The sequence below is a fragment of the Urocampus carinirostris genome, chromosome 6 (assembly GCF_059441175.1).
Source record: "Urocampus carinirostris isolate Australia breed hairy pipefish chromosome 6, RoL_Ucar_1.0, whole genome shotgun sequence".
Taxonomy (NCBI): Eukaryota; Metazoa; Chordata; class Actinopteri; order Syngnathiformes; family Syngnathidae; genus Urocampus; species Urocampus carinirostris.
In genome coordinates this window covers 13,511,289-13,567,110 of record NC_142354.1, presented here as the reverse complement: position 1 = coordinate 13,567,110, position 55,822 = coordinate 13,511,289, and the positions used below count along the sequence as shown (strand labels likewise).

Here is a 55,822-nt window from a genome sequence, read left to right as displayed (position 1 = left end):
TCTGCTCTTCCGTCCCGGCTTACGACTCGTTTCCGACCCCGACCCCAACCACATCTTGCTCTGCCACTCCTGGCTACCGACCAGTTTTCCGCCCCTGACACCGCCATTGCTCGCTACAGAAGATTCACTTTTGTGTTCGGATCACAAGCCGAGTATGCGAGTGAACACCAGATCGTGGGCGCACTCCTTCCTCGTTCCTTCAATAAAACTTGTGGGAAACGTTACGCGAGTGGGTCCTGTTTCCATTCTGGTCCTGATATGTATATATTACTTGCTTGTTTTCTTCTTGTATTATTCTTGTTTTATTGTTGTTTGGTACTCTGTGTACAGCGACCTTGGGTGTCCTGAAAGGCGTTTTGAAGTACAATGTATTGTTATTATTATTTTATTTATTTATTATTACTCTAAAAAAAATCATTTAAATAAGCACAAATATTGCAGATATGTTGCTGTCAAGGGAAAAAAGGATATCCTTTTTTTCCCATTTTCTTTTGTTCACAACACAACATACATATTTCAATTAAAAATGACCCAAACATTGAGAGGGAGTATATTCAATTTAAGTCATTTAAAAACACATTTTTACTAAGAGAAAAAAAAATTAAACCTTAAAATAATTTTGCTAGTAGCTATGTGTTTTGCTTTTGACAACAAAAAAAAATACAGTGTAATTAGCATAATTATATGATATATCCGCTCAAAAGATCTCTGTTATTAGTATATAGTATTATTTGTTTAATTAGAAACATAACAATATAAATAATCTAAATGAGCACAATTATTTTATTGTTTATTGTCATGTGGAAAAAACCCTTTTTGTTTTTTTATCATTTGCGATGTAAATTTTTTATTGAGATTTTTTGACATCACATTGGATATAAGGAATTTAATTTTATTCAGTTTAAGGAATATTCTTTTTACTGATAAGAGAAATTAAAAAGATTTCAAATAGAATCAATTACATTGCCAGTATCTCAGTGTCTCGTTATTTGATGTTTACAAAAGAAAAACAAAAAACATTTCCAATTAATGTCACGGCGGACCAGAACAGAGCAGGAGACCCCAGAGCGTTCATTACAAGTCTTTTATTTGGGGAAGCGTACAGGGTTAGCGGGAGACCGTCGAACGTCAGCAGCAACGCCGTGAAGACAACTTCGGAACACGTAGCCAATCGTAGCGTGGGACGGAAGCAGGTCGAGTTTACCGGGACTGGAGAGAAGATCGTAGCGTGGGACGGAAGCAGCTCGGATCGGAGGCAGGCAGGCAGAATCAGGTAAACAAGAAGGCACAGGTAATCGGGAGAGTCATACGGGGTACAGAAGTAATCCTCAGACGAAGGGGTCTCGGCGTAGCGTGCTTACAAAGGGAACATAAACCAATCAGGAAGCGCATTCCAGCGCGCCAGATGATTACCCCAGATGGCTCCATTTAGGTAATCATGACAATTAATTGTCATGATTTGACAATTGCTCTCACCAGCGCTCATTCCTTCAGCCCCAGCTGCCACTCGTTCCCTCATTAGTTCTTCTCCTATTTAAACACGTCCTTCTCATTCACTCCTTGTTAGTCCGTCAGCGATCCTCCACACATGCAAGGGAAGCGTTTTTGACTCTGGCTCCCTGTTCTTGTTTCCTGCTCGTTTGTCCCTGGCTTCCCGGTCGTCTCCGGTTACCTGACTTGTACCGATGTCTGACCATGCTCCGTTTTTCCGTACCGGCTGTACAACATGCTTCCGATCTCCGACCACGCTCCATTCTCCCGTCCCAACTGCCTGACTTGTTTACGCTCTCCGACCACGCTTCGTTCGCGAGGGCTTCCTGCTCCTCCTGCCCAGCGAGCAGCGGTTCACTGTTGTTTTTTCCCCGTGCCTGACTTTAATTCCCCAATAAAGCATTGTGTGAAATGTTACGCGTTTGGGTCCATTGCCTGTTCCAGTCGTGACATTCATTTTTCCTATTTTGAATATAAAGTTACGTTTGAATTATTATTCATTTTACCTTCAAAAACAAATCTAGACATTGCAATATGAAATACAAATAAATTAAAATGAGAAAAATAAAATACCAATGGTATTTTTTTTAAGGATGATTTCTTAAAAATTGGAAAAACAGGTGTAATCGGCTAAACAATGCAACTTATACTTTTCCGAATTTTTAACAGATAGATCATGACGCTAACAACCCCCCCAAAAAAGCTAATAACTGAGTTAACATTTGCTTTTATTTTGGACATTTTGCACTTTACACATAAGTCGGACCATCGTTAAGTCTAAATGGAATCGTTTTACAGTCGTGGTAATAAAGCTTGTAACAAAACATTCACTGGACAAATAAGAAAAATGCACATGACTTGAAAATTATTTAAACATGTACAACTGCAAATAAATACTCCTAATGCAACATTGTCCCTTAAAAATACACTATCTGAACTCTGATGCAGTACCTAAACTTAAATAACTTAGAAATATATATGTATGCATACTCCACCTCGATATATTATTTTTCAATTGAAAAACTGTAAAAAAACATAAGAAATTACTCAGGGTAAAAAAGAACCAAATAAAAGTTACTGTTTGTCTCCGGCTACGACCTGTTTGGATCCTGACCACGCCTGCTCTCCCGTCCCGGCTTATGACTTCTTTTTGTTCCCGACTACGTCTACCCTCCCGTTCTGGTTTATGACTCGTTTCCAACCCCGATCACGTCTTGCTCTCACAGTCCTGGCTGCCGACCAGTTTTTCGCCCCCCTGACACCGCCATCGCTTGCTACGGAAGATCCACTTCCGTGTTCGGATACCAATCAGAGTACGAGAGCGACTTGCTTCCCGCGCCCAGCGAACACCGGATCGTGGTCAACGTCACGCAAGTGGGTCCTGTTCCCGTTCTGGTCCTGACAACTTAATTTTTCTTATTTTTGGTGTGTAAGTTTTATCCGTTTTAGGTACTTATTATACTTTCCTTTTTTTATTAATTATTTGTATACTCAAATTATGCAGCTGCAAAAATCGCACAAAATGAATATTGTTCCAACTAAAGCATTTTATTCATCATTCATTCATTATTGAATAATCTTTTATTATCTTATTGTTTATAAAATATAAACATATATTTCTAGAAAAAGAAATGTACATTTTGCTCATTTAAATAATTCCACAATATATCTTTCAAATTTTTTCCCCCTCCTTATTTTGTCATGAAAATCAAATCTTAAAATGAGCAAAATCTTATTGCAGTTTGATAATAACATTTTTGAAAAACGAAAAGTAGAAATGAGTCGTAAAATGAAAAAAATGTCATGGCTGCCATGGCGCCCAATTGGCCCCACCTGTGTGGCGCCTGCTGCGGCTCATTAACAGATTGGATTTCCGTCTTTTTAAGCTCAGTGCGCTTTCTCTTACTTTGTCAGTCCGTCAACAAACCTCTGCCCCACAAGACGTGGTTTTTGACTCGGTCCTGTTTTCTGTTGGTATTTCCAGAGCCGGTATCGTTCCCGTTCATTTTTGTCCTGTTTAATATCGGTTTCCAGTTTTGTTCTTGTCTATTTTTGTCCTGTTTATTATTCTCTCCAATTTTTGTTCCCGTCTTGTTTGTCCCATTTATTTTCGATATCCTGTTTCATATCTATCCGGTCTGTCTGTCCCGTCCTGTCCGGTATCGACCCCGTCTGTCCGATATCAACTCGGCCAATTGGAATAAATCTCGTTGGTCTCTGGCTTCCTGTCTTTCCCCGCCAGACCGCTGTCTAATGTACATGACTCCCCATTTTTCCGTAAAAAAAGGCTTGTGTGAGAACGTCGCGAGTTTGGGTCCTGATTCGGTTTCAGTTCCTGACAAAAAATCCAAGATTGGTTGTGTTTTTTGTCGTGATTACAGATTATTTCCAGGAGCAACACTGAAAAACTCAAATACAAAAAAGGGAAATGATCTATAATAGTATATGTTATTAATCGTTTGAGAGACAACTCAATTTTAGTCCTATTTTCTATTAAGTTACAATATTTTTCCTGCAGAACATGCTTTTTTTAATATGAATACAGCCAATATAATCGCGGGAAAATAACAAACAAAATAATCAACCAAAATGGCATTGATTTTCACAATTGTCACAGATAAAGATGAGAAAAAAAATTGTTCATGGAAAAAACATCAACACAACCTCAACTTAGTTCAAGTAGTAAACACATGAAGTGGCCGTGTCAGCAAAAAAGGCCATTGGCAGTGACAATACAAAACTGTGGCAGGCTCATTTGATATTTATCCCTAATTTACACTCAACCAAGTTGAATAGATACACTAAATGGAAAAATCAATCGAAGGGAAGACTGTACACAAATAAACACATGAAAAAGAAGAAAAACTTGGACATTTTATGGCAAAATTCACAGCAGGTAAAACAAATAATACTTCTAAAAAAAAGGAATACCGTCTAAAAGAAATTGCTATTTGTGGGGCTCTTTGCATACACACTAGGTGTTATTTATCCGTTATTATTATCAACATGTGGTACCATTTCCAGATCAATTATCATGACGAAAATATTCCCTTTGCATCTCAATAGCGCCTTGTTAATCTGTAAATGAAAATTTTAAAAACGGGTATATACGTCAAATAATGACCTCCTTGAGTGCCAAAGACGGCTATACACGTTTATTTGGAAATAAGCACAAAGGAATATCAGTTTCACATCGGGTGTGATTCTAAATAATAGCTCCTCAATTATCTCTTAATTTAAAAAAATAAAAATAATGTTCACTGCAATTGACAGTCATTTGATTTATATATATATATATATATATATATATACTGTATATATATATATAAACACGTAGACTGACAAAGACGGTTATAAACTGTCTAGGCCAGGGGTGTCAAACTAATTTTAACTCAGGGGCCACACGTTAAAACAAACACTATCTTGGGGGCCGGACTAATAGATTAGACAGAAAAAAAAGGAGAAAAAGAAATAGGAGAAAGAGGGGGAGAGAAAAGTAGAGAGGGTGGGACAAAGAAAGAAAGGGAGAGTGAGGGAGAGAGAAAAAGAACCAGAGAGAGAGAGAGAGAGAGAGAATGTGAGAATGTGAAAGGGATAAAGAGAGAAATAGTGAGAGCGGGGGAAAGAAAGAGAAAGAAAGAAATCCAAAGAGAAAGAGAGAAGGGGAGAAGGAGAGAAAGAAAAGAAGGGGAGAAAGACTGTAACTTGAGTACAGACCGCTTAAAGTCAAAGATCCTAAATTATCTCTTAATATACAAGTCAAATAATGATATCGTTAACTGCCAAAGACGGATATAAACGTCAACGTTTTATTTGGGGGTTACTGGAAAAATGTGAGCAAAATTGGACATTAAATGGATTAATGTCACCTGAATGTCAGATATAAACAATACCTCCTCAATTATCTCTTAATCATAAAATGAAAATACCACTGCCACTGACGGTTTTACATGCCAAATAATGACCAAGATAAATGCCAAAGACGGTTATACATGTCAAAGTGTCGTTTGTGTCTAAGAAGCTTCTCCAAAAATATCATTTTTAAGAAAAAAGAAAACCACTGCCATAGGCTGGTATATTTATCAAATAATTACCTCATTCACCGTCAAAAACGGTTATACACGTCAAAGGCATGTTAACGTCACCATTTATTACTACTTATCTTCAAAAGAGGTGCTTAGACGATCTCTGTTCCTAATCAACAAAAATTGACGAAACTGTCCGTGCAAGAAACCATAATCCATTAAAAATGTACGCCTGTACTTCAAATAATGACCTCATTAACTGCCAAAGACAGCTATAGACGTAAAAGCTTTAATTGGGGGTTATTGAACCGGCTTAGTACGTTTTAGGTAAATTTCCTTATTGAAACTGTAAAGTAGGCTTAAACGTAGTGTATTTACTCAAGGTGTGTATTTCTAATCAGGTCGGTGGTTTGCGCCCCGGCTGAGTCATTCCTAAGACTTAAAAAGTGGTCGGCGGCGCCCTCTGTTGGCTGCGGCTGCATCGGCTCGCTACAACGGGTCAGGTGCAATCGACATTTCGTTCTGTGTACATTGTTACACAGAATGACAATACAAGGAAATTATTATTATTATTATTATTATGTTCCCTTTTGGCGTATTAGTCTCCCTGTCTTTTTTAAGGGTGTTGGTAACTTTCCAGGGGGAGGGGTGATCTTTTATCTTTTGTCTTGTGATCTCAATGAAACACAAAGGCAGGCTGGGGTAAAGCCAGGAGCGTGGCGAGCGAGACAGTCCTTCTCCAGCTGCAGTTGTAAAAAAACTAAATAAGTCTTTGCCTTAATTTCCTTCTACCGTTAGCCAATATTTCTTTAGCTCTCCCAAACTTCAGTGGTCGTTTTAGACCCAACAGAAACATAAATCGTGGTTATGGGTTATATCTCCGGGTACTTGTACAACCTTTATAATCCTACATAAAAACATTTCCAAATGTTGTTTATATCAAAGTAGCTTCTAAAATAGCTTTTATTTTAAGAAAGAAAAAAATAGTGCCATTGATGTTATGTCTGCAAAGAATTAGCTCAATAACTTCCAAAGATGGCTATAGACGTTCACGTTTTATTTGGGGGTTACTGCTTTGGATGAGTTAAGAGCGAGCAAAGTTGGAAAATTAGCGGATTAACGCCACCTCTTCGATTACCTCTTAATAAGACAATTTAAAAAACTTCCAATGCCTGGTATATATATGTCAAATAATATCCTCGTTAACTGCCAAAGACGGTTATACACGTCATAGTGTACATTAACGTCACCTTTATAATTCATTATCTCTAAAAGAAGTGCTTAGTCTTTCTCGGTTCCTAGTCAACATTCAGGACAGATGTGTAAGCAAAAAAAGATTAATAAATTAAAATCATTGCATTGACGGGGTATAAACCTTATACTGTTACCTCATCAACTGCCAAAGACGGCTATCATCGTCAAAGCTTTATTTGGGAGTAACTGGACCGGCTTTGGATGAGTTAACGTGTGAACGAAAGTGAGTGAAAACGGACATTTTGACGGATCGAACAGGCAAACATGCAAAGTTTTTACGTGAATTTCCATCACGGAACGTAAAACGCGGTAGAAGGTTATATCAGCAAGTACGTATATAACCTTAATGACCCGTTATCTCCAAAAGAGGTTCTTAGTCTTTCATTGTTCCTAATCGACAGGGCTGAATGGTCCATGTACGTAAAGACGGTAAGGATGAGGGTCGAGAGAAGAAGCAAGATTTTCCTTTACGTGGATCTTCATGCCAATGTTGTAGTCCTGGTCCACCGTCCAAGGCAGAAGGTCCAGACATCCAACCATAGGAGGAACGTGCACAAGCTCCATCTGTGTTTTCCGTCTTCTAATATTCGACAAAATCCTCAATTTTTTTCCCCGTTGCGCTACTGAATCTGGCAGGCGGTGGAGGGTGTGGCTTGACAGCACATGCAGGTGGAGTTTACAGCTTTGGGCGGGATCAGGTCCAGGTCTTCGTCGTCGGGGATCTCGTCCAGCCGGTAGCCGTCCTTCAGGAGCTGAATGTTGAGGTCTTGGTTGATCTGCTGCAGTGGACACAAGGCGTACTTGAACTGTGTTTATCGACGCGAGGGGTTACATACGTGCACGGGGAACTATCATTTGGATTGGAGGAACTGAAAACACTAAAGGAACAGTGGCAGACAAATGGAGGTAAAGAGATTCAAACGTGATTAATCGCATTCCAAAAATTTGAACCTACCTCGCAGCAAATTGAGGTCTGTCAATATTTACGCTACCGTTAGCGGCTAGCTGCTAACAGCATAGATTTGTAACAAATAAAATATAAAAACCCAACAGGGTTGTTAAAAAGTCACTAGAATTAGCACCCTAGTCTTCAGGGTGTTATATTTAGCTGCGCTTGCGCCCACACACCTACAAAGCGTCGCTAGTCGCTAACAGTACATTTGCATAACTGTCAAGTGCTTATTTTTATACTATAATTATTTGAAATCAGCACTGTTGAACATGTGCAAGCATTAGCTTAGGCTTCGAGGTTAGCCATTCAGACATTAGCTACAATTGAGCTCCTGCACCTTCCGAGGGTTGCTAGTCGCTGATAATATATTAGCATTAGTGGCATGTGCATAATTTTCATCCATGTCTAATTCCTTTTAATCATCACATATTTAGTCTCAGCATAAGATGCGCTAAAGCCCATGAACCTACTGAACCTTGCTAGTCCTTAATGCTAGCTTTAGCATTAGCAGCATATGAATATTCTCCTATTACGCGTACCTCTTTGAAATTAGAACAAGTCTGTTAAGATTTCACAAGCATTAGCACATGAATAATAGCTTGGACTTGAGCACAAGCCACTACTCAGTGTCACTAGTTATTTATGCTAGCTTTGGTTTTAGCGGTTGGGGAAATGTGTATCTTCTCATAGTACGGCTAATTATTTACAATAAGCACTGGTCTGTTAGAAAGTCGCAAGCATTAGCACTAATATTTTAGGTTCGCCGGATGAGCATTCAAATTACTTGAGAACACGCACTAGCGAGCTCCGACATACCGCTAATGCTAAAGCTAGCTAAAGGTAACGCTATAGCTCGCATTAGCATTATATGCATATTCTCACACTATTACTAAATCTTTGAGATAAGCACAGGTCTGTTAAAATGTCACTAGTATTAGCATCAGAACCCTAGTCTTTCAGGTTAGAAGTATTAGGACAAGCTGCGATTGAGCTTTCGCCTACTGAGCGTTGCTAATGCTACCTTGCGCATGTGCATATTCTCATACTAATTCTTTGAAATCAGCACTGGTCTGTAAAAAAGTTGCTACTAATAGTACTTGCGCTCTAGTCTTTGAAGTTAACCATATTGACCCTTTTTCACACATGTGACGACACCATGAAGGACGGCAGTAAACCGTAGTAAACAATGGGTAAGGCAATAGCAATAGTATTTAACACCATTGGCAATGACTAGTCAAAAGAATATTGTAAAGCTGTAGGATTAGGTGGCTCACCTTGTCAGAAACCGCTGTTTATAGAAACTTAGGATAGCATTAGCAATACTAGCTACAAACCTATACAGTCTTCCTCCTGACATATTCATACATCTAAACAAATCGCCCATTTTGCCTGACTTCAGTCCACACAATATATACTTCTATATTGTAAATGGAGTATCCCCATACACCGGTGCTGATCTAAAAGCTTATGAAAGTCTGGATGCTTATAATTTCTTTGCAGCTGGTTGGGTTACTGGCACGTGCTGGTCACTGACGTTAGCTGTGTATGCTAATATGTTGTATCCTGAGTGCCATCAAATCTCAAATTGACTGTAACCAAAAGCTGCTCCAATTGTATATTCTTTTTTATTTTAGCTACAGTAGCTACATTGAGTATTTGTTGCGTGACTCGAAATGGCTAATTTCCGATTCCCTGCAGAATCTCCTCCCCCTTCAATCAAATTCGCACTTGTTTTTTTGTTTTGAACACCACAATCAATATTCCTCAATGAACCCATTATACAGACTAAGATAGTGACACTCATTTTGTAGAAACGCAGCGCTAGGAAACATTTGAAAAATCGGGAGCGCGCTCAGGATACGTTGCGTTAGATACTTCTGCTGGGGAGTTGAAATTAGCCACAAACCTCACACTTACTGTCATAATTTTCCAATTGCCCTCACCTGCGTTCACTCGTTCAGCCCCAGCTGCCACTCGTTCCCTAATTGGTCCTCCTCCTATTTAAACACGTCATTCTTGTTCACTCCTGGTCAGTCAGTCTGCGAACCGCAGCGCATTCAAGGCTAGCACTTTAGACTTTGGCTTTCGTTTTGATCCCAACCTGTTCCCTGTATCAATCCCCGATCCAAGCTCCGTTTTCCTGTCCCGGCTACCCGTAACCTGATTCTGTTTTCTGTATCGATCCCCGATCCCTGACTTCCCGCTCGTCCCAGCTACCCAACTTGTTCCCATCTCTGATCACGCTTCATTCTCCCGTCCCGGCTCCCCAATTTGTTCCGATCTCCGACCACGCTTCGTTCGCGAGGGCTTCCCGCTTCTACTGGCCAGCGAGCACCAGATCGCCGTCTTTTTCCTCTTGCCGTAACTTCCCCGATCTCTTAATACAGCATTGTGTGAAACGTTACGCATTTGGGTCCCCTGCTTGTATCGGTCGTGACACCTACTTAACATAAAATTGATTGGAAATACATCTTAAAACATTTTTTATTAAATGCTCCCTGCAAATCCTAGCATAATTTGAGGGCTTCCGTGTGATTTGATAAAAGTTGCCGTCTTCTTTATTCATCAAAACGGATAAAAATAAAATTCCAAATCGGGCTAAGAACCTTGCCGGTTAGCACGGCAATAAATCACTATCGTAAAAAGTGATGGTTCCATTCTTCTGTGCTAGTGATTGGTGTTTGTTTCAAATCAACTCCCTATTCAACTGCAGTGCGCACAAATGCTTCCCGCCAACCGTCATGGCTCTCATTTTGGCAGTGAAGGCAAAGTGACGTCACGTGCCAAGGGTCAATAAGTATAGGCTGCACTAAAGCTAGCTTTAGCATTAACAGCGTGGGCATTTTCTGTGGAGCTAGCGTGACAGTAAGGGATCTGATGACCAGTCGATGGAACGATGAATCTACGTGAAGTGAAATAAAACGTTGCGCATAGATACCTGGTCCCTCAGACATCTCACCTCGGCTGAGGAGTATCCTGATGAGGAGTATCTTGACATGTCGAAGTCGTCGTCGCTGCACAAAACAGACTTCGATTCAGATTTCCATTGATTACAAGATTTGAACTCCAATTACTGTACATCCTTAAAAGTGCTGTGCGGAAATTTGAAACTTTCTTACTCTCTGCCGCCCTCTCCTGGCTTAAAGTCATGATCGTAGCATCATAAGTCAGTTCATTCATCAAGTATGTGAATTTCTTTGGCGCCCTCAAATTAATTCTTTTTTTTTTTTTTAGCTTTTTTGTGTTTCGTTTGGCATTTGGGCTGTATATGAAACGGGCCTTTTCTCACTTTTACCATTTTCATGCTACACTAACAAAAAACTGATGACGAGCTTGAAATCACTCTCCAGCCCAACTCCCTCCCTCCCTCCCCCTCTTGTGATTCCTAATGCGTTGCACATCGGAACAGAGTCAGTGTTTCCACTACCATATAAAACCCTGGCGGTTACAATTCAGAGTACTTTTTTTTTTTTTGTCAATGCGGGGGGCACGCCCCTGAACATGCCCCCAGACCTCCTTAGACTGTCCACCAACCGGGGTCTCAACAAATGTTATGGGAAACACTAAGAGTTGCTAAAACTAAATGACTGCATTTATTATAGTGCTTCAACCAGGCACTGAGGACTTCCCAAGCACTTTACAAAGCACCTCCCACTTTACCCATTCACACACAAACTCACACACCGATAGCGGAGTCAGCAATCCAAAGTGTTGTGGGTTAACTGTAAGTCAGCAGCTTTGGAGCTGACAACAGACATCTGGCAGGATGTTATGAGGTAATGTTGATACAAGAAATCACAAGTTGTAGACTAAGCGAGTCGATTCCGAGAAAAAATACTTTCGGTTCTGATAGAAACATTACATGATCTTGTTGAACTAATCCCATAATATTTGGGATACTGGTAGTTACTTTTGAAGAGGACGTCGTTGGGAGTCCTACCAAAATATACGCAGACACAGAAATATGGCAGAAAGGGAACGTCCTTTGTTGCAACATTCATTCAGCAACATTCAAGCCACGTTCAAATTCGTCCAAGAGACGCTGGGCTTTTATACTGTGTTCATAACAACATAACATCCTGCCAGATGTCTGTTGTCAGCTCCAAAACTGCTGACTTACAGTTAATCCACAACAAAAGAACCTACCTGCGTATCAGAGGCATTAGGGGTTCAGTGTCTTCCTTAACATTTAACTCAATAGGAGCTACTTGCAACCTCTTTGGTATCAAGACAACTGCTTGGATAAAGTAAGATAAAAGTAGATAGGCGCGGTGAAAAAAAATGTGAAAGGCTCTTTGAACTCAGTTGGGCATGGTGGGCACATACTTAATAGAGAAAATATTCTACTCTCAACATTTTAAGGACACCTCAAATGACGCACCACCACCTTGAATTACTATTGTGAAATGGGCAATTATAAAAAATGGAAACGTACTAAGTGGAAGAAGGAACTCCCTCCCAGTGCCGCCTTTTCTTCTCTTCCTCCAATTTTAATCCTGGGAGAATTTTGTCCCATTTCAGGATTCGGCCCCTTTAATTGTTGTTTTGATTCTGTGGGAGGAAATGTTGCACGTACCTGTCGGTGTCCAGTGCTACAAGCGGCTTCTCGTCCGGGCTCTGGTCTAAAGAGGAGTAGCCTTTGTTTGGCACCACCAACCTGGACACATGCAAAATTGATAAATACTTTATTCATGCCCGTAGTGAAATTCACACTTCTAGCAGTATCCTTGTGTTGAAAAATAAAATAATAAAATAAAGATATAGAAACAAAAATACCCAATATAACGTGTTGATATAGAGTATTTAAATAGTGCTACGGTAATATGCAACTGTGGGGGAAGGGTTTAATGTGGGCTTTAACTCCCCCGGGTGGAATTAAAGAGCCTCATGGCATGAGGAATAAATGATCTCAGTTTGTCCGTGGAATTTTGATGCTTGATGTATAAGATGTTTTTCGAACAATCAAGAGTGGCTGTTTAACTTCTAATTCCACACTGCGATAAATTAAAATTCCCCAAAAATTAATAAAATATATAATGTATTTAAGAAATATACAACATATGAAATCCAAATGAAAATATGTACAAATATAAAAAGATATATCAATAAAAATACACTTATTCTATTTTCTAGAAAAATAAGAACTAAAAAAAATTGTCTTATCGAATCGAAACAAATATTATTAAAACTTGTTTAATTATCCATAACAAAATACATTCCCTAGTCTGGTGTCCCCTTTCTTGTTTTGTGGCTCAATGTGAGGATTGTTTTTCTTAATTTACAACAAAAATGGGTTGAAAAATAGCATTGTTTTATAAGACAGGGATATAATACATAAAATATGAAAAATAATATGCGACTAATAAAGACAAAAAAAAAAGATTAGAATCACAAAAATAATACAAGAAAAAACATATAAAAGAAATATAATATGAGAAAAAAAAAAAAAAAAAATCATTTATGAAAATAATATGATACGAATAAAGGAAAATAAATAAATACAAAGAATGGTACAACCCAATTTTTAAAATGGCTTTAAAGAAGAAAATTAATATTATGAAATTGATAAAAAATATATAGTCTCGGACATCGTTTTAAACCTGATAGGTTCACGGAAAATTGCAATTACTGTCCGTTATCCTAAGCCAATATGAATAAAATTTGCATGGGGACTGAAAAGAACCTGCCCACGAGCGCAAATCTGTACAAAGGTGTGAAAAATGTTCATTTCCCGCATCCGTGCAATGAATTCAATTCCACAAAAGAAGAGAAAAAAGCGAAATACAGCTGTAGCGCTCAGAATGGAGAACCCCAAGACGAAGAGTCTGCTTAGGGCGTTTGGCATGGAGCCACTTGAGAGCTTTTCACATATCCGTGCTAATCCGCCGGGGGGCGGGATTAAACCGAGCTGCTCGTCGATATTGTGGGTTTCACCGGCTTTTGTGCGAAGAAACTCCCGTTTTTGTCGTTGTTGCGATCTCGTTGTTGGCGTCACAAAAGCCTGCATGCTAATCTAGTTAGCGATCGGAGGGGTTACCTTGTCCGAGCGTTTTTCTTGGGTTGTTGATTGACGGGGCTACCCACGGCGCCGTTCTTCACCGAGCCCTTTCTGGCCAGATCTCGTTGTTTTTCTGGGCAACCACAATGCAATGAATGGGTTAAAACAGTCAGTGCTGAGGACGGCCATAGACGTCATTGACTAAAACACTCTTGGACACAATTTTTTGCTTGCCGAAATTCTAACTAACTTCAGTGTGTGTTGTTTTTTTAAACTTGATTGTATCATTTGAACGGAACAGAACATCTTAAACTCACGGAAGGTCATCATCTCAGCCCAGACATCATCGGATGCTCTCTGCCCAGTCTGGAGGACGGTGTTATATATAAATACAGAGATCCCTCGGTTTTTGCAGTCAATGGTGACCAGAGCTATCCGCAAAAAATGGAAATCTGTGAAGTGGCGTTGCACCTTCATAAAAGGCCAAGGGTTTCCTTGAGATAGAGGTAAGATTTTGGGCGCGTTCCCGGTCAGGGTTCTCTCTCCGTTTTTTTTCTCCTTTGTGGAGGAGCTGCACATCATGCACTTGCTTTTACCCAAATAACTATGCTTACCAAACTATCAGTTTAACGCCAAATCACTAAATCCAAATTACTTCTCATCCTTGGTGTTGGGGTAGAAAACGTGCCGCTTCCTCCTTCCACCTCCCTCACATCAGATGTCATTTCCGCTTCTTGCCAGTAGCTTACAAGCTTTAAAAGCCTTGTTTCTGCTTTTTGGCCAAATATTTCAGTATTTGCATCGTATCATCTGCAGATTATAAATCATTTTTTCGGTGTCATTTCGTTCACTTTCACTTTCACTCTCGTTCGCTGCATGTCGCAAAAAATGAGCAAAATGAAACATTTGACGCTGCACTTGCAGCGTACACTTGATTTGATGGACTCGTCCCCAAGTATACACCAAGCTGCGTACTTTGGCCGAAATGCACAGTTTGACGCTAATGTCAAGATGACGTCATTACCGACTGAGAGTATACGACTGTGACAAAATAACAACTATAGATCAACAAATAATATAACACAACATATAGTTGCAGTTGAATGAATGGTTTTATTGTCATAATATAAACGTGAAATGAAATTGGAGGGCATCTCTTCTCAGCGCAAGAAAGCAATTTAGAGAGCGCCTGGCTAGCTGCATGCTAGCATCAGGTGTCCTTGAATTTAGCCGAATCTCCACAAAATTTTGAATAAAACCGAAAGTAGCAGTTTTCCACAAGTTGCAGCTTCAGGTAATCTGTTTCATGGCTAATGGACCGGGCATTAGCAGGATACAGCGGTGGGAGAGTTGTTAGCGTAGCCTTGGCCAGCAGCAACGCTCTTGCCTTCTCTGATAACAATCCACAGAGCACCCGCTGGTGATCACCATTTCGTTGCACTCTCCTGACTTTCCTTAGAAGCCGACCAAATTAATGAATTTATTTTCAATTTAACGAGCCGCTATCTGGCGCTATGCTACCATTTGTTTTGGGAAGCAGCCGCTCTTTCGCCCGCCCTCTGTTTGACTGACAGCATACAGAGGCCTATCACAGTTGTGCACACAGACAGTCACGCTGACCCAACACAGAACACCTGCCATGATCTCCCCCACCCCTTCTGTTGTCTGTAAGTAACACAATGCACGTTACAATTATATCAATGACAATAAAGACAAAATCAATTTAATTCAAAATCCAAAAGGAGTAAACCGGCAATAATCGAAGTACAATGTAGCAAGGGGTCCAAGTATTATTGTTTATTACAAATGTCAATTTTTGAAAAGGTCTTGGTGCAATTTTCCTTTGTATGTCAAATATTTCCAATCAAACTCTTAAATCGATTTTTCTGCAATAACTCCACTAATTTTTGATGCATATAATTATTTTTATTTTATTCTCTCTCTCTCTCTCTCTCTACAGAGAGAAATACAGAGATTTCTCTCTAGAGCGAGAGCGAGAATTTCCAAATGGAATGTTTGTCTTGCTTAAATAGAAATAACTTTGAAATCGTAAAAAAATAGTTGAAAAAAAAAACCCTGCGTAAATTTGAGGAAAAGGTTGTGTTGATAGATCCATAAACTTGGCAAAAAGATTACATATTCACTACAAAATTACGACAAAACTAAATATAAAATTTAGTGCTTCAAAAGAGGGACCTAATATATTATTTTGTCTTCATTTTGATAAGAAAGAAATACTATAGAGATACTACAAAAATACTACTACAATAATACTATCATAAAAAATGTTATTAAAGAAATATTACAACAGAAATACTAATCCTACTAGTGTAGAAATACTTCATTATTCCACTACAGCAATCATTACTGAGTTGTTCACACCAGAGCTTGTCTCATTTGCAGATCAATGGAGAAACTAAACTAGCCATTTGGCTGTCCTTTGGGCATTCTATGTAGGAACGCCAAATGGCTTGGCTGTGGTACTTCGAGTGTTAAGTGAAAACAAAAAAGCACTTTAAATTAACCCCAAGAAATCTGCCAATTGGATAAGATGTTTTAAAAAATATATTTTGATGTACTGTGCAGTAGATGATACCTATTTGGACTTGCAGCGGAGAGGGCTTGTAATTTAAGGCCAGTTTCTCCCCTTTGGCATCAGGGTCAGCTTCAGAATTGGACGATGCTGCCGGATCCTGCAAAAATTAATGGCACAGTCAAACATCCTTCTCAGTGGCAGGTTGAGTACACATGTTTCATGGCCAAATTCAAGCACTTTTTAAGCACGTTCAAAGTCAGGTCAAAAACCTGTTTATTTGTATAGCCCTTAATCACAAGAAGTCTCAAAGGGCTGTACAGACCACAGACTATTACAGACTATGACAGACTACAGACTGTTATGACACCATCCCCTGATCTACAACCTACATGACAGCAAGAAAAAACTCAAAGATCAGGACATGAAGAAACCTTGAGAAGGGACCGCACATGAATCCATCCCCCTTCCAAGATAACCAGTCTGCAATGGAAAGGGATAGTACAGCTTTTGCATGGCCAAATTCAAGGCGAGGTTTTCAATTACTCCAGTACTTTCCAAAAAAATCCAGCAACTTTTTTGTTGTTTACTTTGATGACTATAATAAACTCACTATCTTGCTGCTAGCACATATATTATTGTGCTGTTCCTATCTATAATCTCTGATCTTTTGGTGTCAATTGGCTGCTATAAAATGACATGAATTCTGTCATTCTGCTTCAACAATGCACGCGCAGCTTCAATGTGTCGCAATCGTTTTCAAATACGGAAAGGAAATACTATGTGTATTTTGGCTCAATAAGGAAGACAAAAAAGGCAGGAAGCACTGTATATACAAAAAGCAGAAAAATAACCAAATTTGGACAAATTTTAATGATATTGATTGCTAAAAAGCAGAGTTCATTTAATCTTAATATTCAATCCTAGATACTGCTGATCTTTTGCTTTTTGTTTTACTTGTTTTAATTTCTATTTTTTGTGGGTTTTTCAGAAGATCTTTGTCTTAACTGGTTAAATAGAATTGTATATAGTGAATTTTATTGCTTTTTATCATTTATTTATAGCACCAAAGAGTTACTATTTTTAACTTACATTTTATTGTTTTAAATGTTTAGGGATTTTGTGTTGTTGTTCGACTTTAAATCTGTTCAGTGTGAAAAAGGCTAAAAATGTTTTGTATTTTCCAATTTTTTTGTAGATCTGTGAATATTTTCATTGGCAATTTTCCAATTTCTCCAGTACCATTATGAGAAGAAATCCAGTGGGAGTCATGTTTTGCAGATTCATAACTATATTTGTGATTTACATGTGCGATTTTTTTTATCTTGCGTGTGCATTTTTTAAGGCGTAGGATTTGAGTAAATTGCAAATATATTTGTGGATCTGAACAAATAAATATTATAGTAAATATTTTTTCAGACAAATCTCTCTCCATATAAAGTAGGGCAAATATGAAGTTAACAACTAACTGCAAGTTCTCCCATTTGAAAATATTAGAGAGACCAGTAATTGTCAACATGGATAAAACATAAGACAGATAATGGGGGAAAAAAAACGAAAATTGGATTGATTGATTTTTAAATAATTTATTTTAAAATCATGGTAGAAAATAAGTATTTCGTCAATACCAATATATAATCTCAATACTTTGTTATGTATGTAGGCAATAACAAAGGCTGAACATTTTTTTTTAACTCTTCACACACTGTTCCTGATATTTTGGCCCATTCCGCCAAGCAGTGATTTTTATGGGGGGTTGTTGTTTGGCAACACAGACATACAACTCACTGCACAGATTTTCTATGGGGTTGAGATTTGGAGACCTTGAAATGTTACTTACGAAGCCAATCCATTGTTGGCCTTGATGTGTGTTTGGTATCATTGTCATGCTGAAAGACCCAGCCACGTCTCATCTTCAATGCCCTTGCTGTTGGAACATTACACCTCAAAATTTCTCGATACATGGCCACATTCAATCTTTTCTTTACACCAGTGGTCTTAAACTAAATTGACAATGTGATTTTCTGTTTTTTTTTCCCCCACATTGTGTCTCTTGGTTGAAGTTTACCCATGTGGACGATGACTGGCCTCTCTAATCTTTTCAGGCAGGAGAACTTGCACAGCTGGTGGTTGACTAAATACTTGTTGCCCCACTGTAGGTGTTAAGTAAAAAGACGGTAATATGTAGCTTGCATTTTCAGTTGCAGGAAGTTCTTCCCATTACAATTTACCACTGTGAAACAGCATGATAATTTTTTGCACAGCCCATAATAAATGTCAATAATTGATACCCAATCCTTGCAATAGTACACATTTCATACTGCCCTGTTTAGGTGTAGCATGCACCTTGATAGGACAATGCCATACAAACTAATGCCAGCTGCCGTTACTCACGAGGGAAAAAGAAATGAATTGCCGTCACAAAGCGGCCAAAGAGCAGATTCGGCATCATTTTTAAGAAAATTTGTCGAGAATCAGCAACAATTTCGAGCATTCGCAAGCACTTTTCAATTCTTGAAAACACCAACTTGAAAATTCAAGCATTTTCAAGGGTTTCAAGCACCAGTACAAGCCCTGGCTACCACTTTGCACTTTTCACGACATTCCCTGCACGAACATAAACATGGACAGGATGACGTACGAGCCGCAAAATCGGCCCCATTTGGTTCTTATGACAAGATGAGGCCCCGGAGAACAGAGGGAGCTCCTGTTCCGGCTGGGGCGTCGACAGATTGAGAGAGAAGGGGGGGAGGGGGTCACGCTAGGCTTGCCCCGGCTCACAGACTTGCACATTATGCTCATTGCAAGGTCCGTCCTTGTTGTGATGGAGGGCGAACTGGGGAGGAACGCCCGGCGGATTGGCAAGGAATACTTTTTCATGGTAATGGATGCAAGTTTACAGCTGTGTTTTTGAAACCAGTTTTTCACTAGTGTGTTGTGAGACCTTGCCTAGTGTGCCGCATTTCCCAATATTATCTTTGCAAAAGAACCCTGCCATTGTTCAGTATATTTCCTTTTCTTCCAGTGGTCCGCCACTAAAATTCATCGAAGAAATTACATGGTAGCAGGTCCTCGGTTCGAGACTGGGTCGATGGTGTTGGCCTGAAGAGGGATGGGTGCCACTAACCTGTACTTGCCCAAGACACACCACAGAAAATGGTGTCCGTATGACCGTGCAACCAACCAACAAACCAACCATATATTAATTATCTGCTCATGAGGAAGTACAGGGAAATGTTTTTAATAACTTCATTTATTTGATGAGGCTGTTAAAGATTGTAAAAACCTTGCTGGTAATTTTACATGTTTTCTTATTTTAAGTTGATGTAGTAAAATAAAATTATTTTTTTTCTAATTTTAAGACATTTATTATATATATTTTTTTTTAAATGTCAAGAACCAGAACAGGATCAGGAACCAAATGCGCGACGTTCCCACACAAGCCTTTTATTTTACGGGAAATGGTGAGTCATGCGCGTGAGGCAGCTGTCTGGCGTGAAATGATAGGAAGCCAGAGGCCGATGAGATCGATACCAATTGCCAGAGTGATATCGGACAGATGGGGTCGATACCGGACAGGACAGACAGACAGGATTGATAATGAAACAGGATATCGAAAATAAAGAGGACAAACAGGGCGGGAACGAAAACTGGAAAGAATAATAAACAGGACAAAAATAAACGGGAACAATACCGGACCGGAAATACCAACAGGAAAACAAGACTGAGTCAGAACCCACGTTTTGCGAGGCAGAGGTTCGTTGACGGACCAACAAAGGAAAAATGAGAGCGCTGAGCTTAAAAAGAGGAAAACCAATCAGTCAATGAGCCGCAGCTGGCGCCACACGGGCGTGGCCAACTGGGCACCATGGCAACCGTGACAAAAAATACATTAAAACAGTAGTAAAACTTGAAAAAACTTGAAAAAACTGGTAAAAAAAATATAGTAAAATCAAAAAATACAGTAAAATTATTAACCAAATTAAACAACCTTCCTCGAGATCCACGATTACTACAAACGACGGTAAAAACTTTCCAGTGTCAATTAAGGCAACATGTTAATTTGAGTTGAATTCCAAGCGCATGATACCTGCGCTTGGAATTAATTTCCAAACATCTTTAACAGAGATTGTGCCTCAAGATTTTTGCCTGGGTTCCAAAAAAGTTGTACAACACTGGTTTAGAGGAATGAAATAGGACGGGTGAAATCTGGCATGAATTAACATTCACGACCGTGACGTCTATGATGCACTGCAAAACCCACAAGGACAATATTATATAAAATATATGACACGTTTTATTACACTATTCACTCAAATTTTATGGTTAACTCGTCCCAAAACCAGCCGTATTAAATTAATTTCCTAAAACAGTCACCACATCCAAGCAAACTCCGGTTGTCTAGATAAAAAGACCTCATGTGTATTGATCGATATCTCGGCTTTTTCTATGACGCAAAGCACTGTGGGACTTGTAGTACAGAGACAAATGATCCACAGAAAGACACGAACTCCAGCTAAAATGCTAAAAAAACTTGTGTGTCAGTAGATTTCTGAGGGACATTTCAATAATACCAACATTGTATCCATCAATATATAGTGTAAGTCCATACTTCTGGCAAGCTACGAACAAGCACAATATTATAGTACACTTTTGAAGCAACAGCAAACAAGCCATTCTTAATTTTCCCCTGGCTAAAATATATATATATCTCTCTTTCTTATCTAGTGGGGTTGTTTTTTTCATATATGTACATATTTTGTATACGTGATATTGCGAAAAGGGGGAAAAATAATTATATATGAAAAGATCATTTTGAATGGTATTATTATAAAACTATCATAATTGTCAAATATTTTATCACAACTATTATTCCATTGTATTTTTAGTTATTTATATAGTTATACATTATATATATATATATATATATATATATATATATATATATATATACACATTTTTTTTTAAACTATACACCTTTTGACCACTTAAATAGACTAACTCCCTTAAATAGACTAATGTTGGCTCACAATACTTGTCACGAGACGTGGTGGCGTGGAAGGTGACCGGACCAGAACGGAGGCAGGAGGCATGAAGGGAGAACTCAAATGCGTTGACGATCCATAGGTTTTATTTAATAAAATAAAAGTCGCCCAATACTCCGAGGCAAAACAGAACAATACAGAGTTCCTCCGGCACGAACTCAACAGGACAAGGCATAACAGACTAAAACAGGACAAGGCATAACAGACTAAAACAGGACAAGGCATAACAGACCGGGGTTGTGAATAATGAGTAATGAACCAGCACCCGCCAAACCCAAAATCCAGCCTTAAATAGCAGAACAGCAATCAGCTGATCTGCTTCAGCTTGAGTTCGGGGGCGTGGCATACTGGTCGTCATGGCGACCGTGACAGAGCCCCCCTCTTAAGGGACAGCTCCCGAGGTCCCAAAAAAGAAAAAATTACTACCTCGCGCCCCGGAATGTTGACGATCGCGATTGGGGCAACCCTGCTCCCTCCTCCGAACACGCAGGAACGGGGAGAGGCAGGCGCCATCTGCGTCGGGCGGATCGGAATCGGCGCTCGGCAGGGGGGGTCTGGTGGCCAACTGGACAGGCCGATGCAGAAGAGTCGCACTCAGGACAGGCCGATGCAGAAGAGTCGCACTCAGGACAGGCCGATGCAGAAGAGTCGCACTCAGGTCAGGCCGATGCAGAAGAGTCGCACTCAGGTCAGGCCGATGCAGAAGAGTCGCACTCAGGTCAGGCCGATGCAGAAGAGTCGCACTCAGGTCAGGCCGATGCAGAAGAGTCGCACTCAGGTCAGGCCGATGCAGAAGAGTCGCACTCAGGTCAGGCCGATGCAGAAGAGTCGCACTCAGGTCAGGCCGATGCAGAAGAGTCGCACTCAGGTCAGGCCGATGCAGAAGAGTCGCACTCAGGTCAGGCCGATGCAGAAGAGTCGCACTCAGGTCAGGCCGATGCAGAAGAGTCGCACTCAGGTCAGGCCGATGCAGAAGAGTCGCACTCAGGGGGGTCAGATTCAGAAGAGTCGCACTCAGGGGGGTCAGATTCAGAAGAGTCGCACTCAGGGGGGTCAGATTCAGAAGAGTCAGGCTCAGGGGTTCAGGTTCAGAAGTGGCGATTCAGACAGGACAGGCGGAATCAGAACAGGCAAGACATGAGAGGGTCAAAATCAAAACAGACAAGACATGAGAGAGTCAAAATCAGAACAGACAAGACATGAGAGAGTCAAAATCAGAACAGACAAGACATGAGAGAGTCAAAATCAGAACAGACAAGACATGAGAGAGTCAAAATCAGAACCGGCAAAACAGGAGGAGCGGAGTCGGGCTGGCAGGCAGCGGAGTCGGAGTCGGCCCGACGGGCAGCAGAGTCGGAGTCGGCCCGACGGGCAGCAGAGTCGGAGTCGGCCCGACGGGCAGCAGAGTCGGAGTCGGCCCGACGGGCAGCAGAGTCGGAGTCGGCCCGACGGGCAGCAGAGTCGGAGTCGGCCCGACGGGCAGCAGAGTCGGAGTCGGCCCGACGGGCAGCAGAGTCGGAGTCGGGCTGGCACGCAGGGGAGACGGAATAGCAGGCAATCGGCACGGGAGTCGGGCAGGCAGGCATGAGAGTCGAACAGGCAGGCGTCAATTCTTCCCGGGACCCCATTCGAGGCTCAGCAAGGGCCACGACGGGCGGGGCCGTGGTTCGAACGGGCAGGGAAGGCCAACTCAGTAGGCGCCTGCCGAACTGCGCTCTCCAGCTCTCCCAAGTCGCGCTGGGATCGTTCGCTGAGTTCTATTTGTTGGCTGGTTCATTCTGTCACGAGACGTGGTGGCGTGGAAGGTGACCGGACCAGAACGGAGGCAGGAGGCATGAAGGGAGAACTCAAATGCGTTGACGATCCATAGGTTTTATTTAATAAAATAAAAGTCGCCCAATACTCCGAGGCAAAACAGAACAATACAGAGTTCCTCCGGCACGAACTCAACAGGACAAGGCATAACAGACTAAAACAGGACAAGGCATAACAGACTAAAACAGGACAAGGCATAACAGACCGGGGTTGTGAATAATGAGTAATGAACCAGCACCCGCCAAACCCAAAATCCAGCCTTAAATAGCAGAACAGCAATCAGCTGATCTGCTTCAGCTTGAGTTCGGGGGCGTGGCATACTGGTCGTCATGGCGACCGTGACAATACTGACCAATTAATGTTCAATATTTAAAAAATACTGTGGGAAAAAAAAACATCTTGCCTTTGTAAAGGAAGAAATCTATTCACGTTTTATTTCTTTATTCTTATTTTTGCACAATGTCACTGCTAATGTCATTGCACTGTTTTAATGCACTAACAACGTATGCCAGTCCATAAGCACTACCTTGTGAATATTGCCTATCCATCCCAATATTATTTGTATTTAATTTTATTGTTTTTCAAATGGAAAATGTACAATATTTGACCACTAGGTGTCAAAGGAAAATGACAAATTTTGGAGACCTCAAGTGACCGAGCTGCATTGCCCGGCCTTTCCTACGGTAAAGTCTATGTATGTTTAATTATTATTTGAATCAATAGTTTTTTTAAATGAATGAAGTTTCTCTTACCACAAGAGAGCGCTAAATATTATACAATGTCCCTATCAGTTGTTAAGCACATGTTTATCCTGGAATCTCAATGTAAACAATGAACACATCCTTGTAATCCAAGGTTTCTCAATTATTTTCTGTAACGCACCCTCTCGGAAGAAGAAATCCTCCATTACCTTCCATCTTTTTTTATTTATTTTTTACTAATCACAAAATTGCACTATATTGGTAGTAACACATCACGTCAGTCCATGCCAAATCTACGACTTTTGGCACATTTTTGCTGAAAAAAAAAAAAAAACAGCGTGATCGGGGTTTAAAGTCTTGAAGTGACACCTTATTTTAGTTGGGTTCATGCTGTCCGCTGCCAAGATTTTCAACATAGCAAGCCCACCGGCCTTTGCCAGCCTCTCTTCGTGGTCACAGTGAAAAAGTGCTACGTACGCTTTGCCAAACATGCTCATCAGGAGGAGACTTTTGTTTGTCTCTTTACCCTGTCTCTGTTTGTTTTTTAAGGGGGTCACTTAAGGGTCTGATCTACTTTGTGTTTTCATTTCATACTCAATGCTTATACTCTGTGCTTAATGCAGTGGAGGCTTAATGTAAACCAGTTGCACTTTATTCTAGGAAAAGTAAAAAGAATAGTTCCTCAAAGTCAAACGTGTTCACGCCCCCCTTGACAGAGCCTCAAACCCTGCTAGGGGATCCGGCCCACTATTTGAGAACCACAGTTGTAACCGAAGACAAAAATGATGATCCTATTCTAATCTCCTAATGTACTGAATCCGTGATCTCGCTCATCCCCGATCCGGCGCCACAAAACTGCTGACACAGCGGCGAGTCTGCAGAGATGGATTAGGCATCATGTGACTTCCCGGTAGCCAATAGGGCGTCGGCCTGACTCATCAGCTGACCGCCCATGACAATTGTTCCACTGGACATGCAGCTGCCTGTCATAACTAGATCGCCACTCGTGAATTATTTTCTTCCTGTACGTCCTTGTGACTTTGATTTTCTAGTTGTGTGTGTAGCAGGTGCAAAATGGATGAATTCCAAATGAAAATTAAGTGTTTTACATCACAAAGGCCCCGCCATCTGCACCCCTTACACAATCTGAGAGACAAGATGATGGAAAAAAAAATGATGAATGGGAATAATTAAAATCAAGATTCGCCACAAGCTATGCTAATGGTTATTTTTTTTTAAATGCAAATTGACCTTTCTCTACGTAAAATAATTACCTGATCAAATCAAAATGCACCATTTTTATTTGTGCTTGAAGCGCTTTCTTTAAAATGTAAAAAAACCTCAGTTTGTCGTACGCGTTATACACAAGGTCCTACGATATTGTATTACGATTGATGAGTCGGAAAATATCGCTGGTAATCGAACCCGGGTTGCGGGGGTGAAATAGATGACATCCAAAAAGGCACTTGATTTCTTCTCAGTATCACACTGTTTTGACTCACAGTACCAGAAAAATCTTACAGAACGAGGAAACCAACTTTTCTGTGTATCTGATGACAAATTGCACTTTACAGGACATTCATTGAATATATTTTAAAATGTAAAGTTGGTAATGTGTTCATAGTTTATGTTGTAAAAAGCAACATTTGTCACTTTCAATGCTTAGTTTGAGCTATCAGGAAGTGAAAGAAAATGTAGACCGATTAATAATCAAAAATTAGGGGCGAGCATTGAACAAGAGCGCTTGTAATACACAAATAAATAATGTATTTCTATAGCATTTTCAGACACAAAAATTCAACTCATGTGTATTGTTCGTATACCTCTTTGAGACTTCTTGTGTTTAAGGGATATGCAAATGAGCAACAATTGACTTGACTTTATGAAATCATTCAATGCGCAACTAGAAAATAAAATTGCCACCAAAATCCTTGTAACTTCCAATATGTATGCACAGAAAACTTGGGATAAGAATAAATACATTTTAAATATTCAAACAAGATGCCAAGGCACAAACTAACCATGTGAGGAAATGGGGGTGCATATTTTCACTAACGCTGCCGCATTAGCCAATTGCATTGGTTTGGTGGCTAACTTGATTTAACTGTTAGCATCCTTTCAAAAGTTAATGCTAAATCACCTTGCAACTCATGCTAGTCTCATGTACTTTTACTACTAATCTGGATGTTAGGTTGGTAACAGAATACTGCTCATATTATGGAAAAATTGTTTTTTTTCATGCATTCATTTAAATACTTGTGTTAATGAGGGTTTTACTTCATCTTTCATATAAATCTTTCAAATAACAAAACTGAGGGTGGGACAAAGAAAGAGTGAAAGAGAAAGAGAAAGAGAAAGAGAAAGAGAAAGAGTGTGAGAAACAAAAGAGAAAAAGAGAAATATGGGGAAGAAAGAGAGAAAAGAAAGAACTCCAAAGAGAAATAGAAAAAGAGAAAGAGGAGAAAGAGAGAAGGGCATATCAAGAGAAAAGAGAGAGACAGCGAGAGAGAGAGAGAGAGAGAGAGAGAGAGATAGAGAGAGAGAGAATGTGAGAAACAAAAGAGAAAAAGAGATAGAGAGAAATAGGGGGAAGAAAGAGAGAGAAAAGAAAGAACTCCAAAGAGAAATAGAAAAGGAGAAAGAGGAGCGAAAACAGAAAAGGGGAGAAAGAGAGAAGGGGATAGCAAGAGAAAAGGAAAAAAGGAAGAGAAAGCAAAAGAATGTAAAAAAAAACACAGAGCAAGAAAGAGACAAAGAGGAACAAACAAAAAGAAAATGAGAGACCGTGAAAGAGAGATAGATAGATAGATAGTAAGGGGAAAAGGGGGATAGAGAGAGAGAGACAGAGAGAGAGAGAGAGAAGGAGAGAAAGAGAAAGAAGTAAGAAACAGACAGAGAGAGAGAATATAGAGAGACAGAGGGTGAGGGAGAGAGAAAGACACAAAAAGAAACAAGAAAAAACAGACACAGACAAAAATAACTGAAGAAAAGTAGAGAATTACAAAGTCATAGAAAGAGGTAAGAAGTACAAGAACAGTGTTTGTGCGAGGAACCTGGCTTTGGCAACATCAAGTGGACATATATTTGCACGTCACACTGGGTAATTGTATATTGTATTCTTTTGGCTTTATTATTGTACTGTTCTCAGCTCAGGGATGCTGCTGGAAATGTGAATTTCCCTTCGGGGATGAATAAAGTATCTATCTATCTATCTATCTATCTATCTATCTATCTATTTCAACCTGCAGCTTGTTTTTCTCTTGCGCTTCTCTGAGCGTTGTCTGGCGGGCCGATTTTAATACATTAGCAGGCCTGATCTGGCCCGCCTGTTTGACGCCCCTGCTTTACACCAATACACAACAGCGACCAGATGATGAAGGTGCTGTATCTGAGTCCGATGGTAACCATGGAAACCAGTACAGATTCATATGGGGGAGCAAACCCTCAACCCAAAAACTGGCCTGGAGAGGGTTGGGCGCCGCCAGGCTGTACATCCTCTACGACCCAAGTGGTTAAGGCATAGGAGCCAAACAGGCGGCCGCAGGCTGGATCAGGCCCACTGAGGGTTTTAATCCGGCCCGCGAGAGAACGCCGAGAGAAGCGCGCGAGACAAATGAGCTGCAGTTTTAAAAATGTCCACTTGATGTCACCTAAGCCAGGCAACTCACAAAGCAACTGTAGTAGTATATATCTCTCTCTCTCACTCACTCACTCAATCACCTCTTATTTCATTCTTTTGATCTTACGCTTACTTTCTTTTCCTCTGTTCATTTCATACTTTTTCAGTATCTTTCTCTCATTTTATCTTTCCTTCACTCTCTGTTTTCCATTTCTCTCTCTACTGTGCTCGCTTTTTCCATCTGTCTGACTCTTTTATGTTCTCTCTCTCTCTCTCTCTCTCTCTCTCTCTCTCTCTCTCTCTCTCTCTCTCTCTCTCTCTTCTTGTTCTCCCTCTTTTCTACTCTCTCTTTTTCTCCTTCCCCCATCTCTCTCTTATTCTGTCTCCCTTGTTCTCCTTCCTTCTCTTTTTTACATTCTTTCTGTCTTTATTTCTTTCTCCATTCTTTTTTCTGACTCTCTCTTTCTCCATCTTCCCTCCCTTCCTTTCTCTACCTCTCTTCTTTTCGCTCCATTTCTCTGTGTTTAGTGCTCTCTCTCTATTGTGGTGTGTCTATTTCTATCTCATTCTCCCTTTTCTCTCGTTTTCTTCCTCTCTCTCTCTTTCTTCCTCTCTCTCTTTCTCATACAGGGGTTGGACTAGTACATTAAGTACTAGTCCAACCCCTGTATGATTTTTTTCTAGCGAGTGGCCCCCAGCTCAGGTGAGTTATACACCACTGGGTTAAGGGATTTGTGATTTGTGGCTCCTCTTGCTATGAAAACTTACACCACAGATAAGTGAGGGTCATTACTTGTGATCAAATACCAAGTCTTCAAACTGGACCAGATATTAAAAAAACAGCCTGCAAGGCTTTTTATTTTGGTATTTAAGAGAATTCCGGCATCATGCTTAGCCTTGAACGCACCTCAAGCCAGAGATAGAATCCAAGTGAGCGCTTTATTTTATTTAACTTTTTCAAAATAAATATTTCTATTTTGGAACAACAGTTTGTTTATACAATGTAAATTGTGTATTTTACGTCTTTATTGAAATTAAATTTCCAGATTTTGACACAATAGCCGCGAGGTGTGTGACGTCGACGACCTTGCCCTGTAAACGACCAGTCTCATATTATTCGTTTATATAAAAATATTTTTATAAGATATAACCGACAGAGTCATTTAACGGGCTAAAGCAAGAATATAAAATTTAATAAATACTGATAAAAGAATTCTTAATGTGAAAGCGGCTCACTTCTTCGTGCAGGGTAGCCCCAAATACTACGTCGTCAAATGGGACAGCGGCGGGTGTTGAAAGAAAACATTGATATTACAGAGTAGCTAAAAATAAAAAATAATAAAGAATTAAGCAACATTTAGCAACGAGTGAAATGTCTTCTTGTTTACTAGCTCGTTTACAGGAGGGGCGAGACTTGCTAGCGATGCTCTAATCTCCGTTATCTACCTCCGTTATCGTTTTTATCATCCAAAATGTAACCCCACAATCATAGCTTGTGCACAATTCAAACCAAAACGTACAAAGAAGACAACAATGATCTTATAATCGTATTCAATAGCGCGATTAGCATAAACATGAGCACTTGCTGTCTCACCAAAGGTTGCGTCTCCCCATTGACTGGAGGCACTTGAAACCTGTCGATTTCTTCCATCATTTTGGCACAAAATCTTCCGTTGTGCAGTTCGATAGCCACGATAAAATACAGTGGGTGATTTTAAGTGTCCCGATTTAAGGAGCTTGGTCGCAGCATTATCGCAGATCGTTTTCCTCCATCTCCGACAGAGGTGACTCGACAGCTAAACAGCAGCGCCGCCTAACTTCCGGGTTCATTAAATATTCATGAGGCAACTACCCAATCAAAAAGGACGTTACTATCATTGAAGCTGTGGAGGAAATTTGCATGTTGATATAAAATAAAACCAATACTTTGTAAATATTACCTATTTTTAGACGTTTTTTTCTTTTGTAAGTGTTTTATTACATATTCATCCTGGAGTGACACGTCTTATCACGTTGAAAACAATGTTCGCTGCCATGTAATCTATGACAATAAATAATTTATTATATCCTTTAATTTTCTATTGAAATTTTTCTTATCATATTGTTTTGTTTTTATTGTAATATATTCAGTTATTTTACATTGTTTATTGTTACATTCTACAATCTAAAACATTTATGTAGAGCTGTAAAAAAATCAAAAACTTGTCCGGAGCCTTCGTTCTGAAAATGCTGGTGTACTCATGATCCCAAGAGCCAAGAAGAAATCCGCAGGTTCGAGAGCCTTCTCCATTCGGGTCCCTGTGCTGTGGAATGGTCTTCCCCCTGAGATTCGATCCACAACCTCAGTGGAACTGTTTCAATCTAGCCATAAAACACACTTCTATTCTATAGCTCATGAATGACCTATAATTATTTTTGACAATATCTGTGTATTAGTTGTTATTGCAACATCCATTGCAGCCTGGTTATCCAGGAAGGGGGATTACCTAATGTGCAATCCCTTCTCAAGCGTTCTTCATTTACCTTATGCTGAAGTTTTTGCGTTTTTCCTTGCACTCATGTAGGTTATAGATCAGGGGATGGTGTCATAATAGTCCGTAGTCCGTATTATGTGCAGCCCTTTGAGACTTCTTGTGATTAAGGGCGTCACAAATAAACATGACTTGACTTGGCAAGAAAACAAAACAAACCAAATATTATCAAAACCAGACATTAAGTACTGATGTATATGTTCAAAACCTGTATGAGCTAATGTTGGATTGCACTGGAATTTGAGGAATTAACCCCTTTCATAAAACGCGGCGCATAACAACTGATTATTTTAGGTTTTATTTGATAACCAAAGTAGGTCAAGCAAGAGCAATGCTCCACCAGCGGCGGCAATGCACACTAAGAACTGTTTGCAAGCTGCCAATAGGACAATGGAAGAAGCTCTTTGGGGACTGGTAGTTGCCTTAGCAACTGGTATACAACAGGCGAGCAGAGGCTGTCTTCAACTTTGGAAACTTTGGTTGAAAGAAAAATTTATTTTTTCCCACGTGGAGATGCCAACCAATAGTTTGGTACCACCCAGAAAAAAGGCAAGTCTTTTTTGTTGTAGTTGATAATGAATGAAGAAGGAGATGGAAACATGTCTTTATATTTTTTGGGATTATTTTGAAATGCTATCGTTGTTTTTCATGTTGCCGATCAGAAGGTTCAAGGTGTAAAGTTGTTAAAGGCCACGATTAAGAGAAAGGTGAGTTTTTTAAAAATACACACACACACACAAACACAATTCATTTGACTCATACTTATTAAAAAAATGCAGTATGCGCCAGAAAATTTTGGGTTGGGACTGAAAACGTGAACCGCTTGGCAGATATTTCAAAATAGAACACAGAAAATGAAAAAAAATTGTCTTGGCATTGACTTGGTAAAAAGATTGTCAGAACCCAAACAGACGGTAGACCCAAACGCGAAACATCTTCACACCAAGCTTTATTTTACGGAGACAGGGCAGTCATGCGTGGGAACACAAACGCCAGCGATTCGACGATCACTGGGCAGAAGAAGTGAGACAGAGAAACCTGGCGTGGGAAAACAAGAAGCCAGGGGCAGACAAGATCGAAACCGGACAGGACAAACAGGATCAATACCAGATGCAGGAAACTGGACAGGACGGGACAGAGGGGAACGCTACCTAATACAGTATGCACGAGCAAGATACCGGAGAGGACGGGACAGACGAGATCGATACTGGAAACACCAGCAAGATACAAGACAGGACAGGACAAACGGGATCGGTACTGGATACTGGATACACGGACAGGACGAGACTGAAGGGATCGATACCGGATACAGGATGCACGAGCAAGATACCGGACAGGACGAGACAGACGGGTTTGATACCGGATACTGGATACATAAGCAAGATACCGGACAGGACAGACCGACGGGATTGATACCGGATACACAAGCAGGATACCGGACAAAGTAAAAATGCTCCTCTTGCAAGTGCAGAGGTTTGTTGATGGACTTACAAGGAGTGAATGAGAGCACTGAGTTTAAAGGGAAGCCAATCAGGCAACAAGCTGCAGCTGGCGCCAAATGAGCGGGCCTAAGTGAGGGCTATTGGTAATCGTGACAAACATGAAATGATAGATAACTGACAGCCATATTAGTCAATGGCAATTTGACAATTTTATTTGGTTAAATTCTCATAAAACAACAACAAAAATACATTTTGGTGCTTTTAAAAATCCAATCAGACAATTAAGTGATACAGAATAAGAAGCAAAACTGAGGGATCGAAAAATGTGAATAAACACAAGCAAGTTCATTGTACCTTGAGTAATGGGGCTGGTTATAATGAAAAATAATTAGCCTGTAGCCTTTTTTAAGTACATAATTTTGGGGTATACAAGCTTTTAATGGACAGGAAAATGAATAGTGAGAAGAAAACCAGAGTAGGAGGGATCTGATGATGATGGTTCAGTAGTCACCACAGGCTCATGCAACAAATAAGTGAAACTTGCATGCTCGCAAATAATAGCCCGTAAACATTAGCCAAAGTCCAGCTAGCAGCCAACAAAAACCTGGAACCAGAGGGTCCCAAAAACTTTTAACAAAATGTCTTATTTCGATCTGCATTTCCTTCCTTTTTGAGTGCAAAAAACAAAAATCGGGCACAGACTCGTCCCCAAGTGAAAGCAGCTTCGTATGGCTCGCCTCACTTTAGACGTGATGTCATCACATCGTTGTTTCAGAAGACATATTTCGTTCATTTCAGAATGCAGATACAGATTTATCTGCCTATACATCCCTCACAAAAACAAAATTAAAAAAAAAAAAAGTAACTCCGTTTGCAGGAAGATGAAGATGACAGTTTTGATTATGGCTGGGAAGAAAGAGCTCATGGCAAACTGATGAAACCTCCTGATCAACTGGATCTAACCGAAGCGGTAGTAGAACGGAATGATATTTGCAATCGATTATTTTCTATTATTCACCCCCTTAAAATTATGATGCCATTTTTCCATGTTGATGTGTTTAGGAGCTGAAGGAAGATATCACAAGGATTTTGACAGCAAAGAATCCACATGCGCCACAAAATATTGTTCGATTCAGTTTCAAGGTAAGACCATTTCAAATTATTCTCAAAAAGAGACTATTCTGTTCTTGGAATTTTTTTTAAATATAAAAATGAGTAAAAAAGCTAATCTACGAAAGAGTTTAAGTATTTGTGTTTTTCAACAAAGGAATAAATAAATTCATAATCCACTCTCAAACAACCTTGCTCATTTTTAACTTATTATTTATGTCTTATTTTACTATACTTTAAACTCGTTTTTATGTAAAATAAAAATAACAGTTCATATAATTTTGCTTCTTTTTTTTTTTTTTTTAATTAAAAAAAAAAAGTATAAAATACATATACGAGTGTATAGTACCTGCAGTACATACATAAAAAAATCAGTCAGTTAGTCAACCAGGGAATCTGTCATGATCTGCCAATTGCCCTCACCTGCGCTCGTTCACTCGTTCAGCCCCAGTTGCCACTCGTTCCCTAATTAGTCCTCCTCCTCAAGGGACGGCTCCAGAAGTCCCACAAAAAGAAGGACCGATGCCCCGGAGGAAGGCGGCCCAGCCTCCGCATCCGGAGGCGGGCAGGAGCTGGACGAGGCGGAGGCTGAATGGGCGGGCGTGGCGGGCGTGCCAGGGATCAGGGAAGTCAGGGCGAAAGGAAAAAAACAACAGGAGGATCAAGAAGTCCTCGCGAATGAAGCATGGTCAGAGATCGGAAGCAAGTCTGGCAACCGGACACGATCGGGGAGCCAGGGGCAGACAAGCAGGACACAGGACAGGACGGTACAGACGGGAGCCAGAGTCAAAAATGTTTGCCTTGCATATGCGGAGCTTCCCTGATGGACTGACCAGGAGTGAACGAGAATGGCGCGCTTAAGTAGAACGAGGACTGTTTAGGGAATGAGTGGCAGCTGGGGCTGAACGAGTGAGCGCAGGTGAGGGCAATTGGGAAATCATGACAGAACCTACCTATCTAGCTAGCTAACTGTCTAGTCAAGTCAAGTCATGTTTATTTGTAGCGCCCTTAATCACAAAGAGTCACAAAGGGCTGCACAGACCACAGATTAACAAGACGATTATGACACCATCCCCTGATCTAAAACCTACATGAAGGCAAGGAAAACTCAAAAACCTCAAAATAAGCTAAATGAAGAAACCTTGAGAAGGAACCGCACATCAGGTCAAAATGCTTGCCTTAAAACTGTCACAAACCAGAAACGGAGACAGGACCCAGTAGCGTTCGTTTACTCAGTTTTATTGATAAAGAGAGAGAGCAGTGCTTGCTTCCACGATCCGATGATCGACGGACACGGGTAGCAGGTGGCAGGAGCGCAGAAGTGGCACTTCCGTGTCGAGCGAGGATAATCGTAGGCAGCAGGGATACTGGTCGCTAGCCGGGACGGGAGAGCAAGGGCGGTATAGAGTCCAGAAAAGATTTCGGCAACAGGTTTCAGGCAGGGAACAGGGCAAAACAGGTCGAGGTTCAAGACGGAAGAGCAGGGCAAAAACGGGTCCGGAAACAGGACAGCAACATGTATCAGGCAGGAGGAAACAAGGCAGGAAAATGTCGGAAGGTATGGAGCTTGCCTAGCTGGGAGCATAGGTTCGCAAACGGTCTGACAGCTTCCTCTTGGAAGCCGGGGGTTTAAAAAGACTCTTTGAACCAATCAGCGCTCAAGGCTGTAGGCGCCAATTGAGCGGTCACAGGTGCCCTGAATCAGCAATCATAACAGTAACAACAGAGGTTCGCTGACGGACTGACAACCGGAGAGTGACATGACTGGGATTAAAATGGACAGGGAACCATTCATGTAGTCTGCAGCGGTTAGCGCCAAATGAGCGGGCACAGGTGATCCAAATCAGTGATCATGACAATCTAGCTACCTTTTGATCTTTTTACCTGTTGCTTACTATTTACTTTTCTAGGTTGATTGTAACCTATCTACCTTTTAAAAAATAATAATAACAATAATAATAATAACAATACATTGTATTTCGAAGTGCCTTTCAGGAGACCCAAGGTCACTGTACATATAGTAGGACACAACAAAAAATGAAGAGCAATAAAAAGCAAATCAAACAAATTAAAGTTAAAGAGGTGGTATGTGGGCCACATGGTCAAGAAAAAGCAAGTCTAAAGAGGTGAGTTTTGAGTCTGGATTTGAAGGTGGACATGGTCGCAGAATTTCAGAGGTCAGGCGGCAACGAGTTCCAGAGCTGGGGGGCAGAGCGGCTGAAAGCTCAATACATTTTCAAAATGATCTCAAAGCAGTATTTTTGATTATTTTTGTCTTTTTTCTTGAGTGATTCATCATTATTCTTAAAATAATGATTGATCAATGTTGTCTCTGCACAGGAAGGCGCTTTTAAGCTGACCAGCTCCGTGGATCAACTGTCCGTTGATTTCGTCTTGGACGGATGTCTCATTCTTCGGGACTCCGACGAGGCTCGCAGACTCGCAGCTAGTGAAGACCTTTCTGAAGGTGGACACTAACATTATAATCACCCCTCTATTTTTAAATGGACATTATCAATTTCCAATGCAAGTGTATGTTTTTGCTTTATTTGCTTAATTATTCAAAGTGTAGTTCTCACTTTCTGCCGTTAGAGGTTACTATCAACATGCTTTCCATGTACAATCTATGATTTGGTTCCTGATCGTCTCCAGAGACTTCACGAGTTGATGCTGGAGAAGAATCTGATGAAGGGAAAGTTGAAACCTTGGTAAATCTTTTATTTATTTATGCAACCCAACACATAAATCAAACTCCAAGGATGGAGAAATGTCGCAAATCTCAATAAGCTTTCCATAAAGGATGCATCCGGAGACGGTGGTGATGAGGAGGAGGCTGCAGAAGACGACAGACCGGACAGCGTCGCTTCCAAAACAAACGACCAGGATCCAAAATGTACGAACCAGTTCAATTTCATCGAAAGGGCGACCCAAACACTCAACAATCCTCTACGGGTACGCTCAAAAATCTTTGTGGCCGGGGAAGCAGATCAAATAAATGTAGCCACAAAATACGATTTAAAAAATGATATATTTACACAAAATGAATTATTATTACAGTGTACAGAAACAGAACAATGAAGTTAAGTTAAGTAGAATCTTCAGAGTTATAACACATAGAAGATACTCTAAGACAGTCTGGACTACACATATCTGCTCCATCAGGGGTCTCCAACGTGGTGCCCACGAGCGCCAGGGTCCCCTCTAAGGACAGTTGAGAATCTATGTTGAAAATAGCTCACCAGTGCCCCGGGTCATTGTGATTTTCCAGTAAAGTTATCATCTGACGTCTATAAAACCCTAATTTTGATAACCAACCCGGTAATAACATAGAAAATAGATGAATTGTTATTTTAGAAATACAAATAATAAATATCCTCTGCTGTATTTCTTGCATGTTTTGTTCAGTGAGAGCTAGATGGTGTTCAACATATTCTGTGTTTTCTTACTGTCAAGTTTTGTTCATTTAGATCTAGTTGGTGTTACAACATTATTTTTATTTTCAGAGTTTGTGTTCTAATACATACTGCATTTGTCAAGACCAGAACGGAGACAGGACTCACTTGTGCGCCTTTCTCTTAGTTTTATTGGGAAGGAGGAAAAGGAGTGCACACACGTTCCGTAAATCACTGGTCGCGGGGAGCAGGTCGCTTGGACGCAGAAGTGGGACTTCCGTGGCGTGCGATGGCATTGTCGGGAACGGAAAAAAGTCGAAAACCAGGGGAGGAGAGTAGATGTGGTCTAGATCAAACAGATTGTAGCAGGAGAAAAACAAGAGCCAAATCAGGACAGGCGAAAAAGGGCTTGCCGTGTAAAAACAAAGATTCGCAGACGGACTGACAAAAGGGGACTGACAGGACAGAGTTTAAATACTGACAGGGAGCCAATGTGTCAAAGAGCTGCAGCTCGCGCCCACGGGCGGGGCCAATCGGGCGCTATGGCAGCCGTGACAACATTTTCATACTTTCATGTTTTGTTTAGTAAGAGCTAAATATAATCTATTTAAGTATTGTTAATTATTTTTAAGAAATTGATCAAGAAAAGAGAATAAGAATATATTGATTTATTACACTCATTTATTTATTCATCTTTCTATTGATTTATTTTAAAGTAAATACAACAAACTAAATTCTAATTTATGGGTTTTATAAAGTGAATGAGTACAAAATGAGGAGTTTTTTTCTAGCTAGCTATCCGGCTACCTTTTTACTTTTTCAGCTAGCTAGCCTCCCACACGTTCAGCAATTTTTTTCATTTTTTGCATTCTACCAAGCTAACATTTTAGATAGTTATCAACTTTGATTTTAGCATCCTTTCTGGCTAACTGTCTAGCTTTGCATTCGATAGAACAGAACATGAAAGTAGAATGCAGAATATGTGGGCTCTAACTGAACAAAACATAAAAGTAAGGCGACACAGGCCCTGAATCCAGACGCGGTTATAACGAAAACGTCACATTTTTGAACATTAAAGAGGAAAATTTTGACTGAAAGTACCAGAACGTGGTACAGGACAGTCCAAAAAGTACAGAACACAAAACCAAACTTCTCATACCAGAGTTGAGCAATTTCTGACAAATTCAACTTTGTGTTTCTCGTGCAGGATCGAAGCAGTCAGACCGTACCTCCCCCACGCTGCAACTTTTCCGCCACCGCCAGCCAGGTGGAGGAATTTTCGGACCCGGATCGCATCCGAAAACGCTTAAAACTCGTCTTTTTTTGTGTTTTCAGTGGGAAATCTACGACACGTACGCGGAGGAACTGCAAAAACAAGAAATGAAAAAGGAGCGGCAGAGAACTTCCCAACCCAAGAAAGACACTGAACAAAACAAAAAGAAAATCCAGAACGAGACGCCGGTAACGAAACAATTGATGTTTGTGTCAAATTTCACCCTGTGGTATCTAAATTATTTATATAAAGTAGACCCCTGGGGTTTAAAGCATCCTTACTTTATGATATCTTTACTTTATAATGTGGAATAAGATGTTTTTTTCGTCCCATCGTTACGAAACTTTCCCCACTATACAACATCAACCACATATTCTGTCTGTCTATTATAAGTCGACATTTATTATTTTATTTTAGATGTTGGTCTGCTATTGGCTTGCGTCATGCCTTCATAAAGATGCCAATGTGCTATTAGCTGAACTACCTTCCACAATGCCCTCCTCTCACTTCATTTAGTTCGGAATCTCGTGGAACAAACTAATGGGTTCCAATAATTGTAGTGTTGCTTGAGAAAGAGGAAAAAAATGCTAACCATGGAATCGAAGCTCCAAATTTGATTCATGTTCTATCCCAGGGGTCTAATATATTCGGATGTTTCTCATTGTTTTCTTCCATAATAGCTGCTTTTTTTTTTTTTTGCAGAGTGACGACATCACAAAAATAGCAACGGCTGTCACATTGCTAGAACGAATGGTTAATCAGAACACATGTCAAGACATCGCGCAAGGTATTTGTAGTCTGTAATCACTAAGGAATATCAAATCAAATTTCCTTTGCTAATATTGCATGCGTCGATTTTGATGAGAAGATTTTTTTTCTCAATCAAATTTTTATTTTGAAATTTGACTCAAAAACAAGCTAAAATAGTATAGTTAAAATAGAATCTATGAAATGAGCAAAGACAACATATTTTTAGTTGTCTATAATTTTGTTTATGGAAATTATAAAAACTCCAAAGTTTAAATATCATGTGGCGGAAGTATTTGAACAAATAATTGAGTTTGTATTTGTTGAAAGCCACAGAGTGTATTATATAGCAACCTACGTTGATGTGAACTTAACTCGTTTGAAAAAGTAAGCTAAGAAAATGTACTATATTATAAGCATTACTTTTTTTTTTAGACGCGTAGGTTTAGAATTTGGTAATAGCAGAGCATATACAGCATAATTATCCCTTATATCTTGCTACTACGGAAGCCTGAATTACCATTTTGCAAAGGTTACACGTCCTCGTGCAGCTTTCAGCAGTTAATGGCTACTTACCTCATGCAATGAGCCCCAAATGTGATGGAATCCATTGCACAAAAAGAAAAGGAAGCAGGGAACGATGATGGGTGGGTCATTTTCTTTTTTTTTTTAGTCAGCAAAAGAATGCTGTAAACCCAGCCCTAACCTGAACATAATAATTGACATTTTATGACTTACCTGACCCAAATTTAGGCCCGGACTCGGGATCTTACTATGGCTGATATTGTTATCAGTAAGCTGCTCTGTGTAAATAAAGCTTGCTTCATCCTTCAGGGCCATTTTTTTTTATTTTGCGAAAAAGTATCAGTTAGGGCTTCCATACTGTGTGTTTTTTGATCGCACATGTTTCAACTCCATTCTAAACTACAGTGACCTCTAGTGGTAAATCATTAAAAACTTTAAGACTACAGTGGAACCCGGTTCTCGACCATTACCTGTTCAAGAACCCTGTTCGAAAACTGATTTGTTCGATCACAGAAATCATTTTTCCCATTAAAAATAATGTGAATCGTTTTAATCCGTTCCAACACCCTGAATGTTTACCATGAACGTAAACATGAAGCTAACCCAGGCTAATCGCACGTTCATGTTATCGTAATCTTCCGTACGAAAGATTACGCTAACATGAACGTGTAAAAATAAAGAAATCAGGTCGTTTACAAGTCATTTAGCACCGGGGTCTCCACAACAAGTGGTGAGCGGTTCATTGGAAAGGGGGCTCAGTTCCAACACCCTGAAAGTTGGGCTCCGTTCCAACACCCACATAAAGCTAACCCAGGCTAATCCTACGTTCGTGTTATCGTAATCTTATGAATAGGATTTCTTACCTTTGTGGTGGTCAGCAGAAGGCGCTTGCACACCTCCTTCATATTTGGCAATCATTTATTTCTTAAATGCAATAGTTGTACGCACTACTTTTCTTTTTTCACCTGTAGCAACTTTGCTGCTTGCACTGACTTTCTTCGGAGGCATAATTAGGGGCTAAAACACCCGTACGCCACTCAGCATCGCACCCTAGCGTACGCACTCACGCATTACTGGCGTTCGAACTCCGATTTTTTGACCAAACAGCGAAGCAAGAATTTCTCGAAATTTTTGGTCGGACACCGATTTGTTCGAACTGAGAGGCATTCGAAAACCGAGGTTCCACTGTATATTCATAATTGTACTTCTATACATTCAGGAAATTGCTATTTTAAGCTGTGATGCTGAGACCCAGTCCACTTTTCTGCATTACCTTTCAGATTTTAAATATTTCGAGGACGCGGCAGACGAATTTAGGGAGCACGAGGGCACACTACTACCTCTGTGGAAGTTCCAGTATGACAAAGCCAAAGCTATGTGTGTGACGGCACTCTGCTGGTAGTGTTACCCGCCGAGAAACGCCAGACCAAATGGACGCCGGATGAATAGTAAACCAACCAATAATGTTCTCCTGCAGGAATGAGAAATATCCTGACCTTTTCGGAGTTGCATTGGGATCTTGTAAGTCGTTACTTAATAGCCTTTGTGAGGCCTGACCGAAATCAACATTTGGTTCCTCCGTCTCCTGCCAGATGACTTCAGCAGGCAGGGCCGCGGTATGCTTCTCTTTTACACGTTGAAGAACTCCACCTTCCCAGAGTACGTCTTCCCGACGGCGTCTGGCGTCCTCAGCCTCGACATTCACAAGCTACGTTCTCATCTGGTGGCCGTCGGTTTCTACGACGGAGGCGTCAGCGTGTACAACTTAAAAAAAAAAGGACGGGAACCTGAGTACAGGAGTGATGCTAAAACAGGAAAGCACACTGACCCTGTCTGGCAGGTAAGGAATCCATGCCATAGTGGTTGCCGATGCTCCTGTATACTATCCTAGCTACTTGGTTGTGTAGAGCAAATAAGCCTAGCACAAAAATGACTTCCACCTTTTATGTTACAAATAACTCACTTTTTGACTCTGTCCTCTTTTTGGACGGTTCCTGAACGTACCAATTCACCGTGTACCATAATCAATCTGATAACATGAAGTTTTCAATGTAATTAAAACATCCAAGGCAAAGTATTGATGAAATAATGTTCTCACCGTACGTAATTATGTCGATTGGAGGGACATTCTCAAGTAGAGAACGTTTTTGTGCCAGTAATTTTGGTGAGGACATCGTTGGGCGTTGCCCCAAAATATACGCAGAGACAGAAATATGGCGTAAAGGGAACTTACTTTATTGCATCCGTTCATTCATTCAAGCCACGTTCGAAATTCTTCCAAGAGACGCTGACCTTTATATTGTGTTCTCGTGATGTTTTTCTCAGGATCGAAAAATCATTTTGCGGCCCTGACTCGCTCAGTCAAAAACTTGTGACTTCTTGTATCAACATTGTCTCGTGACTCATAACATCCTGCGAGATGTCTGGACACAACAGGCCACCGTCAGCTCGAAGGCTGCTGACTTACAGTTAATCCACAACAATAACTACCAGACTTTCAGCGGTCGAAAACCCCCACAATCTCCAGTGCCTGATCGCAGCAAGGCTTTAGGGCTAGGACCTTAGCTTGGCCTTTTGGCTGAGAGTAAGTGTCCCGGCTCCTAGACTTTGTAGCGTATTATGAACTGACCGATAACGGATAATGGATAATGAATAACGAAGATAGATCAATAACCCTTAAAAACCCCAAAACCCCCCCCCCTCTCCCCTTTTTTCTATCAATTCGCTGTGTTTATAAATTGTGTGTTTTAATCGGCTTGGTTCATTGATTCCATTTTCTTGGGATTAGTAATTCATATCAGAACTTAAAGAACTCAAAGTAATGACATAAGTTATTTTTTTATCAGCGTAGGAAATTCTACCATCCTTCAGGAGAAAAAAAAAGATTAATGGTGGACCACAAGTAACACCTCGAGGCAAATTTGTTAACTGATTGCAGTAAATTAAAAATTAAAATTAAAGATAGAAAAATCCCTACAGTTGTGAAACTCCATGAACGCTGATCCAACCCGTACCTTCAATCAATCAAAATACCGAAGCCATATCCTCCTAATGAGAAATGGCTACAGTCAAGTACAGACTCAAATACACCAAGCATTTATTCCCCTTCGCTTTTCCCAATTTGACACCAATCATTAAGCCCACTGGACAACAGGGAGTGAGTTGCTGTGCCATGCAACCCTTCACCAGCAGAATGGCCTGACAGCATACACTGGTTTACCCCTTCCGTATCATATGCCTCAATATCAGTCATTCTTAACTACCCTTTGCCATTCACGTCTATCCCTGGCACACACTCTTGCATCCATTGAATTTACCAAACTCACATCCAGAGCATGTTCCACCCCATCCACCCAACAATTTTGGCTCTCATATCATTCTATTTCCTACCACTTCTGCGCCACATACTCTTAGTCAAAATATTAGTCAAAAAAATAGTATCTTACACCATATATATTTGGAGAAACTTTCCCTGTTTTGGTTTACTGCCCTGGATGCCCTCACAACCACAGGGACCACACTGCCTTGTCACATCTATTCCAGCTGCTCTTTCAACCATTGGTACTTGTCCAGTTTCTCGTGTTCCCTTTTTCAGACGTTGGTGTCAGCTGGGATGGCCATGTCTATTATCACCACCCTCCTAGTCTTTTTCCACCACCACTAAATCCGGTTGGTTAGCCAAGAACTGTTAGTCAATCTGAAAGTTAAAGTCTCACAAGATCTTGGCTCTGTTATGCTCAGCAACCTTTTGTAGCATGGCCCATCTGGATTTGGGTACTTTTATACCTTCCTGGTTGCAGATGTTCCTGTATGCTATTCCAGCTTCTTGTTTTTTTTTTCTCCATATACACTAATCCAGCTAATATTTTATATGCTGCCACTATGTGCTGGACTGTTTCAGGGGCGTCTTTGTATCGTCTGCATCTTGGGCCCCGTCTACTCCGGTAGATACTGGCCTCCATAGCTCTTGTTTTTATGGCCTGTTCTTATGCTGCCATGACCAGCGCTTCTGTGCTGCCAGGCTAATGGTAGGATTTCTTCCCTTCAGCAACTTCTATCTGCCGATGGTACAGTCCATGTAAGGGCTTGCCCTTCTAGGATGTCTGCTCTTCCTCCTCCTCTACACTCTCATCAGGTTTCTGCTGCTGAGACATTTAGATCACCTTTTGGGGCCATTTCTTTCGATGTACTCTTGGATTTTGGATGAGAAATTTGAAAAAATAATACACATTTTTCATTTTTTGTCATGTAATTTTTTTGTAGTTATTACGTTTTGTTTATTAATCATTTACAATCCTAATCATTTAATTATTTTCATTTATTTTACATTTCTGTTATATTTATTTATTATTGCAATCATGTAATTTGTGTAATTATTATGCAATCAATATTTTTTCATTACTAAGTTATTTTAATTATGCATTAATGACGTCATCTTTGTTTGTTCTTTTACCCATTTAATATAATTAATCACATCTATTCATCCAGATACGATGGCAGAATGACGACATGGACAGCAATCACAATTTCTATTCCGTGTCCTCTGACGGCCGTGTCGTATCTTGGACTCTCCTTAAGGTTTGTTTTTTCAAGTCCCAGAAACAATATTATTGTCTTCTGACATGGTTTTCTAACGACATAATGAATTGGATTTTTACACACTGTTGCTTTAAAGTATCTTAACCTTAAAAAACGTATAATAAGTATTTTTTTCTGGGAATTGGGTACGGTTTCTTTTTAGTGTCAAGACCAGAAAAGAGACAGGACCCACTTGCGTTCGTTTCTCTCAGTTTTATTGGGAAGAAGGGAAGGGATTGCACACACAATCCGGAGATCACTGGTTGTGGGGAGCATGTTGTTTTGCTCAGACGCGGAAGTGGTATTTCCGTGGCGAGCGATAGGTCAGTAGCCGGGACAGGAGAGCAGAAAACGGGGTTGAGATCAGAAAATGGGTCGAAGCCGGGAAACAGACGGGGGCCAAAACAGGAGTGAGTCAGGGTCGTAAAGCTTGCCTAGCGGGAACTTAGGTTCGCAGACGGACTGACAACAGATGACAGGAAGACGGGGGTTTACATAGTGACAGGGAGCAGTTGGCGCCAGAGGGGCAGGCACAGGTGCCTAGCATCAGTAATCCTGACATTTAGCTCTGTATTGCAAATCATTTCTCCTTAGAACGAGCTGGTTTTCTCAGACAGTATCAGGCTCACACTCGACGAGACTGCATTCGATGTTCCAAAAGGGATTCAGGAACGCATCACTGGTGAGTTTACTTTCTTTGATTATGTTTTATAAACCTCATCCGCTGAATTTACGTCTGTTGGTCATATTGCAAATGTTGAATTGTCTGCAGTCGGTGGAACTTCCTTCGACTTCCACAAACAGACGGATTCTCTTTTCGTGGTTGGCACCGAGGATGGTAAAATCCTCAAGGTATGTTGAAAAAAAAAATCCATTCCGGCATCCTTGATTTGGCGTTCGATAAATTGTCAGCAGCTCGAAATGCAGCAGCTGTGCCCACAAGCCGTAAAGCTGATTTAGGCCCAGAGTGTGCACTTTATTTGTCCCTGCACTCACTCACACTTTACATTTGGGAGTTCTCAAGATGAGATTTACATCTTTTTGTTATTATGAAAAAAAGTATATCATGACAAATAAACACATTTTACCTTTACATTTTTTCCATTCTATGAAAGTCACTAATTGTTCTCGATTGTATTTACGATCACAAGAGATGATCCTATTTTGCAAACTATGATTTTGTTTTTTTATATATATATTTATATATATATATATATATATATATATATATATATATATATATATATATATATATATATATATATATATATATATATATATATATATATACACTTATTGTAATGGTTGCCATGGCACCCAATTGGTCCCCGCCATGTCGCGCCAAGTTCTGTCACGGTTCCCACGGCGCCCAATTGGCCCCGCCCACTGACACCAGCTGAAACCAGTTGACAGATTGCTGCCAGACTACAGTGGGACCTCGCTACTTCGGGGTTCCACGTTTGCGGCTTCAGAGCTTCACGGGTCTTAAAAAAATCATAATAATAAAATAAAATAATTAAAAAAAAATATATATATATATATATATATACATATATATATTTTTTTTATTTTTTTTATTTTTTTTCCCAAGCATTTTTGAAGGGGCTTCGCTACTGCGCAGATTTTCACTTTTCGCTGGTGGTTTTGGTGCCCATTAACTAGGTCTAAAAATAATAATAATTATTTTTTATTTTTTTTTAAAGCATTTTTGAAGGGGCATCGCTACTTCGCAGATTTTCACTTTTCGCGGGTGGTTTTGGTCCCCATTAACCGCGAAAACCAAGGGATTACTGTACTTAAACGCAATCTTGTGAGTTGCCTGTTGTCAGAGTGTCTGCGAAACTCCTGTTGGACTCTGTGTGATATGCCAAGTCCTGTGAATTTGCCTGTGTTTTATCCTGTTTTATTTTCGGCCTGATCTGTTTGTTCCTTTGTGTGCTATGACAGAGGTCGAACGTTTCCTGTAGTCTTTCACCAGGTTTTCACACACTGCAGGAGGGATCTTGGCCCACTCCCCCACACAGATCTTTTCTAGACCAGTCAGGTTTTTGGGCTGTCGCTGAAAAACACGCCGTTTGAGCTCCCTCCAAAGATTTTGGGTTCAAGTCTGGAGACTGGCTGGGCCATGCTAAAACCTTAAAATACTTCTTACCGAGCCACTCCTTGGTTTCCTGGCTGTGTGCTTCGGGTCATTGTCGTGTTGGAAGGTCCAGCCATGACCCATCTTCAATGCTCTGACTGAGTGAAGGAGGTTGTTCCCCAAAATCTTACAATACACAGCGCCCAGTCATCCTCTCTTTAATGCAGTGCACTCGTCCTGTCCCATGTGCGGAAAAACAACTTTTCGTTTTCGAAAAACTGGAACCTGCTTTTTTTCTACATCGGAAACTATCTTCATTGACTTCTATCCTTACAATTAGCCTCCTCTTCCTGTCTACAGGAAGCTGACTTAGACCTATGATACTTAGCATTGTCTATGCTGAAAACAAGCCCTGTCTCTTTATTTTCTTCTGATTCGAAAGATACCACAGTATTTTTTGATAATTTTACTATTTCCGGCACACAATTACACTTACACTTACACTCTAGTGTGACTTTCTTGGGGCTACCTAGATATTCGTTTTTGGCAATAACCGATTTCTGCCGATTTCCTAGTGCTCCAAAAATTACTCCAGCCAGTTCCTGGAAACATATTTGGCCCACAGCATGGCAGTGGATGCACTCAAGTGGAATCCTTACCACCCCAAAGTTTTCCTCTCCTGCAGCGCTGACTGGACCATCAAGATGTGGGACCATACTGCAAAGTAAGATAAAAATCGTTTTATTTTAAATACAATAATAGTATCAGATACATTTTTTAATCGGCGTTTTTATTTTTTTATTTAGTTTTCGAACTGATAATGGCTAAATATGACGTCAGTTATCGGCCCAATCAAAAAAATAAAGAGGAAAACAAAGAAATTGTTTGGAATACTGACGCTCATACGACCATTCGACTAACGTAAAACGGTAGCTGTAAGTTAGATTTTGTATGGTGTGCACCTTTTTCCGAATACAGGACATTACTGTAGTGCTTCTCTCTGCCGCTACCAGCGTGTGGCGCTGTGAGAGGTCACTCAGACTCCACCCGGAAGTAAAAAAATTTGCTTCCTCTTCTTAGTTTGTGTGTAAACATTCTATCCTGTATCTCCAGCGCGCTAAAAACGTTGACATTTGTATCCTTTAATATCTGGTGCATCCATTCAATATGTTTGGTTTAAAGTGTAAAGAAGATGCAAGCCGTTTCTTTATAAATTAAGGTGGAATAAGAAAGCTTGATGCGGTTGAGAAAATGGTCGGAACGCTTTTTTTCGGCCACTTTTTACCACGGAGGTGGACTTCTTGAAGCTTAGCTTCCAAAGTTAAGTTAAACTTTATTTATGTTTAAAGAACAGATCATTTTATGAAATGTTAATTTTTTAGTACAAAACAATACAGGTTACTTAAACACGCCTTAAACATACTTATATAAACCTTAAACATACAAAATATAGCACTGAAGCAACTTACAAACAATTTCAACATACGAACGATCGTCCGGAACCTAACTCGTTCGCAAGGAGGGCAGCGTCTGTAATTTGAAATAAGAACATTTTTCATTTTTATTTGTCTCAATATATTAAAAATAACCATTTGTTTCTGCAGCACACCCGTTTTAATTTTCGAACTCGGTGCTCCAGTCGGTGATGTGGCCTGGGCACCCTACTCCTCCACTGTTTTTGCCGCTGTCACAACCGATGGATTGGTAAGAATTGCAAAAAGAAAAGGAATATGATTTTACATATTTTTAATGATAATGAAATAGAATTCACAAAATGCATGAGGGCAATTTCAAGCATGTAGTTTTTCCAGGCGTAGGGTTGTGGGGAGAGGTAGACTTCACATCGAGGCTGACAGATTTGAAAATGTTCACATCAAGATGAAATATCAGCAAGGCCCTGAGAGAAAATCCATTTTTGCTCGGTCATGGAGGAAAATATTAAAAGCAGCAGTGAAGTTATATTACTACTCCAATTACTGAACATAATAATAATAATAATAATAATTTCCTTGTATTGTCATTCTGTGTAACAATGTACACAGAACGAAATGTCGATTGCATCTGACCCGATGCAGCCGCAGCCAAGAGAGGGCGCCGCCGACCACTTTTTAAGTCTTAGGAATGACTCGGCCGGGGCGCGAACCCGAACCTCCCAGTCTCAAAGCGGGCGCCTTACCATCTAGGCTACTGAGCTGGTTGTTCCACATGATAACAAACATAGAAATACATTAGTTGGTGCTAGAGCTCCTGCATCTATTTTAGTTGTTTTTAATTTGTAAAAAAATGCCATACAATAAAATACAAGTTACAGCTTATCTACCGTTAGGTGCATTGTAATAAAAGTCTGCAAGTATACATATATAGTCAAGTCAAGTCAAAAGATATATAGAAATACTTTCCGGATGCACTAAAGAAATACAGTGCATCCGGAAAATATTCACAGCGCTTCGCTTTTTCCACATTTTGTTATGTTATAGCCTCATTCCAAATTGTAAATTTAATCTCTTATCTCAAAATTCTACACAAAATACTCCATTATGACAATGTGAAAAAGTTTTGTTTTTACTTTTTTTGAATTTATTAAAAATAGAAAACTAAGAAATCACATTTACATAAGTATTCACAGCTTAATACTTTGTTGATCCACCTTTGGCAGCAAATTAGCCTCAAGTCTTTTTGAATATGATCCCACAAGTTTAGCACACCTATCTTTAGGCAGTTTTGCCCATTCTTCTTTGCAATAAGTCTCAAGCTCAATCAGGTTGGATGGGAGACGTTTGTGCACAGCCATTTTCAGATCTCTCCAGAGATGTTCGATCGGATTCAAGTCTGGACTCTGGCCGGGCCACTCCAGGACATTCACGGAGTGGTTCTGAAGCCAATCTTTTGAGATCTTGGCTGTGTGCTTTGGGTCGTTGTCCTGCTGAAAAATTAACCTTTGCCCCAGCCTGAGGTCAAGAGCGCCTTGGAGCAGGTTTTCATCCAGGATATCTCTATATATTGCTGCATTCATTTTTCCTTCTATCCTGACTAGTCTGCCAGTTCCTGCTGCTGAAAAACATCCCCACAGCATGATGCTGCCACCACCATGCTTCACTGTAGGGATGGTATTGGCCTGGTGATGAGCGGTGCCTGGTTTCCTCCAAACATGGCGCCTGGCATTCGCACCAAAGAGTTCAATCTTTGTCTCATCAGACCAGAGAATTTTGTTTCTCATGGTCTGAGCGTCATTCAGGTGCTTTTTGGCAAATTCCAGACGGGCATCCATGTTCCTTTTACTAAGGAGTGGCTTTCGTCTGGCCACTCTACCATAGAGGCCTGATTGGTGGATTGCTGCAGAGATGGTTGTCCTTCTGGAAGGCTCTCTTCTCTCCACAGAGGAACGCTGGAGCTCTGACAGAGTGACCATCGGGTTCTTGGTCACCTCCCTGACTAAGGCCCTTCTTCCCCGATCGCTCAGTTTAGAAGGCCGGCCAGCTCTAGGAAGAGTCCTGGTGGTTCCAAATGTCTTCCATTTACGAATAATGGAGGCCACTGTGCTCATTGGGACCTTCAAAGCAGCAGAATATTTTCTGTATCCTTCCCCAGATTTGTGCCTCAAGACATTCCTGTCTCGCAGGTCTACAGACAGTTTTTTTGACTTTATGCTTGGTGTTTGTGCTCTGACATGCACACTCAACTGTGGGACCTCATATAGACAGGTGTGTGCCTTTCCAAATCATGTCCAATCAACTGAATTTACTGCAGGTGGACTCCAATTAAGCTGTAGAAAGATCTCAAGGATGATCAGTGGAAAAAAGATGCACCTGAGCTCAATTTTGAGCTTCATGGCAAAGGCTGTGAATACTTATTTAAATGTGATTTCTTAGTTTTCTATTTTTAATAAATTCAAAAAAAGTTAAAAAAAAACTTTTTCACATTGTCATAATGGATTATTTTGTGTAGAATTTTGAGATAAGAGATTAAATTAATACAATTTGGAATGAGGCTGTAACATAACAAAATATGGAAAAAGTGAAGCGCTGTGAATACTTTCCGGATGCACTGTATATACTGGACTGTCTCAGAAAATTAGAATATTGTGATAAACTTCTTTATTTTCTGTAATGCAATTAAAAAAACAAAAATGTCATACATTCTGGATTCATTACACATCAACTGAACTATTTCAAGCCTTTTATTATTTTAATATTGCTGATTTTGGCTTACAGCTGAAAAAAACTCAAAAATCCTATCTCAAAATATTAGAATACTTCCTCAGACCAAGTAAAAAAATAATTTTATAACAGCAAAACTAAATCAAACATTTGAAAATGTCCATTGATGCACTCAGTACTTGGTTGGGAATCCTTTTGCACGGATTACTGCATCAATCCGGCGTGGCATGGAGGCAATCAGCCTGTGGCATTGCTGAGGTGTTATTGATGCCCAGGATGCTTCGATAGCGGCCTTCAGCTCATTTGCATTTGTAGGTCTGGTGTCTTTCATCTTCTTCTTAACTATACCCCACAAATTCTCGATGGGGTTCAGGTCAGGGGAATTAGCAGGCCAATCAAGGACAGTGATGCCATGGTCAGTGCACCAGTTACTGGTGGTTTTGGCACTGTGGGCAGGTGCCAGATCATGCTGGAAAATGAAATCCTCATCTCCATAGAGCTTTTCAGCAGATGGAAGCATGTAGTGCTCTAAAATCTCTTGGTACACAGTTGCATTTACTCTGGACTTGATGAAACACAGTGGACCAACACCAGCAGCTGACATGGCTCCCCAAACCATTGCTGACTGTGGGAACTTCACACTGGATTTCAAGCAACTTGGATTTTGCTCCTCTCCAGCCTTTCTCCAGACGCCTTAACTTCCAAATGAAATGCAAAACTTGCTTTCGTCTGAAAAGAGGACTTTGGACCACTCTGCAACTCTCCAGTGCTTCTTCTCCATAGCCCAAGTCAGACGCTTCTTCCGTTGTCTTGAGTTCAGAAGTGGCTTGACCATGGGAATACGGCTATTGTAGCCCATTTCCCGGACACGTCTGTGAACTGTGGCTTTTGATACCTGGACTCCAGCTTCAGCCCACTGTCTTTGAAGCTCCCTCAAATTCTGGAAGCGGCTCTTCTTCACAATTTTGTTAAGGCTGCGGTCATCTCTCTTGGTTGTGCAGCGTTTCCGGCCACATTTTTCCCTTCCAACAGACTTTTTGTGGATATGCTTTGAAACTGCACTCTGTGAACAGCCTGCTCTTTGAGAAATTTCTTTTTGTGTCTTACCCTCCTGATGGAGGGTATCAATGATGGTCCTCTGGACAGCAGTCAGATCAGCAGTGATTTAGTTTACTGAACCAAGCTGAGTGTTTTTAAGGCTCAGGAAACCCTCGCAAGGTGTTTCGAGTTAATTAGATGATTCAGGTGATTAGTTGAATAGCCTACTTGTATACTTTTTCATGATATTCTAATATTTTGAGATATGATTTTTGAGTTTTCTTAAGCTGTAAGCCAAATTCAGCAATATTAAAATAATAAAAGGCTTGAAATAGTTCAGTTGATGTGTAATGAATCCAGAATGTATGACATTTTTGTTTTTTAAATTGCATTACAGAAAATAAAGAACTTTATCACAATATTCTAATTTTCTGAGACAGTCCAGTATATTGTCATAATTACCGATGTGTTTCGCCTGTGCCCTCTCCTTTGGTGCCAACTGCCTCGTACTCTGATTGGCTCCCTGTCACTATTCAAACCCAGCACTTGTCAGTCCGTCTGCAAACCTCAGTGTACTCTAGTCAAGCTTCTTCGACCCTGACTCCCACCTACTTTTGCTCCCCTCTGTTTCCCGGCTTCGACCCATATTTGATCCTGACCACGTCTACTTTCGTCTCCTGGCTTTTAACCCGTTTCTGATGCCGACCACGTTGTTTGCTCTCCTGCCCCGGCTAGTGAACCGTTTCTTTCCTGTTCATGCCATCGCTTGCCACGGAATTCCCACTTCCGCGTTCAGAGCAACCTGCTTCCCGCATCCAGCAATCACTGGATCGTGGGTGCAACCCTTTCCTTTCTTCTAATAAAACGTAACACAAGTGGGTCCGAGGCAGCACGGCGGCGCAGTGGTTAGCGCTTGTGCGGCACAGTTCATGTCATGGGAACCTGTCGTGGGTTCAAGTCCAGCTCCAGACTTCCTGTGCGGAGTTTGTATGTTCTCCCCGTGCTTGCGTGGGTTTCCTCCGGGCACTCCGGTTTCCTCCCACGTTCCAAAAACATGCATTTCAGGTGAACTGGCCGGTCCAAATTGTCCCTAGGTGTGAATGAGCAAATGACTTGTCTGTCGCTGTGTGCCCTGCGATTGGCTGGCAACCAGTTCAGGGTGTCCCCTACCCACTGCCCGGAGATGGCTGGGATGGGCTCCAGCCCCCCCGCGACCCTAATGAGGATAAGCGGTACGGCTAATGAGATGAGATGAGATGAGACAAGTGGGTCCTGTGTCCGTTCTGGTCATGACATATATATTATAAAATAATGGGAAGTCCTCCTCTACAGAAAATGAAATTATTAATTATATACAATTGTATTACAGCAACATAATCAATTAAAATGAAACAACATTGAATCATTCGAAATCGACTTCTATTAATGATAATAATAATAATAAGAAGAAGAACTAAATCAAATAACAGCATGAATCAAATCAAATTAACAACAGGAAAGAAATATCTCCAAAAGTTTAGTTTTTGTTTTTTTTTTGGGTGGGTTGAAGGATGAAAACTAAATGACAATAAACAAACATTAAACAGTTATATTAAATTCTATAAAATTACATTAAATCCAAAACGAAGAAAGGATGTCGGAGCATTTATAATACAAAGTGCGATAATATTGATTGAATTAAATGAAATCATATTGAATTAAATTAAATTCATAAACTTTAATGCAGATTAAAAGGTTTTTCTTCTGTTGGCTTTTAAGATCAAAACTACCCCTAAGACTTGTAAAATCTTGACAATTTGGGGATTTTCCCGTACTTCTTTTTTTCCATAAAACCCTTCAAGTGTCGCAGGATGTTGGAAAGACCCAAATGCAGGACACAAGGAGATGTTTAATGGGGATACAATCAATCCGCAACAGGGGGCGTTTATTCAACAACTAAAACAAAATGCAACCGGGACTGCTGAGGATGTCACGGTTGCCATGGCGCCCACTTGGCCCCGTCCGTGTGGCGCCAGTTGCGGCTCGTTGACGGACGGATTGGCTTCCCTGCTATTTAAACCCAGTCCTGTCACTCTCCTTTTGTCAGTCCGTCAACGAACCTCTGCCCTACAAGTCGTGGGTTCTGACTCGGTCTTGTTTCCTGTTGGTACTTCCTGTCCGGTATTGTTCCCGTTTATTTTGTCCTGTTTAATATTTGTTTCCAGTTTCGTTACTGTCTATTTTTTTCCTGTTTATTATTATCTCCAGTTTTTGTTCCCGTCTAGTTTGTCCTATTTAATTTCGGTATTCTGTATCAATTTCAATCCTGTCTGTCTCGTCCTGTCCGGCATCGACCCCATCTGTCCGATAACAGCAATTGGTATCGATCTCATCAGTCTCTAGCTTTCTGTCTTTCCACGCCAGACCGCTGCCTAACGTGCATGACTCCCCATTTCCCGTAAAATAAAAGCTTGTGTGAGAAACGTCACGCATTATGGTCCTGATCCTGTTCCGGTTCTTGAAAGGGGAGGGGAAACTTGAGCGGGGTCGCGACAGTCTTGAAAAGAAGATTTGGGAGTACCATGAAGAAGATGGCTGGTAAGGAGGGGGAAATCAGGAGGGAAACTTGAGAAGATGGTGGTGAAAGTCTTGGAAAGATTTGTGAGTACTTTAAAGAAGATGCCCGGTGAGGAAGGTCTTTGGATGAGGAGGGGATTGCCAAGTCGGGGAGATTGGGAGAGATACTTGAGAAGGTTGTCTTGAGGTAACAAAAGTCATGGAAACATTTTGGAGTACTTTTAAGGAAAAGTCTTGGGAAGAGAAGCTTGTCCTCTTAGGCAAGTAAAGGTCTTAAGCAGGGTTAAAAGACGACTCAGCAAAGTGGAGTGGGAGTCTGGAGTATTTATAGGCTAATTGGCTGAATGGGAGCACCTGGACAGGGGAGTTGAGAGGGTGGCTGTAGAAAGGGGTAATGGAGAAGGAGAGGGACTGCAGGCTGGACCATGACAATAAGTTCAGAAAAAAATACATTTGTTCGTATTATTTTCCCTACGTGATCATTAGTCAAAACTTTTCTAAGTAGCCCTTGCATTCTTCCATTTTTCTCACTGTGACCCATGGAAGAAAAACTTCACCTGAATAGAAACGCTTTTGCTTTTTTTTTAGGTTCACGTTTTTGACCTGAGCATCAACAAGTACCAAGCCATCTGTCAGCAATCAGTGGTGGTAAAAAATAAGAGCAAGCTGACTCACATCGCGTTTAATCCCGTGCATCCCATCGTCATTGTGGGGGACGATAAAGGAATCGTAATCAGCCTCAAACTCTCCCCCAACCTTCGAAAGAAACCAAAGGTGAGAGAAGACATAGACATAGAAGACAGTAATTCCAAATTGTCTGTCAGCTTCCTTTCATTGCTTCTCCGATGCATGCTCTCCTCTCAGACGTCTGCTATCACATCCAAGCATTTAACCAATCAAATTTCAGGAGTACTTGTTGCTAGGCCCAGAAATCTGCCCATAGGCCTTCAATATTTTTTCAGAAGGCGTCCCTGCAGCACAACATTGCTGTAGGTTTACCCTATCAAATTTAAAATTGTTTCATTTGGCCCTGCATGAAGAAAAAAAAATAGGGGTAGGTATATATGTTATGTATGCATATTGTTGTGATTGTGTTGAATCTATTTATGTTTATGTATCTCTATCTATATATCTAGCTAGTAACGATCTAGCTATCGAGCTAGCTAGCTATCAATCTAGCTAGCTATCGATCTAGCTATCTAGCTAGCTATCTAGTTAGCTATCGATCTAGCTATCTAGCTAGCTAGGTAGCTAGCTATCTAGCTAGCTATCTAGCTAGCTATCGATTTATCCAGATATATCGATAGCAATCTAGCGATATATATAGGTATATAGATAGCTATCTATCTATATATCTAGATATATCGATAGCTCTATATATATATTAGTTAGATATAAAAAACAAATCATGACATAAGATATTTTTTTATATTTATTGGCATTCTTTTGCCAATAGTTTTTGCAGTAAACTCACGTTTAAAAGTAAGAAAATAAGAAATAAATATTTAAAAAGATAACATGTTTTCTTATTCTCTAAAGATAATGTTGGAACTATAATAAATACTGTAATAAAAAGTTTGAAAATCACCTGGTATGTAAAAGAAATGATCAATAAAATAAAATAGTTTATTAATGACATAAAGTAATTCAACAAAAAACAGAGTAAAAATACAATATGTATAAGACGACAAAAAGAGAAAAATGTGTAATTTTTCTGTGTTTGCTATCTTGAGTTTTTGCAGTGCACTTTTACAACTTTTCTTATTGGCAATCAATTGACTCCCTCATCCTCGCCCGCCACTCTTTTAATTTTTCTTTTTTTTTTCTAAAGACGGGTCAACAATTAGCGTCATGCACCCTGAGTGCTCTGATTCGCTTATCTTAAGATTGAATAGGCAAAAAAGAAGACCTAACTCATCTCGCTTGAAAGATTTGTTTTACTTGGCTTGAGGGCTAAAGACCTTAAATGACCTTCAATCCAATAAACTTCCGAGACCTTTTAAGCTTTAAACGTTTGCAATTTTGTAAACAAAGTAATCACCTCATTTTGATTCATTATCTTTGAACTATCCCTGTGTTTGCAGGGCAAGAAAGGTCAAGAGATGCCCGAAGGTCCCGAAGTGGAAATGGACAAAATGGAGAAGCTGCTCAGTCTCTTGAGGGACTCGTAGCAAAGCGGCGTCAAGTCCTGATGCATTCAAAAATTGAAATAAAATTAATGTAATTGATGTGTAATTAGATTTTGTCATCTGTGGCTTAGGTATCACAAACCTTTTTGAAGCCAAGAGCTAAATTTTGTTATCGATTTGGCTACCAATCTGATTTTATTTTTTAAATAACAACTTATACTGTTATAACTATGTCATTACTAGATAGATAGATAGATAGATAGATAGATAGATAGATAGATAGATAGATAGATAGATAGATAGATAGATAGATAGATAGATAGATAGATAGATAGATAGATAGATAGATAGATAGATAGATAGATAGATAGATAGATAGATAGATAGATAGATAGATAGATAGATAGATAGATAGATAGATAGATAGATAGATAGATAGATAGATAGATAGATAGATAGATACTTTGTTCATCCCCGAAGGGAAATTCACATTTCCAGCAGCATCCCTGAGCTGAGAACAATCGAGAACAATCGAAAATAACACGGGAGCTGCTGGAGTGGCTGCCATTCGTGACGGCGCCGGAAGAAAAGATTCAATTTGAATCATGTACAAACAAACAAACAATTGAATCATGTACAAACAAACAAACAAACAAAATATTCATGTTTCAATAAGTGGAGTGTTAATAAAATGGGGGGAAAATAATTTCTGATACTGATATAACCAGGTAAAACTAATTTTAAGTTACCTGTCCAAATGAATGTTGTGCCATCTCACCTTTCCCACTCTCTCTCCTGCAGTTGACTTGCTGCTGCTCATGTTATTACTAT

General features: G+C 40.3%; 2 protein-coding genes across 4 annotated transcripts; one reads left to right on the top strand and one right to left on the bottom strand.

The window, feature by feature from the left end:
* Positions 1-6,926: 6,926 nt before the first annotated feature.
* On the bottom strand, positions 6,927-29,250 carry fam219aa (family with sequence similarity 219 member Aa). Of its 3 annotated transcripts, none has more exons than XM_088337959.1 (6): positions 29,028-29,250; positions 16,317-16,413; positions 13,760-13,853; positions 12,299-12,379; positions 10,661-10,736; positions 6,927-7,549 (listed from the first exon to the last, which is right to left on the bottom strand). In XM_088337959.1, exons 1-6 carry the CDS (start codon positions 29,085-29,087, stop codon positions 7,391-7,393), a joined length of 567 nt encoding a protein of 188 aa, XP_088194085.1. In that variant the 5' UTR covers positions 29,088-29,250; the 3' UTR covers positions 6,927-7,390. The 3 variants fall into 3 exon arrangements, with proteins under 3 accessions (XP_088194085.1, XP_088194086.1, XP_088194088.1); XM_088337960.1 differs by having other exon boundaries at positions 10,682-10,736; XM_088337962.1 differs by having other exon boundaries at positions 6,927-7,546; positions 10,682-10,736.
* Positions 29,251-30,498: 1,248 nt separating this feature from the next.
* On the top strand, positions 30,499-55,097 carry LOC148363869 (dynein axonemal intermediate chain 1-like). The gene is made up of 19 exons (XM_088337114.1): positions 30,499-30,671; positions 32,284-32,376; positions 32,469-32,549; positions 34,857-34,983; positions 35,169-35,224; positions 35,316-35,468; positions 37,116-37,175; positions 37,244-37,369; positions 37,884-37,968; positions 39,734-39,851; positions 39,931-39,974; positions 40,046-40,293; positions 42,942-43,031; positions 43,626-43,713; positions 43,804-43,883; positions 45,687-45,835; positions 46,716-46,815; positions 53,451-53,636; positions 54,947-55,097. The coding sequence occupies exons 2-19, from the start codon at positions 32,341-32,343 to the stop codon at positions 55,031-55,033; spliced, it is 1,914 nt and encodes a 637-aa protein (XP_088193240.1). The 5' UTR covers positions 30,499-30,671; positions 32,284-32,340; the 3' UTR covers positions 55,034-55,097.
* The last annotated feature ends 725 nt before the right edge of the window (positions 55,098-55,822 follow it).

What these genes read in the sequence shown, in the direction of transcription:
- fam219aa (XM_088337959.1), bottom strand. Translation starts at nt 29,087, where the DNA reads ATGATGGAAGAAATCGACAGGTTTCAAGTGCCTCCAGTCAATGGGGAG. An exon ending in AAGAAAAACGCTCGGACAAG is followed by an intron (nt 12,380 to 13,759) that starts GTAACCCCTCCG and finishes GCATGTGTCCAG; the next exon opens with GTTGGTGGTGCCAAACAAAG. An exon ending in TGAGATGTCTGAGGGACCAG is followed by an intron (nt 7,550 to 10,660) that starts GTATCTATGCGC and finishes TGTCCACTGCAG; the next exon opens with CAGATCAACCAAGACCTCAA.
- LOC148363869 (XM_088337114.1), top strand. Translation starts at nt 32,341, where the DNA reads ATGAAACCTCCTGATCAACTGGATCTAACCGAAGCG. An exon ending in AACTGGATCTAACCGAAGCG is followed by an intron (nt 32,377 to 32,468) that starts GTAGTAGAACGG and finishes TGATGTGTTTAG; the next exon opens with GAGCTGAAGGAAGATATCAC. An exon ending in ACACTGACCCTGTCTGGCAG is followed by an intron (nt 40,294 to 42,941) that starts GTAAGGAATCCA and finishes CTATTCATCCAG; the next exon opens with ATACGATGGCAGAATGACGA.